Source organism: Spinacia oleracea, chromosome 1, assembly GCF_020520425.1.
Source record: "Spinacia oleracea cultivar Varoflay chromosome 1, BTI_SOV_V1, whole genome shotgun sequence".
Taxonomy (NCBI): domain Eukaryota; kingdom Viridiplantae; phylum Streptophyta; class Magnoliopsida; order Caryophyllales; family Amaranthaceae; genus Spinacia; species Spinacia oleracea.
The window spans coordinates 80,686,431-80,758,519 of record NC_079487.1 but is presented as its reverse complement, the minus strand read 5'-3'; the positions used below and the strand labels follow the sequence as shown (position 1 = coordinate 80,758,519).

The 72,089-nt window shown below is 39.8% G+C and overlaps 3 protein-coding genes across 3 annotated transcripts; 1 reads left to right on the top strand and 2 right to left on the bottom strand.

Annotated features, from left to right (window-relative positions):
* The first annotated feature begins 38,000 nt into the window (after positions 1-38,000).
* Positions 38,001-50,593, top strand: LOC110775012 (carbon catabolite repressor protein 4 homolog 3). The gene is made up of 16 exons (XM_021979617.2): positions 38,001-38,221; positions 38,298-38,628; positions 40,433-40,596; positions 41,546-41,611; positions 42,315-42,367; positions 42,547-42,628; positions 42,748-42,794; positions 45,180-45,261; positions 46,108-46,200; positions 46,279-46,311; positions 46,397-46,488; positions 46,572-47,296; positions 47,393-47,532; positions 48,811-48,896; positions 49,064-49,148; positions 50,138-50,593. The coding sequence occupies exons 1-16, from the start codon at positions 38,120-38,122 to the stop codon at positions 50,198-50,200; spliced, it is 2,244 nt and encodes a 747-aa protein (XP_021835309.2). The 5' UTR covers positions 38,001-38,119; the 3' UTR covers positions 50,201-50,593.
* A 2,455-nt stretch (positions 50,594-53,048) lies between these two features.
* LOC110775011 (chlorophyll a-b binding protein CP29.1, chloroplastic) lies at positions 53,049-54,557 on the bottom strand. Its single transcript, XM_021979616.2, has 2 exons — positions 53,945-54,557; positions 53,049-53,578 (listed from the first exon to the last, which is right to left on the bottom strand). Exons 1-2 carry the CDS (start codon positions 54,449-54,451, stop codon positions 53,225-53,227), a joined length of 861 nt encoding a protein of 286 aa, XP_021835308.1. The 5' UTR covers positions 54,452-54,557; the 3' UTR covers positions 53,049-53,224.
* A 15,320-nt stretch (positions 54,558-69,877) lies between these two features.
* On the bottom strand, positions 69,878-70,546 carry LOC110775008 (70 kDa peptidyl-prolyl isomerase-like). Its single transcript, XM_021979612.2, has one exon. It carries the CDS (start codon positions 70,544-70,546, stop codon positions 69,878-69,880), a length of 669 nt encoding a protein of 222 aa, XP_021835304.2.
* Positions 70,547-72,089: the final 1,543 nt, after the last annotated feature.

The window sequence follows — 72,089 nt, the reverse complement described above, 5'->3', positions numbered from 1 at the left end:
TTTAATTAAATTTGTATGTTTCCTGTTAGACTAGAAATACATTTTTATGTTTAAAATTAGTAAAGCATATGAATTTATTGGTTTAAGTGGGAGCAATTTTAGTCATAAACTCTTGATTAGGTCTACAAATCCTTTAAGGTTAAACAACTTGATTAGAATTAATAAGGACTGAATAATTGGTAGATTATTGGTGCCCTTAATTAATTGCTGCAAATATTTATGTGATGCATAACGTGTTTTACTAACCAGCTATGTGGGCCATTCATGATAATGAATGGGTGAATGGTAGACCTGTCAAACGGGTCGGTCGGGTCGGGTTGTAAAAATTTACTTTCGGGTTCGGGTTGAATCGGGTCGGTCACTTTCGGGTTCGGGTTTACAAATGCTTGTTCAAGACCCAGAACTTTCGGGTTCGGGTCGACCCAACGGGTTGAGAGATTTTAAAACGCGCATTATATTTTCATTAATTTAGGTGAAAAATATACAAAATATTGGCACAAGTTAACAAATTTTCCTACGAAAGTTTATATTTTGTCAAATTCAATCATAAAATGGCGTATAATTCAAATTAAAATCATATTACACAGAAAAATAGTAAAAACAACGTGTCTTTTATGCTTAAATTTTCTCATAATCTCATTTATTACTATAAATACAATGATTTTCAATCGGTCGGGTCTAAAACGGGTTCGGTCGGGTTTTGACCCATTCCTTTTCGGGTTGTTCGGGTTCGGATAAAATCGGGTTACAGGTCACAAAATCTTGTTCAGGACCCAGTATTTTCGGGTCGGGTTCGGGTCGGTTTTCGGGTCGGGTCGATTTTTGACAGCTCTAGTGAATGGTATATATTGTATATGTACTGTTTTGCAGGTTATGAAGTGACTAGTATGGCCCAAATAGGATAGAAAATATGATCTGCGTACCATTATTTTGAATGTAATTGGTCTAAAGTACCAAAATTGTTTTTCAATTCAAATATGGTCTGCGTACCATCAAATAGTTGTAATTAGTTTAATTATAGCTTATCCTATTTGAAGAAAATGGCGCCTCCCACGGAGATTTTCAAGATGGACTTTGAAGTTGAAGCTTCAAGATGAAGTCGGGCCATACTAGATCACATTTATCTTATGCATGTTTTAAGTTATTTATTGCTTTTAAATATGTCTTAAATATGCATGAGATCAAAGCTTGATTATGTTGCATGATTAAGGATTTTAGTTTACTTAAAATCTAACCAACATAGTAAGAGCCTTAAGTTACAAACTTTAAAATTGAGTTAAAAGGTGCCATGCCAAAATAACACTTACTTGGATATCCTTTTTTCATCGATCTTAGTAATAGTTTTCCGCCATAGCGAGGTGTTACTTATCGATACTAAAGGGGTAAGGTACACAAATAATTGTGAGTACATGTTAGTTTTGGTGAAACTCAACGATATAAGTAAGGAGTCCTTTTATGTCGTGGCAAAATCGATAGGTTTACCTAATAAGTTCTTAGACGTACCTATCAACCAAGAGTAGTTTCTAGACTATTAGGAAAAGGCTTTTGCTTACCTAAAAGATTTTAGAATTAAGTCTAAATACATAAAGTGCCTAATTCTTCAATGGTTTTTAGGATCTTGGAATCATTTTATTCTCACCTGCCGGAACACATAAATTGAATAAAATGCTTAATGGACATTGAATTATGCATGTATGCTAGAATTTAAGTTTATTAAGAGAAACTGTGAATGGTTATTTATTTGTTTATTGTTTTCAATTGTAGTTTTAACTATGGCAAACGACAATCAAACATTATCATGGGTTCTGAGCTTATGGTCAAGCTGAACCTAACAAATTTTCTTGAATGGGAAGCTAAGCTAGTTGAAATAGTCAGACGCAATGGACTTGAGTATGTACTGTTACATCCCATGCCAAGCTACTATGCCAAAGACATGACCCCTGAAAGATTTTCCGCCTGGGATGCGGATCTCAAAAAGGTTATGAGTCTCATGCTGAACAATATCCTTGATGAATGGGCTAGAAGGTTTGTAGCTTATGAACCTTTTATGCTCATCGAGAATCTAAGGGATATCTGTCGTGGAAGCACGGAGGACAGGGACCTGGACGTCCATGAGTTGATTGAATCAATGTCTGGTCTAAAGGTTAGTTCTCCCAACAGGTGTTATAGGATGGAGGTCCAAGAAACACATGTTCAGCTCCTTCGCACTAAACAAAGGGTAGGCGTCCCACTAAGGTTCCATATGGATCTTATGCTTTCATATTTCGATCGCCTAAGTCTGCTAGGAACACCAATAAGCGAAAGGATGGCACTCTCTATCTTGCTCAATTCACTGCACAGTGGGTTTGGTCGCTTCAAGCAACTATACCTAAGTGAACCAAGAGAAGAAACAGCTGCAGAATTTGTTCACCTTGTCAGAAAGGCTGAGATAATACTGGACTGTGAAGCCAAAGATTTACTCAAGGCTAAAGGGAGACCGTTCAAAAAAAGTGGAAAGTCCAAGGGCAATGCTAAATCAAAGCAGGACAAGTCCACATCAAGCTGTCTTTATTGTGATGGAATAGGCCATTACAAAAGAGAGTGTCCAAAGCTAAAGGAAGATCAGAAGAACGGAACAGTCGTTCCATCTTCAGGTCTTTTCGTTATAGACTGTACACTTGTTAATTCAACTTCTTGGGTATTAGATACAGGTTGTGTCTCACACTTATGTTCCAATTCTCAGGGACTAAGAAGAAGTAGAAAGTTAAGCAAGGGTGAAGTCGACCTACGAGCGGGAAATGGAGCAAGGATTGTTGCATTAGCTGTAGGAACTTATTATTTGTCGTTGCCCTCCGGGCTAGTTTTGGAACTGGAAGAGTGTTTCCATGTTCCAAGCCTTACTAAAAACATCATTTCTGTTTCTTGCTTAGATGCTAGGGATTTTCCTTTTTAATAAAAGACAATAGTTGTTCGTTTTATTTTAAAGAGATGTTTTATGGATCTGCTAGATTAGTCAATGGACTTTATTTATTAGATCACGACAAACAAGTTTATAATATAAATACCAAAAAGGCCAAAAAGGATGATTCAGATCTCACCTATCTGTGGCATTGTCGATTATTCCATATTAACTTGAAACGCATGGAAAGACTTCAAAAGGAAGGAATTCTAGAACCATTTGACTTAGAGGATTATGGTAAGTGCGAATCATGTTTAATTACTTGGCAAAATGACGAAGCAACCTTTCTCTAAAGTTGGAGAAAGAGAAACTGAACTATTGGGTTTAATCCATACAGATGTATGTGGACCAATGAGTACAAATGCTAGGGGTGGTTTCGGCTACTTTATCACTTTCACTGATGACTTCAGTAGATATTGTTATGTCTACCTAATGAAGCATAAGTCTGAATCCTTTGACAAATTCAAGGAATTTCAGAGTGAAGTAGAGAATCAATTATGCAAGAAGATTAAGGCACTGCGGTCTGATAGAGGCGGTGAATATCTGAGCTATGAATTTGATGACCATCTGAAAGAATGTGGAATTCTATCAGAATTGACTCCTCCTGGAACACCACAATGGAACGGTGTGTCGGAACGGAGGAACAGAACCTTGCTAGACATGGTTAGGTCAATGATGGGTCAGGCCGAACTTCCAATAGAATTTTGGGGACATACACTAAATACAGCTGCACTCACTATAAATAGAGCTCCGTCTAAAGCTGTTGAAAAGACTCCATATGAGTTATGGTTTGGAAAGCCTCCAAAAGTATCTTTTCTTAAGATTTGGGGATGTGAAGTATACGTCAAACGATTAATTTCAGACAAACTTCATCCAAAATCTGACAAATGTATCCTTGTGGGCTATCCAAAAGAAACAAAGGGGTATTACTTCTACAATACATCTGAGAGCAAGGTGTTTGTTGCTCGAGATGGTATCTTTTTGGAAAAGGATCACATTTCCAAAATGACAAGTGGGAGAAAAGTAGACCTCGGCGAAATTCGAGTCGAACAACAAACTCTAGAGAATGATCAAGATGACATTCAAGATGAAACTCAGAGATCTTTAGAAGTATCTGGTGAGAATCATGGTCAATCTAGAGATGTAACCCCGCGTAGATCGCAGAGATATAGATCTCAACCGGAAAGGTACTTAGGTATTTTGACGAACGAGAGCTATGACGTTCTATTACTTGAAAGTGATGAACCTGCTACTTACAAACAAGCTATGACGAGCCCTAGCTCCAAGTAATGGCATGAAGCCATGCAATCTGAATTAAACTCCATGTCTGAATACCAAGTATGGGATTTGGTCGATTTGCCAGATGGCTACCAAGCCATTGGAAGCAAATGGGTTTTCAAACTGAAAAAGGACAAGGATGGGAAACTTGAAGTTTTCAAAGCTAGATTGGTTGCAAAAGGTTACAGGCAAGTCCACGGTGTGGATTACGATGAAACCTTTTCACCAGTTGCAATGCTAAAGTCTATTCGGATAATGTTAGCCATCGCTGCATATTACGATTACGAAATATGGCAGATGGATGTCAAAACCGCTTTCTTAAACGACGTTTTAACAGAAACTGTGTTTATGACACAGCCTGAAGGTTTTGAGGATCCAAAGAATGCTAAAAAGGTATGCAAGCTAAAGAAATCAATCTACGGATTAAAGCAGGCATCCAGGAGCTGGAATATACGTTTTGATGAAGCAGTCAGTGACTTTGGTTTCATCAAGAACGCAGACGAATCTTGTGTATACAAGAAGGTCAGTGGGAGCAAAATTGCTTTCTTAGTATTATATGTCGATGACATATTACTTATCGGAAATGACATTCCTATGTTGAACTCTGTCAAGATTTGGCTTGGGAAATGTTTTTCGATGAAGGATCTAGGAGAAGCATAGTACATATTGGGCATCAAGATTTACAGAGATAGATCTAAAAAGATGATTGGACTTAGTCAAAGCACTTATATCAATAAGGTGCTTGATAGGTTCAAGATGGCAGACTCCAAGCGAGGCTACCTACCCATGTCTCATGGAATAACTCTAAGCAAGACTCAGTGCCCAAAAACACTTGATGAGCGTAGACGAATGAATGGGATTCCATATGCATCATTGATAGGTTCAATAATGTATGCTATGATATGTACACGCCCGGATGTTGCATACGCACTCAATGCTACGAGCAGATACCAGTAAGACCCAGGAGAGGCACATTGGACTGCTGCCAAGAATATTCTGAAGTACCTGAAAAGGCACAAAGATGACTTCCTGGTCTATGGTGGAGATGATGAATTAATTTTTAAAGGCTATACGGACGCAAGTTTCCAAACCGACAAAGATGATTTCATATCACAATCTGGGTTTGTCTTCTGCCTCAACGGAGGTGCAGTAAGCTGGAAAAGTGCTAAGCAAAGCACCATTGCGGATTCTACAACTGAAGCGGAGTACATTGCTGCACATGAAGCAGCAAGGAAGCTATATGGATAAGGAAGTTCATAGGTGAACTTGGTGTAGTCCCCTCCATTAAAGGACCAATAGCCCTATATTGTGATAATAACGGAGCTATTGCACAGGCAAAGGAGCCTAGACACCACCAAAGAGTCAAGCATGTACTTCGTAGATTTCACCTTCTACGAGAGTTCGTTGAAAGAAAAGAAGTCAAGATAAGCAAGATTGGAACTGATGACAACATATCAGATCCATTGACTAAACCTCTGCCGCAGGCGAAGCACAACTCGCACACTGCAGCTATGGGAATCAAGCATATTGGAGAATGGCTTTGATGTCCTTATTTAATGTTTTAAAGTTTTAGAGTTTAATTCTTTGTAAAACATTATTGGTTAATCATTCACAATAAATGAATAGAATTCATTTTTCCATTTAATTTGTGGTTTATTAAATGATGAGTCCCTTCAATTTGACGATATATTCAAGATAGACTGTCAGGACCAGTCCTGTGACTAAGAAATGTCTATCAAGTGAACTTGAATGTCAAAAGTTGAAAATGGTCCCTGGTCGGAGTTTTCTATAAAAATTGGACGCATAGAAAACGTTAGACGGCTAGAATGCAAGATGACTAGTAGTTCTGTTTCTTGAACTATGTGGACATGGCAATGTCATAATCATTTTCATAGATACTTACTTTGGGAAGACTAGTATCGGACAGACCTATGAAACTTTACTGTAAGAGATGAAAATCTGTCATAAGTAAATTTCATTAAAATTATTAGACACTAAATCCTCAATACCTGAGTGATTTTAGATTACTTGTTTGAGAACTGGTTACTTTGACGTTGACCAACCGTCGCACCGTAAAAGGAGGCTATAAAGGCAACGCTCAGGTAATCACCTATCAAACGAAGTCTAATCTCAAGATCACAAGATTGGGATTGTCCTCCCATAAATCGGGATGAGATGCTTAAAAGTTGTACAAGGCCACTCGGAGAGCTAGAAACTGTAAAATGCATGGCCGTGCTCGGATGAATCATGGGTTATGATTATCTGTTTATTTGATCAGTTGAACTCTGAAACCGAGAAACACCTCTGGACATAATAAGGATGACAACTCTTACCTTATGTTCAAGAGCAAGCATCGAGCGACAAAGGAATTAGGTAATGCACACTTGTCCCTAGGTAAGGACAAGTGGGAGACTGAAGGAAATAGTGCCCTTGGTCCAAGTATGCATATAATATTAAGTCTAATAAATGCGGTTCAGTATTAATTAACAAGTTAATAATTCAGTGAGATCAAGTGAGCTGAATGCCTAGCTAGAGGCCGCTTCAGTTCAAGTGGAATTAATCCACAACTTACTCTTGACTGAACCCGTAGGGTCACACAAATAGTACGTAAACGGATCAAGTATTTAATGGCATTAAATACTCCATCTATGGATATTCGGAATCGACGGATCTTGGTTTCAGTGGGAGCTGAGATCGTCACAAGCAAGAAATGAATACTCCGGAAACGATGATATTACCGGAAACGGAAATATGGATCGTATCGGAAATATAAATATTATCCAAGTCGTAAATGTTGCCGGAAACGGAAACATGGTACGTATCGGAAAATATTAATGGAAATGGAAATATTGCCGGAATCGGAAATATTGCCGGAAACGGAAATATTGTCAGAATCGGAAATATTATCAGAATCGGAAAATAATTCCGGAAACGGAAATATTAAATATTTGTTCGAAACCGAAATTAATTCCGGAATCGGAAATATTAAATATTGTTCGTATCGGAAATGATTTCCGGAATCGGAAATTTAATCGGAAGCGTATCGTACGAATTAGCATCGGACGAGGCTCGCTAGACGAAGGCCCAGCACGAAGCCAGGCCATCGCCCAGCAAGCCACACGCATCACCAACACACGCCAAGCCTCGACCAGGCCCAGCCAAGGCCTTGGGCGCGCGCGCGGACACAGGCAGCAGCATGGGCCGAGCGTTGTGCGCTCAGCGTGTGCGGTGCTCATGCGATGCTCATGTACGTGCTATACGAATCCTAAAGCTATCAGGATTCGATATATGATTAAATTCCTAATCCTAAAAGGATAAATTAATTAAATAAGAGTTCTACTAGGATTCTAGTTTAATTAATTCTCCTAGTAGGATTCCAGTTCCTTTGCCATACCTCTATAAATAGGTGCCTAGGGTCATAATTTATAGACACAATTGAAGTATTCTAAAGGTAAGATTTTGAAGAAAAATCAGCCATACACTTGCACCTAAATAGCCGAAATTCCTAAGCAACCTTAAGGGAGATTCTAGTTGGTCAAGCTTAAGGCGGATCCGGACGTGCTGTGGACTATCTACGGAGGGACGACACTTGGAGTCCTAAAGACTTGTTCTTGTTCGGTTCGGCCGCAGCTAGGGAGGGCACGCAACAAAGTGTATGCATTTAAACTATGCTAAATGATTATGTGTAAATAATATGCTTTCCTGGCTTTATGGTTTTTCCGCATGATTTATGTTTTGTCATATGAATCATAACATAACAAGTTGATGCAGGACGTCTAGCTCTAGAACCTCGGACTCTAGCTGGTCCGGAGAGAGAAATGTCCCTCTGGCTTAGGCCTCTCATCCATACAATGTGCCCCGCAGACAGAGTAACTGACTCAGATGGGAACTGAATACTCAGGAATGGTTTGGCGACCCAATACCGCCTCCAAACTTCAAGTCGATTGGCATTCAGCGCAACAGGTTTCGGGTTCTCTTCAGTACAGTCCGGGATCTCCTGTTTCAAGCCATACTGTCTCATCACTCAAGCAGGCTAGTAGAAGACCAGCATTGTGAGGCTTGGCACCCTCAAAGCAGTAGAATCAGGGGCATGTCTCATGGCAGCAATTCCCCACCAAGGAACTACCCACATTATACAAGATTCAATCCCAGAGAGTGCGCTTCGCCACTCGTCCAATGAAAGCCGGCCATACATCATGGGCCGCACGGTGAACCCTTTTCTATTATAGCTTTCCATGTTCTCCGGTGGTGCCACCAGCATGAGCCTCTCCATAAGACAAACCTTGGGGAGTATACAAGAAATGCATTTTAAAATTCAACATACAAGAAAGCTCCAGATCCTTACTTGGAGTAATACCGGACTTCCCGACGGCAAAGATGTTAGGTTATGATACATATGACAATTTACATAGATCATGCGGAAACAACCATTAACCCAGGAAACATATTATTTACACATAATCATATAGCATAATTTAGATGCATACTCTTTGTTGCGTGCCTTCCCTAGCTGCGCCCGAACCGAACAAGAACAAGTCTTTTAGGACTCCAAATGTCGTCCCTCCGTAGATAGTCCACAGCACGTCCGGATCCGCCTTAAGATTGACCAACTAGAACCGCCCTTAAGGTACTAGAAAATTCGGCACTTTTATGAGCAAGATGTGTTTTAATTTTCTCAAAAAACTCACTTTTGAATACTTTGAAACTTGTATATAAATTATGACCCCTAGGCCTTTATTTATAGAGTTGTGGAAAAGGAATCGTAATCCTAGTAGGATGCGAATTAATTGGAATTAGAATCCTACATGAATTCTATTTAATTAATTTATCCAATTAGGAATAGAAATTTAATCATACACTGACTCTTGCAGATTCAGGAATCACGCATGAGCACAAACTCACACACACACGGCAGCCACAAGGGCCGCCCATGCGCGTGCGAGCAGCAGCCCGCGTAGCACGGCCCACGCAGCCGCGGCCTCTTGGCGCGCGCTGGGCCTGCCTTGCGGTAGGCCTGGCCGCTGCCTTGGCTGGGCTTTGTGGCGCGCATGCTTGCTGGGCGATGGCCCCGGCTTCGTGCTGGGCCTTCGTCCGGCAAGCCTCGTCCGATGCTAATTCGTACGATACGCTTCCGATTAAATTTCCATTTCCGGAATCTATTTCCGATACGAACAATATTTAACATTTCCGATTCCGGAATTAATTTCCGTTTCGAACAAATATTTAATATTTCCGTTTCCGGAATTATTTTCCGATTCCGGCAATATTTCCGATTCTGACAATATTTCCGTTTCCGGTAATATTTCTGATTCTGGTAATATTTCCATTTCCAATAATATTTTCCGATACGTACCATGTTTCCGTTTCCGGCAACATCTACGACTTGGATAATATTCATATTTCCGATACGATCCATATTTCCGTTTCCGGCAATATCATCGTTTCCGGAGTATTCATTTCTTGCCTGTGACGATCTTAGCTCCCACTGAAACCAAGATCCGTCGGTTCCGAATATTCATAGATGGAGTATTTAATGCCATTAAATACTTGATCCGTTTACGTACTATTTGTGTGACCCTACGGGTTCAGTCAAGAGTAAGCTGTGGATTAATACCACTTGAACTGAAGCGGCCTCTAGCTAGGCATTCAGCTCACTTGATCTCACTGAATTATTAACTTGTTAATTAATACTGAACCGCATTTATTAGACTTAACAAAGAATGCATACTTGGACCAAGGGCATTATTTCCTTCAGTCTCCCACTTGTCCTTAGGGACAAGTGTGCATTTCCTAATTCCTTTGTCGCTCGATGCTTGCTCTTGAACATAAGGTAAGAGTTGTCATCCTTATTATGTCCAGAGGTGTTCCTCGGTTTCAGAGTTCAACTGATCAAATAAACAGATAATCATAGCCTATGATTCATCCGAGCACGGCCATGCATTTCACAGTTTCTAGCTCTCCGAGTGGCCTTGTACAACTTTTAAGCATCTCATCCCGATTTATGGGAGGACAATCCCAATCTTGCGATCTTGAGATTAGACTTCGTTTGATAGGTGATTACCTGAGCGTTGCCTTTATAGCCTCCTTTTACGGTGCGACGGTTGGTCAACGTCAAAGCAACCAGTTCTCAAACAAGTAATCTCAAATCACTCAGGTATTGAGGATTTAGTGTCTAATAATTTAATGAAATTTACTTATGACAGACTTTCATCTCTTACAGTAAAGTTTCATAGGTCTTGTCCGATACTAGTCTTCCCAAAGTAAGTATCTATGCAAATGATTATGACATTGCCATGTCCACATAGTTCAAGAAACAGAACTACTAGTCATCTTGCATTCTAATCGTCTAACGTTTTCTATGCGTCCAATTTTATAGAAAACTCCGATTAGGGACCATTTTCAACCTTTGACATTCAAGTTCACTTGATAGACATTTCTTAGTCACAGGACTGGTCCTGACAGTCTATCTTGAATATATCGTCAAGTTGAAGGGACTCATCATTTAATAAACCACAAATTAAATGGAAAAATGAATTCCTTTCATTTATTGTGAATGATTAACCAATAATGTTTTACAAAGATTTAAACTCTAAAACTTTAAAACATTAAACAGAGACATCAAAGCCATTCTCCAATATGCTTGATTCCCATAGCTGCAGTGTGCGAGTTGTGCTTCGCTTGCGGCAGAGGTTTAGTTAATGGATCTGATATGTTGTCATCAGTTCCAATTTTGCTTATCTCGACTTCTTTTCTTTCAACGAACTCTCGTAGAAGGTGAAATCTACGAAGTACATGCTTGACTCTCTGGTGGTGTCTAGGCTCTTTTGCCTGTGCAATAGCTCCGTTATTGTCACAATACAGGGCTATTGGTCCTTTAATGGAGGGGACTACACCAAGTTCTCCTATGAACTTCCTTAGCCATATAGCTTCCTTTGCTGCTTCATGTGCAGCAATGTACTCCGCTTCAGTTGTAGAATCCGCAATGGTGCTTTGCTTAGCACTTTTCCAGCTTACTGCTCCTCCGTTGAGGCAGAAGACAAACCCAGACTGTGATCTGAAATCATCTTTGTCGGTTTGGAAACTTGCGTCCGTATAGCCTTTAACAATTAATTCATCATCTCCACCATAGACCAGGAAGTCATCTTTGTGCCTTTTCAGGTACTTCAGAATGTTCTTGGCAGCAGTCCAATGCGCCTCTCCTGGGTCTGACTGGTATCTGCTCGTAGCACTGAGTGCGTACGCAACATCCGGGCGTGTACATATCATAGCATACATTATTGAACCAATCAATGATGCATATGGAATCCCATTCATTCGTCTACGCTCATCAAGTGTTTTTGGGCACTGAGTCTTGCTTAGAGTCATTCCATGAGACATGGGTAGGTAGCCTCGCTTGGAGTCCGCCATCTTGAACCTATCAAGCACCTTATTGATATAAGTGCTTTGACTAAGTCCAATCATCCTTTTAGATCTATCTCTGTAAATCTTGATGCCCAATATGTACTGTGCTTCTCCTAGATCCTTCATCGAAAAACATTTCCCAAGCCAAATCTTGACAGAGTTCAACATAGGAATGTCATTTCCGATAAGCAATATGTCGTCGACATATAATACTAGGAAAGCAATTTTGCTCCCACTGACTTTCTTGTATACACAAGATTCGTCTGCGTTCTTGATGAAACCAAAGTCACTGACCGCTTCATCAAAACGTATATTCCAGCTCCTGGATGCCTGCTTCAATCCGTAGATTGATTTCTTTAGCTTGCATACCTTTTTAGCATTCTTTGGATCCTCAAAACCTTCAGGCTGTGTCATAAACACAGTTTCTGTTAAAACGCCGTTTAAGAAAGCAGTTTTGACATCCATCTGCCATATTTCGTAATCGTAATATGCAGCGATTGCTAACATTATTCGAATAGACTTTAGCATTGCAACTGGTGAAAAGGTTTCATCGTAATCCACACCGTGGACTTGCCTGTAACCTTTTGCAACCAATCTAGCTTTGAAAACTTCAAGTTTCCCATCCTTGTCCTTTTTCAGTTTGAAAACCCATTTGCTTCCAATGGCTTGGTAGCCATCTGGCAAATCGACCAAATCCCATACTTGGTTTTCAGACATGGAGTCTAATTCAGATTGCATGGCTTCTTGCCACTGCTTGGAGCTAGGGCTCGTCATAGCTTGCTTGTAAGTCGCAGGTTCATCACTTTCAAGTAATAGAACGTCATAGCTCTCGTTCGTCAAAATACCTAAGTACCTCTCCGGTTGAGATCTATATCTTTGCGATCTACGCGGGGTAACATTTCTAGATTGACCATGATTCTCACCAGATTCTTCTAAAGATCTCTGAGTTTCATCCTGAATGTCATCTTGAGCATTCTCTAGAGTTTGTTGTTCGACTCGAATTTCTTCGAGGTCTACTTTTCTCCCACTTGTCATTTTGGAAATGTGATCCTTCTCCAAAAAGACACCATCTCGAGCAACAAACACTTTGTTCTCAGATGTATTGTAGAAGTAATACCCCTTTGTTTCCTTTGGATAGCCCACAAGGATAATTTGTCAGATTTTGGATGAAGTTTGTCTGAAATTAATCGTTTGACGTATGCTTCACATCCCCAAATCTTAAGAAAAGACACATTTGGAGGTTTTCCAAACCATAATTCGTATGGAGTCTTTTCGACAGCTTTAGACGGAGCTCTATTTATAGTGAGTGCAGCTGTATTTAGTGCATGTCCCCAAAATTCTAATGGAAGTTCGGCCTGACCCATCATTGACCTGACCATGTCTAGCAAGGTTCTGTTCCTCCGTTCTGACACACCGTTCCATTGTGGTGTTCCAGGAGGAGTCAATTCTGATAGAATTCCACATTCTTTCAGATGGTCATCAAATTCATAGCTCAGATATTCACCGCCTCTATCAGACCGCAGTGCCTTAATCTTCTTGCCTAATTGATTCTCTACTTCACTCTGAAATTCCTTGAATTTGTCAAAGGATTCAGACTTATGCTTCATTAGGTAGACATAACCATACCTACTGAAGTCATCAGTGAAAGTGATAAAGTAGCTGAAACCACCTCTAGCATTTGTACTCATTGGTCCACATACATCTGTATGGATTAAACCCAATAGTTCATTTGCTCTTTCTCCAACTTTAGAGAAAGGTTGCTTTGTCATTTTGCCAAGTAAACATGATTCGCATTTACCATAATCCTCTAAGTCAAATGGTTCTAGAATTCCTTCCTTTTGAAGTCTTTCTAAGCGTTTCAAGTTTATATGGCCTAATCGACAATGCCACAGATAGGTGAGATCTGAATCATCCTTTTTGGCCTTTTTGGTATTTATGTTATGTACTTGTTTGTCGTGATCTAATAAATAAAGTCCATTGACTAATCTAGCAGATCCATAAAACATCTCTTTAAAATAAAACGAACAACTATTGTCTTTTATTATAAAGGAAAATCCCTTAGCATCTAAGCAAGAAACTGAAATGATGTTTTTAGTGAGACTTGGAACATGGAAACATTCTTCCAGTTCCAAAACTAGCCCGGAGGGCAACGACAAATAGTAAGTTCCTACGGCTAATGCAGCAATCCGTGCTCCATTTCCCACTCGTAGGTCGACTTCTCCCTTGCTTAACTTTCTACTTCTTCTTAGTCCCTGTGGATTGGAACATAAGTGTGAGCCACAACCTGTATCTAATACCCAAGAAGTTGAATTAGCAAGTATACAGTCTATAACGAAAATACCTGAAGATGGAACGACTGTTCCGTTCTTCTGATCTTCCTTTAGCTTCAAGCAATCTCTCTTCCAATGCCCCTTCTTCTTGCAGTAGAAGCATTCGGATTCAGAAGTGGGTTGACTGACCTTCCTCTTTGCAGATTTGGCGCCAGTTTGCTTAGTTGGGCTGGCCTTGTTGCCACCTTTCTTAGCATTCCTCTTCTTTCCAGATTTCTTGAACTTGCCCCCACGCACCATAAGCACATCCTGCTTATCACTTTTGAGCGTCTTTTCAGCGGTCTTCAGCATACCGTGAAGCTCAGTGAGCGTTTTGTCCAGACTTATTCATACTGTAGTTCAGTTTGAACTGATCATACCCGCTATGAAGAGAATGGAGGATGGTGTCTATAGCCATTTCCTGAGAAAATTGCTGATCCAGCCGACTCATATTCTCAATGAGTCCAATCATTTTGAGAACATGTGGACTTACGGGCTCGCCTTTCTTAAGCTTGGTCTCAAGAATTTGCCTATGAGTCTCGAATCTTTCGACTCGAGCCAAATCTTGGAACATGTTCTTCAACTCACTGATGATTGTGAAAGCATCTGAGTTGATGAACGTTTTCTGCAGATCCGCACTCATGGTGGCGAGCATTAGACATTTCACATCCTTGTTGGCATCAATCCAACGATTGAGGGCAGCCTGAGTGACCCCGTCGCCTGGAGCTTCGGGCATCGCCTCATCTAGGACATACTCCTTTTCTTCCTGCATAAGAACTATTTGCAAGTTCCTTTGCCAGTCAAGGAAGTTTTTCCCGTTCAACTTCTCCTTTTCGAGAATTGATCGAATGTTGAATGAATTGTTGTTTGCCATATTAAAACTACAATTGAAAAGAATAAACAAATAAATAACCATTCACAGTTTCTCTTAATAAACTTAAATTCTAGCATACATGCATAATTCAATGTTTATTAAGCATTTTATTCAAGTTATGTGTTCCGGCAGGTGTGAATAAAATGATTCCAAGATCCTAAAATCATTGAAGAACTAAGCACAGTTTGTCGACTTAATCCTAGAACATCTTAGGTAAGCAAAAGCCTTTTGCTAATAGTCTAGAAACTATTCTTGGTTGATAGGTACGTCTAAGAACTTATTAGGTAAACCTATCGAATTTGCCACGACATAAAAGGACTCCTTACTTATATCGTTGAGTTTCACCAAAACTAACATGTACTCACAATTATTTGTGTACCTTGCCCCTTTAGGACCAATAAGTAACACCTCGCTGAGCGAAAACTATTACTAGATTGATGTAAAGGATATCCAAGCAAGTGTATATTTTGGCATGGCACCTTTTAACTCAATTTTTAAGTTTGGAACTTAAGGCTCTTACTATGTTGGTTAGATTTTAAGTGAACTAAAATCCTTAATCATGCAACATAATCAAGCTTTTGATCTCATGCATTTTAAGACATATTTAAAGCAATAAATAACTTAAAACATGCATAAGATATTTGTGATCTAGTATGGCCCGACTTCATCTTGAAGCTTTGACTTCAAAGTCCGTCTTGAAAATCTCCGTGGGAGGCACCATTTTCTTCAAATAGGATAAGCTATAACTAATTACAACTATTTGATGGTACGCAGACCATTTTGAATTGAAAAATAACTTTGGTGCTTTAGACCAATTACATTCAAATTAATGGTACGCAGACCATATTTTCTATCCTATTTGGGCCATACTAGTCACTTCATAACCTGCAAAACAGTACATATACAATATATACCATTCACCCATTCATTATCATGAATGGCCCACATAGCTGGTTAGTAAAACACATTATGCATCACGTAAACATTTGCAGCAATTAATCAAGGGCACCAATAATCTACCAATCATTCAGTCCTTATTAATTCTAATCGAGTTGTTTTAACCTTAAGGATTTGTAGACCTAATCAAGAGTTTATGACTAAAAACGCTCCCACTCAAACCAATAAATTCATATGCTTTACTAATTTTAAACATAAAATTGTATTTCTAGTCTAACCGGAAACATACAAATTTAATTAAAATTTAAAGCTCATATAAATTTATAATTGAATCCAAAAAATTTAATTTAATTTCAGTCGCATTTAAATTAATTCATGATTTTAATTTTAGTAAAATAATTAGAATAAATTCCATTTATTATAATTATAATATTCAAAATTAAAATCCAAGAAATTAATTCAAATTATTAATTTTAAAATTAATTAAAATTACGTGAACTGAAATTTTCAAATTAAACATTCAAAACGATCTAATCGTAACGCAAACACCCTACGCGTTGCACGCCCATGGGCCGTACGCACACAGCCATTGCTGGCCATGTGCGCGCAGCCCATGCGCTCGTCGCATAGCTGCTGCTGTCCTATCGCAAGCCTCCGCACAGCGCCCCATCGCACGCGAGCCATCGCTCGCAGTGCGCGCGCGCGAGATCGCTCGCTGGGCGCGCTGGCTCGCTCGCTGTGCGCGCGAGCCATCGCTCGCTGGGGCGCGACATCGCTCGCTGGGCGGGCGACATCGCGCGCTGCGCGCGCGAGCCATCGCTCGCTGGTGCGCGACATCGCTCGCTGGGCGAGCGACATCGCGTGCTGCGCGCGCGAGCAGTGCTGGGCGCAGCGCTCGTGGCACGCGAGCTTGCGCTCGCTGCGCGCGAGGCTGCGCGCACTTGTGCGAGGCAGCGCGCGTTGTGGCGCAGCTCGCTTGCTGCCCACACGCGACTGCCTTGGCTCGCCCTTCGCCCATGCCCATTCGTTCATTGCTCGTGGCGCACGACACAAGGCAGGGCTGCTGCCTTGTGCTCGTGCACTACGCCCTTGCTCATTGCATTCGTGCCGCACGGGCGACGAGCTCCCTTGCTCGTCGTCGCATGCCCGCATTATGCAACACCCCTTAAGGGTAACACGAAGCGTCCATTGCTTCGTGCGTGCAAGTTATTTGAACGAATCGCATAAAAATTTAAAATTTATATTTAAAATTAATGACAAATTAATAAATATTATTAATTTCATAATTTTAGGGCGAAAAATCGAAAATTTATTATCCAATTGATTTCCGATTGATATGGATTCAAGTCTAGGTCATAAAAATTTAAAATTTATCGTAAATTTACAATTTTTATGGTGGTTTTTAATCATAGGTTTCTAATTAAATTACAATTAATTATGAAAATCAAATTAATTCTAAATTATTCTAATTTTCAACAAATTAATCATAATTACAAATTAGATTGCATAATTAACAAGACTAGGCATTCAAACTTGTTAAACATATGCAGTAGGTCAATCAAAAATTCAAGATTTATCAACAGGAATCGCAAATATTTAATTTAACATCTTAAATTTACGAAATTTTGCATTCGAAAAACTAAAACCTTCGAAAAGTCATAGTTAGGCTTCGAATTTGAGAATTCTGGGTTCGGCAGAAAAATACTATTTTTGTCAAAATTTTAGAATGCCTTTTACATGCGGAATTGACACAAAAATCACTCAATTCGGATGAGTAACGAAGAAACTGCCGAAAAACTGCGTACGTATAATTAAATAAACGCAATTTGCAATTAATTAACAATTACGAAAATTAATCACCCCTTTTAATTCTTGCAAATTTGTAATATTTAACCATGTTTATGCAATTTAGATTATGAAAATAATAAGGGGCTCGTGATACCACTGTTAGGTTATGATACATATGACAATTTACATAGATCATGCGGAAACAACCATTAACCCAGGAAACATATTATTTACACATAATCATATAGCATAATTTAGATGCATACTCTTTGTTGCGTGCCTTCCCTAGCTGCGCCCGAACCGAACAAGAACAAGTCTTTTAGGACTCCAAATGTCGTCCCTCCGTAGATAGTCCACAGCACGTCCGGATCCGCCTTAAGATTGACCAACTAGAACCGCCCTTAAGGTACTAGAAAATTCGGCACTTTTATGAGCAAGATGTGTTTTAATTTTCTCAAAAAACTCACTTTTGAATACTTTGAAACTTGTATATAAATTATGACCCCTAGGCCTTTATTTATAGAGTTGTGGAAAAGGAATCGTAATCCTAGTAGGATGCGAATTAATTGGAATTAGAATCCTACATGAATTCTATTTAATTAATTTATCCAATTAGGAATAGAAATTTAATCATACACTGACTCTTGCAGATTCAGGAATCACGCATGAGCACAAACTCACACACACACGGCAGCCACAAGGGCCGCCCATGCGCGTGCGAGCAGCAGCCCGCGTAGCACGGCCCACGCAGCCGCGGCCTCTTGGCGCGCGCTGGGCCTGCCTTGCGGTAGGCCTGGCCGCTGCCTTGGCTGGGCTTTGTGGCGCGCATGCTTGCTGGGCGATGGCCCCGGCTTCGTGCTGGGCCTTCGTCCGGCAAGCCTCGTCCGATGCTAATTCGTACGATACGCTTCCGATTAAATTTCCATTTCCGGAATCTATTTCCGATACGAACAATATTTAACATTTCCGATTCCGGAATTAATTTCCGTTTCGAACAAATATTTAATATTTCCGTTTCCGGAATTATTTTCCGATTCCGGCAATATTTCCGATTCTGACAATATTTCCGTTTCCGGTAATATTTCTGATTCTGGTAATATTTCCATTTCCAATAATATTTTCCGATACGTACCATGTTTCCGTTTCCGGCAACATCTACGACTTGGATAATATTCATATTTCCGATACGATCCATATTTCCGTTTCCGGCAATATCATCGTTTCCGGAGTATTCATTTCTTGCCTGTGACGATCTTAGCTCCCACTGAAACCAAGATCCGTCGGTTCCGAATATTCATAGATGGAGTATTTAATGCCATTAAATACTTGATCCGTTTACGTACTATTTGTGTGACCCTACGGGTTCAGTCAAGAGTAAGCTGTGGATTAATACCACTTGAACTGAAGCGGCCTCTAGCTAGGCATTCAGCTCACTTGATCTCACTGAATTATTAACTTGTTAATTAATACTGAACCGCATTTATTAGACTTAACAAAGAATGCATACTTGGACCAAGGGCATTATTTCCTTCAAAAGAAGAGGGGTCCGACTTCAGCAAGTCAAGGCCCATCAATGTTTCGCCAATCACGAGCGGCATTTGGTCCCGACCACTAGCAAACTGCTCTACAATATCTATTAGGGAGGCATCACCATTGCCAAACCCCTGCTTCGAAAAGAGGAAGCGAGCAAAGATACAAAAACTCAAGGCCCTCAAGCGGAAAACCTTGGGAACATCAAGCCCAGCAAAGTAAGTGACAAGGAGGGACAAATCCACCCCTCTGCCATATACAACAACACTCAAAAGTGGAGGCTTCAAGCACAAATATCTTTCAAAACCCAAGAAGAAGTGTTCTTCAACACTGGGCATGCATGGCTCCGGCATAATGGGCCACCCCAATATGGCGCTAAACTCTTCAAGGAGGGGACATACCTCAATATTCCCAAAGCGGAGACATTATGATTCGAATCCCAAGCCTCCAAAGCAGCAAGAATGAAGTGCACATCCAGCTTTACAAACCGGAAGGAGGCGAGCACCCCAAGGATGCATGCCATCAAGCTCCCTTTTCTCCAATTTGCCTAGCGAACCAAGCCACGATTTCAAGGCATTTTTAAAGGACATAGCCATTTTCTCTCTTCTTTTTCGTGAGGAAGCAGTATACAAGGAATAGCAGGGAAGGATTGATGCAAGAAATGATCCGAAATACTCCCTATTTATACAAGAGTCGGCTTGCACGACAGCCCGCTGGCGCCAGACGCCATGCCCTGCGCCAGACGCCATGCCCTGCGCCAGGCGCAGGGGCCTGCACCGAAGGACGAGGCCACCGTCCTCTTTTATGACTCCGAGTACACACTCTTTAGTGTTTCGGACAGCAAAGTACAAACCTGTTAGGTTATGATACATATGACAATTCATAAATCATGCGGAAAAACCATAAAGCCAGGAAAACATATTATTTACACATAATCATTTAGCATAGTTTAGATGCATACTCTTTGTTGCGTGCCTTCCCTAGCTGCGCCCGAACCGAACAAGAACAAGTCTTTAGGACTCCAAGTGTCGTCCCTCCGTAGATAGTCCACAGCACGTCCGGATCCGCCTTAAGATTGACCAACTAGAATCGCCCTTAAGGTACTATTATTTTCGGCACTTTATAGGCAAATGTGTGACTGAATTTTTCTCTCAAAAACTCACTTTGAATACTTTTAAACTTGTTATAAATTGTGAGCCCTAGCCTCATATTTATAGGGGTATGGAAAGGGAATCGAAATCCTATTCAGATACAAATTAATTAAACCTAGAATCCTACAAGAACTCTAATTCAATTAATTTATCAAATAGAATTAGGAATTTAATCATTAACCGAACTCTGCATGTTTTAGGAAACGTGCACGAACACAAACACTTGCACACACACGCACGGCAGCCACGATGGGCCCCCATGCGTGCGCGCGAGCAGCAGCCCACGCAGCGCCCGCGCGCGCTGCGCGCTGCGCGTGCTGTGCGCGCTGTGCGCGCTGTGCGCGCTGCGCAGCCTGCTGGGCCTGGCCTTGCGCTGGGCCTGGCGAGGCTGTTTGTGCGGCGCGCTTGGCTTGCTGGGCGATGGCCTGGCTTCGTGCTGGGCCTCGTCCGGCAGGCCTCGTCCGATGCTTATTCGTACGATGCGCTTCCGATTAAATTTTCCGATTCCGGAATTCATTTCCGATACGAACAATATTTAATATTTCCGATTCCGGAATTAATTTCCGTTTCGAACAAATATTTAATATTTCCGTTTCCGGAATTATTTTCCGATTCCGGTAATATTTCCGATTCTGACAATATTTCCGTTTCCGGCAATATTTCCGATTCTGGCAATATTTCCATTTCCGATAATATTTTCCGATACGTACCATGTTTCCGTTTCCGGCAACATCTACGACTTGGATAATATTTATATTTCCGATACGATCCATATTTCCGTTTCCAGCAATATCATCGTTTCCGGAGTATTCATTTCTTGCCTGTGACGATCTTAGCTCCCACTGAAACCAAGATCCGTTGGTTCCGAATATTCATAGATGGAGTATTTAATGCCATTAAATACTTGATCCGTTTACGTACTATTTGTGTGACCCTACGGGTTCAGTCAAGAGTAAGCTGTGGATTAATATCATTAATTCCACTTGAACTGAAGCGGCCTCTAGCTAGGCATTCAGCTCACTTGATCTCACTGAATTATTAACTTGTTAATTAATACTGAACCGCATTTATTAGACTTAACATAGAATGCATACTTGGACCAAGGGCACTATTTCCTTCAGTCTCCCACTTGTCCTTAGGGACAAGTGTGCATTTCCTAATTCCTTTGTCGCTCGATGCTTGCTCTTGAACATAAGGTAAGAGTTGTCATCCTTATTACGTCCAGAGGTGTTCCTCGGTTTCAGAGTTCAACTGATCAAATAAACAGATAATCATAGCCTATGATTCATCCGAGCACGGCCATGCATTTCACAGTTTCTAGCTCTCCGAGTGGCCTTGTACAACTTTTAAGCATCTCATCCCGATTTATGGGAGGACAATCCCAATCTTGCGATCTTGAGATTAGACTTCGTTTGATAGGTGATTACCTGAGCGTTGCCTTTATAGCCTCCTTTTACGGTGCGACGGTTGGTCAACGTCAAAGCAACCAGTTCTCAAACAAGTAATCTCAAATCACTCAGGTATTGAGAATTTAGTGTCTAATAATTTTACTTATGACAGATTTTCATCTCTTACAGTAAAGTTTCATAGGTCTTGTCCGATACCAGTCTTCCCAAAGTAAGTATCTATGCAAATGATTATGACATTGCCATTTCCACATAGTTCAAGAAACAGAACTACTAGTCATCTTGCATTCTAATCGTCTAACGTTTTCTATGCGTCCAATTTTATAGAAAACTCCGATTAGGGACCATTTTCAACCTTTGACATTCAAGTTCACTTGATAGACATTTCTTAGTCACAGGACTGGTCCTGACAGTCTATCTTGAATATATCGTCAAATTGAAGGGACTCATCATTTAAAAAACCATAAATTAAATGGAAAAATGAATTCATTTCATTTATTGTGAATGATTAACCAATAATGTTTTACAAAGATTTAAACTCTAAAACTTTAAAACATTAAACAGAGACATCAAAAAATATGCTTGATTCCCATAGCTGCAGTGTGCGAGTTGTGCTTCGCCTGCGGCAGAGGTTTAGTTAATGGATCTGATATGTTGTCATCAGTTCCAATTTTGCTTATCTCGACTTCTTTTCTTTCAACGAACTCTCGTAGAAGGTGAAATCTACGAAGTACATGCTTGACTCTCTGGTGGTGTCTAGGCTCTTTTGCCTGTGCAATAGCTCCGTTATTATCACAATACAGGGCTATTGGTCCTTTAATGGAGGGGACTACACCAAGTTCTCCTATGAACTTCCTTAGCCATATAGCTTCCTTTGCTGCTTCATGTGCAGCAATGTACTCCGCTTCAGTTGTAGAATCCGCAATGGTGCTTTGCTTAGCACTTTTCCAGCTTACTGCTCCTCCGTTGAGGCAGAAGACAAACCCAGACTGTGATCTAAAATCATCTTTGTCGGTTTGGAAACTTGCGTCCGTATAGCCTTTAACAATTAATTCATCATCTCCACCATAGACCAGGAAGTCATCTTTGTGCCTTTTCAGGTACTTCAGAATGTTCTTGGCAGCAGTCCAATGCGCCTCTCCTGGGTCTGACTGGTATCTGCTCGTAGCACTGAGTGCGTACGCAACATCCGGGTGTGTACATATCATAGCATACATTATTGAACCAATCAATGATGCATATGGAATCCCATTCATTCGTCTACGCTCATCAAGTGTTTTTGGGCACTGAGTCTTGCTTAGAGTCATTCCATGAGACATGGGTAGGTAGCCTCGCTTGGAGTCCGCCATCTTGAACCTATCAAGCACCTTATTTATATAAGTGCTTTGACTAAGTCCAATCATCTTTTTAGATCTATCTCTGTAAATCTTGATGCCCAATATGTACTGTGCTTCTCCTAGATCCTTCATCGAAAAACATTTCCCAAGCCAAATCTTGACAGAGTTCAACATAGGAATGTCATTTCCGATAAGCAATATGTCGTCGACATATAATACTAGGAAAGCAATTTTTCTCCCACTGACCTTCTTGTATACACAAGATTCGTCCGCGTTCTTGATGAAACCAAAGTCACTGACTGCTTCATCAAAACGTATATTCCAGCTCCTGGATGCCTGCTTCAATCCGTAGATTGACTTCTTTAGCTTGCATACCTTTTTAGCATTCTTTGGATCCTCAAAACCTTCAGGCTGTGTCATAAACACAGTTTCTGTTAAAACGCCGTTTAAGAAAGAAGTTTTGACATCCATCTGCCATATTTCGTAATCGTAATATGCAGCGATTGCTAACATTATCCGAATAGACTTTAGCATTGCAACTGGTGAAAAGGTTTCATCGTAATCCACACCGTGGACTTGCCTGTAACCTTTTGCGACCAATCTAGCTTTGAAAACTTCAAGTTTCCCATCCTTGTCCTTTTTCAGTTTGAAAACCCATTTGCTTCCAATGGCTTGGTAGCCATCTGGCAAATCGACCAAATCCCATACTTGGTTTTCAAACATGGAGTCTAATTCAGATTGCATGGCTTCTTGCCACTGCTTGGAGCTAGGGCTCGTCATAGCTTGCTTGTAAGTCGCAGGTTCATCACTTTCAAGTAATAGAACGTCATAGCTCTCGTTCGTCAAAATACCTAAGTATCTTTCCGGTTGAGATCTATATCTTTGCGATCTACGCGGGGTAACATTTCTAGATTGACCATGATTCTCACCAGATTCTTCTAAAGATCTCTGAGTTTCATCCTGAATGTCATCTTGAGCATTCTCTAGAGTTTGTTGTTCGACTCGAATTTCTTCGAGGTCTACTTTTCTCCCACTTGTCATTTTGGAAATGTGATCCTTCTCCAAAAAGACACCATCTCGAGCAACAAACACTTTGTTCTCAGATGTATTGTAGAAGTAATACCCCTTTGTTTCCTTTGGATAGCCCACAAGGATACATTTGTCAGATTTTGGATGAAGTTTGTCTGAAATTAATCGTTTGACGTATACTTCACATCCCCAAATCTTAAGAAAAGACACATTTGGAGGCTTTCCAAACCATAATTCGTATGGAGTCTTTTCGACAGCTTTAGACGGAGCTCTATTTATAGTGAGTGCAGCTGTATTTAGTGCATGTCCCCAAAATTCTAATGGAAGTTCGGCCTGACCCATCATTGACCTGACCATGTCTAGCAAGGTTCTGTTCCTCCGTTCCGACACACCGTTCCATTGTGGTGTTCCAGGAGGAGTCAATTCTGATAGAATTCCACATTCTTTCAGATGGTCATCAAATTCATAGCTCAGATATTCACCGCCTCTATCAGACCGCAGTGCCTTAATCTTCTTGCCTAATTGATTCTCTACTTCACTCTGAAATTCCTTGAATTTGTCAAAGGATTCAGACTTATGCTTCATTAGGTAGACATAACCATACCTACTGAAGTCATCAGTGAAAGTGATAAAGTAGCTGAAACCACCTCTAGCATTTGTACTCATTGGTCCACATACATCTGTATGGATTAAACCCAATAGTTCATTTGCTCTTTCTCCAACTTTAGAGAAAGGTTGCTTTGTCATTTTGCCAAGTAAACATGATTCGCATTTACCATAATCCTCTAAGTCAAATGGTTCTAGAATTCCTTCTCTTTGAAGTCTTTCTAAGCGTTTCAAGTTTATATGGCCTAATCGACAATGCCACAGATAGGTGAGATCTGAATCATCCTTTTTGGCCTTTTTGGTATTTATGTTATATACTTGTTTGTCGTGATCTAATAAATAAAGTCCATTGACTAATCTAGCAGATCCATAAAACATCTCTTTAAAATAAAACGAACAACTATTGTCTTTTATTAAAAAGGAAAATCCCTTAGCATCTAAGCAAGAAACTGAAATGATGTTTTTAGTAAGACTTGGAACATGGAAACATTCTTCCAGTTCCAAAACTAGCCCGGAGGGCAACGACAAATAGTAAGTTCCTACAGCTAATGCAGCAATCCGTGCTCCATTTCCCACTCGTAGGTCGACTTCACCCTTGCTTAACTTTCTACTTCTTCTTAGTCCCTGTGGATTGGAACATAAGTGTGAGCCACAACCTGTATCTAATACCCAAGAAGTTGAATTAGCAAGTATACAGTCTATAACGAAAATACCTGAAGATGGAACGACTGTTCCGTTCTTCTGATCTTCCTTTAGCTTCAAGCAATCTCTCTTCCAATGCCCCTTCTTCTTGCAGTAGAAGCATTCGGATTCAGAAGTGGGTTGACTGACCTTCCTCTTTGCAGATTTGGCGCCAGTTTGCTTAGTTGGGCTGGCCTTGTTGCCACCTTTCTTAGCATTCCTCTTCTTTCCAGATTTCTTGAACTTGCCCCCACGCACCATAAGCACATCCTGCTTATCACTTTTGAGCGTCTTTTCAGCGGTCTTCAGCATACCGTGAAGCTCAGTGAGCGTTTTGTCCAGACTTATTCATACTGTAGTTCAGTTTGAACTGATCATACCCGCTATGAAGAGAATGGAGGATGGTGTCTATAGCCATTTCCTGAGAAAATTGCTGATCCAGCCGACTCATATTCTCAATGAGTCCAATCATTTTGAGAACATGTGGACTTACGGGCTCGCCTTTCTTAAGCTTGGTCTCAAGAATTTGCCTATGAGTCTCGAATCTTTTGACTCGAGCCAGATCTTGGAACATGTTCTTCAACTCACTGATGATTGTGAAAGCATCTGAGTTGATGAACGTTTTCTGCAGATCCGCACTCATGGTGGCGAGCATTAGACATTTCACATCCTTGTTGGCATCAATCCAACGATTGAGGGCTGCCTGAGTGACCCCGTCGCCTGCAGCTTCGGGCATCGCCTCATCTAGGACATACTCCTTTTCTTCCTGCATAAGAACTATTTGCAAGTTCCTTTGCCAGTCAAGGAAGTTTTTCCCGTTCAACTTCTCCTTTTCGAGAATTGATCGAATGTTGAATGAATTGTTGTTTGCCATATTAAAAACTACAATTGAAAAGAATAAACAAATAAATAACCATTCACAGTTTCTCTTAATAAACTTAAATTCTAGCATACATGCATAATTCAATGTTTATTAAGCATTTTATTCAAATTATGTGTTCCGGCAGGTGTGAATAAAATGATTCCAAGATCCTAAAATCATTGAAGAACTAAGCACAGTTTGTCGACTTAATCCTAGAACATCTTAGGTAAGCAAAAGCCTTTTGCTAATAGTCTAGAAACTATTCTTGGTTGATAGGTACGTCTAAGAACTTATTAGGTAAACCTATCGAATTTGCCACGACATAAAAGGACTCCTTACTTATATCGTTGAGTTTCACCAAAACTAACATGTACTCACAATTATTTGTGTACCTTGCCCCTTTAGGACCAATAAGTAACACCTCGCTGAGCGAAAACTATTACTAGATTGATGTAAAGGATATCCAAGCAAGTGTATATTTTGGCATGGCACCTTTTAACTCAATTTTTAAGTTTGGAACTTAAGGCTCTTACTATGTTGGTTAGATTTTAAGTGAACTAAAATCCTTAATCATGCAACATAATCAAGCTTTTGATCTCATGCATTTTAAGACATATTTAAAACAATAAATAACTTAAAACATGCATAAGATATTTGTGATCTAGTATGGCCCGACTTCATCTTGAAGCTTTGACTTCAAAGTCCGTCTTGAAAATCTCCGTGGGAGGCACCATTTTCTTCAAATAGGATAAGCTATAACTAATTACAACTATTTGATGGTTCGCAGACCATATTTGAATTGAAAAATAACTTTGGTACTTTAGACCAATTACATTCAAATTAATGGTACGCAGACCATATTTTCTATCCTATTTGGGCCATACTAGTCACTTCATAACCTGCAAAACAGTACATATACAATATATACCATTCACCCATTCATTATCATGAATGGCCCACACAGCTGGTTAGTAAAACACATTATGCATCACGTAAACATTTGCAGCAATTAATCAAGGGCACCAATAATCTACCAATTATTCAGTCCTTATTAATTCTAATCAAGTTGTTTTAACCTTAAGGATTTGTAGACCTAATCAAGAGTTTATGACTAAAATATGCTCCCACTTAAACCAATAAATTCATATGCTTTACTAATTTTAAACATAAAAATGTATTTCTAGTCTAACCGGAAACATACAAATTTAATTAAAATTTAAAGCTCATATAAACTTATAATTGAATCCAAAAAGTTTAATTTAATTTCAGTCGTATTTAAATTAATTCATGATTTAAATTTTAGTAAAATAATTAGAATAAATAAAATTTATTATAATTACAATATTCAAAATTAAAATCCAAGAAAATAATTTAAATTATTAATTTTAATAAATAAAATTTATTATAATTACAATATTCAAAATTAAAATCCAAGAAAATAATTTAAATTATTAATTTTAAAATTAATTAAAATTACGTGAACTGGAATTTTCAAATTAAACATTCAAAACGATCTTTAATCGTAACGCAAACACCCTACGCGTTGCACGCCCATGGGCCGCACGCACACAGCCATTGCTGGCCATGTGCGCGCAGCCCATGCACTCGTCGCATAGCTGCTGCATCCCCATCGCAAGCCTCCGCACGCATTGGTGCTCGCTGCGCGCGCCAGCGCTCATCGCACGCGAGCTATCGCTCGCAGTGCGCGCGCGACATCGCTCGCTGGGCGCTCGACATCGCTCGCTGGGCGCGCGAGCCATCGCTCGCTGGGCGCGCGACATCGCTCGCTGGGCGCGCGAGCCATCGCTCGCTGGGCGGGCGACATCGCTCGCTGTGCGCGCGAGCAATGCTGGGCGCAGCGCTCGTGGCACGCGAGCTTGCGCTCGCTGCGCGCGAGGCTGCGCGCTCTTGTGCGAGGCAGCGCGCGTTGTGGCGCAGCTCGCTTGCTGCCCACACGCGACTGCCTTGGCTCGCCCTTCGCCCATGCCCATTCGTCCATTGCTCGTGGCACACGACACAAGGCAGGGCTGCTGCCTTGTGCTCGTGCACTACGCTCTTGCTCATTGCATTCGTGCCGCACGGGCGACGAGCTCCCTTGCTCGTCGTCGCATGCCCGCATTATACAACACCCCTTAAGGGTAACACGAAGCGTCCATTGCTTTGTGCGTGCAAGTTTTATGAACGAATCGCATAAAAATTTAAAATTTATAAAATTAATGACAAATTAATAAATATTATTAATTTCATAATTTTAGGGCGAAAAATCGAAAATTTATTATCCAATTGATTTCCGATTGTTATGGATTCAAGTCTAGGTCATAAAATTTTAAAATTTATCATAAATTTACAATTTTTATGGTGGTTTTTAATCATAGGTTTCTAATTAAATTACAATTAATTATGAAAATCAAATTAATTCTAAATTATTCTAATTTTCAACAAATTAATCATAATTACAAATTAGATTGCATAATTAACAAGACTAGGCATTCAAACTTGTTAAACATATGCAGTAGGTCAATCAAAAATTCAAGATTTATCAACAAGAATCGCAAATATTTAATTTAACATCTTAAATTTACGAAATTTTGCATTCGAAAAACTAAAACCTTCGAAAAGTCATAGTTAGGCTTCGAATTTGAGAATTCTGGGTTCGGCAGAAAAATACTAGTTTTGTCAAAATTTTAGAATGCCTTTTACATGCGGAATTGACACAAAAATCACTCAATTCGGATGAGTAACGAAGAAACTGCCGAAAAACTGCGTACGTATAATTAAATAAACGCAATTTGCAATTAATTAACAATTACGAAAATTAATCACCCCTTTTAATTCTTGCAAATTTGTAATATTTAACCATGTTCATGCAATTTGGATTATGAAAATAATAAGGGGCTCGTGATACCACTGTTAGGTTATGATACATATGACAATTCATAAATCATGCGGAAAAACCATAAAGCCAGGAAAACATATTATTTACACATAATCATTTAGCATAGTTTAGATGCATACTCTTTGTTGCGTGCCTTCCCTAGCTGCGCCCGAACCGAACAAGAACAAGAACAAGTCTTTAGGACTTCAAGTGTCGTCCCTCCGTAGATAGTCCACAGCACGTCCGGATCCGCCTTAAGATTGACCAACTAGAATCGCCCTTAAGGTACTATTATTTTCGGCACTTTATAGGCAAATGTGTGACTGAATTTTTCTCTCAAAAACTCACTTTGAATACTTTTAAACTTGTTATAAATTGTGAGCCCTAGCCTCATATTTATAGGGGTATGGAAAGGGAATCGAAATCCTATTCAGATACAAATTAATTAAACCTAGAATCCTACAAGAACTCTAATTCAATTAATTTATCAAATAGAATTAGGAATTTAATCATTAACCGAACTCTGCATGTTTTAGGAAACGTGCACGAACACAAACACTTGCACACACAGGCACGGCATCCACGATGGGCCCCCATGCGTGCGCGCGAGCAGCAGCCCACGCAGCGCCCGCGCGCGCTGCGCGCTGCGCGTGCTGTGCGCGCTGTGCGCGCTGCGCAGCTTGCTGGGCCTGGCCTTGCGCTGGGCCTGGCGAGGCTGTTTGTGCGGCGCGCTTGGCTTGCTGGGCGATGGCCTGGCTTCGTGCTGGGCCTCGTCCGGCAGGCCTCGTCCGATGCTTATTCGTACGATGCGCTTCCGATTAAATTTTCTGATTCCGGAATTCATTTCCGATACGAACAATATTTAATATTTCCGATTCCGGAATTAATTTCCGTTTCGAACAAATATTTAATATTTCCGTTTCCGGAATTATTTTCCGATTCCGGTAATATTTCCGATTCTGACAATATTTCCGTTTCCGGCAATATTTCCGATTCTGGCAATATTTCCATTTCCGATAATATTTTCCGATACGTACCATGTTTCCGTTTCCGGCAACATCTACGACTTGGATAATATTTATATTTCCGATACGATCCATATTTCCGTTTCCGGCAATATCATCGTTTCCGGAGTATTCATTTCTTGCCTGTGACGATCTTAGCTCCCACTGAAACCAAGATCCGTTGGTTCCGAATATTCATAGATGGAGTATTTAATGCCATTAAATACTTGATCCGTTTACGTACTATTTGTGTGACCCTACGGGTTCAGTCAAGAGTAAGCTGTGGATTAATATCATTAATTCCACTTGAACTGAAGCGGCCTCTAGCTAGGCATTCAGCTCACTTGATCTCACTGAATTATTAACTTGTTAATTAATACTGAACCGCATTTATTAGACTTAACATAGAATGCATACTTGGACCAAGGGCACTATTTCCTTCAAAACCTCCATTATTCAAGATTTCAAAGCCGCAAGTCGCGCGAATTCAAGCAGTCCGGATCAACGCTTCGGGCAGATTTCGGTTCAAATTATTCAAAATTCAAGCATTCTAGTCCTAGATCGGCGTCCTAAGTCGAGTCTTCATATGCATAAGCAAAAGTAGAATATACTTTGACTTGCGCTTTTTCTTACCAAAAAACCTCAGTCAAAGTGGGGGCTTATAGTGGGTATATACACCCGAAAAAATGGGCAAATTTTTTTTCAAAACTTTTTGCAAATTTTCCATGCATGCATATAGCTACAAATTTCAAGGCACACACAACGCATACAATTTCAAAAATTCAAACATACAAAAGCCAAACTTCAAAAATTTCAAACCAATTCAAGTTCAAAACCATACAACCTTAAAAATTCAAGTTTCAAACCGTACAAATCCATACAAATACAACCCAGTCTATACAAAATCAACCCAGGCAAGATGGAACTCGCTACCATGCAGGGTCAGTCCGAGTCATCATCAGCTGTAACATCAACCACAGGCTCCTTGTCCCTGTTTTGCCTCCTAAGGCGCTCCAGATCCCGATCCAGCTCTGTTCTAGGGGTACCAGGATCCTGCTCCGAGATACGAAGAGTGCAAGGAGAGGGATGAACTCCCTGCTGATGAGAAGGATATCGATAAGGCGGCGGCATCACCATGAACTGGTACGGCGCAAACATCTAAGCCTGGCGCATCCTATCCATCTCCGACTAGTAAGCCCATGAATCCGCACCCCAAGGATGAGGACCACTCCCTCCGAAGTAGTAACCGGGAGGAGGAACAAAGGGCCTCGAACTGCTTGCACCTCCAAATGAATGCCTGGTAGGATCAACATGTACAAAAGGGGCAGCTCCCAGATCAGCATCTGAATGCCTCTGATGAGCACCAGCACCGGACCCCTGTCCTAGGTCCAAGCTCGGTCCCTCCTGCCTCGAGGAAGTCTCCCCCTGAGGCTCCCTATCAACGGAACCTCTGCGGCCTCGACGGTGCTCCTATACAAAATACAAATTTCAAGAATCAGCATCCGAGTTCGAGTTTCCAGAATACAAATTTCAAAATCAAGAAGAGCACCTCTCTGTCCCGGCCAGAAAGCTTCTGGGTCAGCTTGACACAATACCTCTTCCAGGAATCAATCAAGAGCATCCAGCGACGCACTCTCACCCGAGGCGCCTGCATACAAAATTCAAGATCAATTCCCAAATACAAGATTACAATCAGTTTCAAGAAAATGCAACAGTACTCACAGCGGCATAATGCTCAGGTACAGCATCATACGATCTCCGGTGCGGAGGAGAAGCTACAGGAATGGTCACCTCCACCTGTTCCCCGTCCGAGTTCTCATAGCGGAGGACCCTAGCAGCATGGGGAATGTCCTCAGGATCAACCTCCTCCTCCTACATACAATCATCCAATCATACAAGAATACAAGAATACAAGATACAAAGTTCAAAAGCTCACCGGCAGTACGAAGCGTACTGGTGGAGCTAGCCTCCTCAGGAAGTCGTCATAGCTACCCTTCCTTTGTACAAAGTCCCTCCAAGAGCGGCAAACAGCATCGCCCCTAGCATTCACGTAGGGCCGGGCAAGATCTTCATCCGGCGCCAGCATGTACTCCGGTGGGTCCTTCGGGACAAACCTATTCCCCGGACTGTGCTGAAGGGACACTCGCTCCCCCAGATACCACATGTGGCGATACACCCCAGGGAGCGAAACCCGCCGTCCAGACAAGAAATGGGCGCGAGCAGCCGAGGCAGGTACAAGCGCGTTAGCAAAAGAACGCCACACCACCTGCAAAGCAGACAACGCAGGCAACTGTACAAATACAAATACAAAAGAGCAAAACAGTATAAAAATATTACCTCATCGGCAGGTAGAATTCTCCAAGCTCTGCGGGAGGCCGCCAGAGGCACCCTCCTGCGCACCGCTCCTATCCAAGAGGCAGCATACGGGTAAGCCGCATCTCCAGTACGATCCGGCGCCAAAGTCAAAAAGTGCTCGTATATCCAAATCTTTCAAAAGCAAGAAAAACATCAGTGAAGTTCAAATACAAACATACAAGTACAAGGCACAAAGTACAAGGAGTCTTCAATACCTCCAGCACACTCCACAGAGCAGCCATGCTTGGCTCGCTCTCCGGCGCAGTCCGGGAGGCCCACTTCATCTCGTACAAGAGGTGGCTATAGGCCAAACCACCCCAGTTGTAGCTCGAAACAGCTCTCAAGTCCTGCAAAACTGACAGGAATCTAATGTGCACCCGACTGTTCCTGCTCGGGGCCACTACCCTACTCACCAAAGCTAAGAGGAATAGCCTAACCCTCTGCTCTGCAGACACACCCACACCACGGATAGCATCCACAATCACCGTTACAGAAGCATGGGTATCGTCCTCTGACAAGTCAACAACCGGGCCGAGCAAGGCCCTAGCAGCGGCCGAGCGCCACGTCAGCTCCGAATCAAAGGTCACATTCCTCTCAGAAAAAGGAAGACCCGTAATCATGGAAAACTCAAAAGGGGTAATGGTGATCTCCCCCCATGCCATATGAAAAGTGTTGGTGGTATCCCACCACCGCTCTAACAAAGCCCATAGCCGGGGTTTGATCCCCGTTCTCCTCGAAGTACCTCCCATGGCACGCTAGAAGTCAACCAGGCCCGTCTGCAACCATATTTCCATAGCCTCCTCGTCAGCACGTATGGCTGTAAAGGCCTTCTGAAGCTCCGCCAAGGACCAAAAGGTGCGAAACGGCTCTCCGTCAGCCTACAGATGAACGAATCAGCTCAAAACCTATACAAGTACAAAATACAAATTCAAAGCACAGTACAAGACTCACCAAGCCAGCGCGAGGCCGCTAAGACAAGTGAAACTCCGGTCGAAATACCAGATCGGAAGGACTCCAGCCAGTACCAACAAAAGTGGTCCGGGGAATCATACCCCCATCCGGTGCATTTACCGCAGCCGCTTCATCGTCCGAAGCATCCTCCACAGCAGCTCGAACCACCGAAGATTCGGCGAGCTTCCTCCGAGTATGACGAGGCATACTAAATCAAGCAGAGTACAAAGTGTCAAAATTCTAAACTGGGGACTATCCTATACTAGCCCGTGCAAAAATCAAAATTCAGAGGCTATCCTATACTAGCCGGTACAAAGTCAAAAATTCAAAAAAAAATCCCCAATGGCAGTACTAATTCAGCCAGGGACCTCTAGTTCAAAATACAAGTGCTACACCAACGCCTAGGCTATCCACGCCGAAGCAGGTATACAAATTCTACACCAACACCTAGGCTATCCACGCCGAAGCAGGTATACAAGTTCTACACCAACGCCTAAGCTATCCACGCCGAAGCAGGTATACAAGTTCTACACCAACGCTTAGGCTATCCACGCCAAGGCAGGTATGCAAGTTCAACACCAACGCCTAGGCTACCCATGCCGAAGCCAGCATTCCAAAACTCTACAAACAAAGATCTAGGCATCCCAGCCTAGCTATTCTCTCCTGAGACCCCACAAGGTCACCAGTAAGACTACTATCTACAAATACCATGTACAAGATTCAAGAAAATTTTCAAAAATTCAAATCTACAAGTTCCAACAGTTCCAGTTCAAGTGGCTATCAAACAATTCTCAACAAAATTCAAGAAGCTTAAGCATACAAGCATCATTACAAAGTACGAGAAAATTCAAATCTACATGCAACCCTAGAGATTATTTCAGCAAAAACATGAAATACTTACATGGACAAGGCAAGAACAAGATCAAGGGGAGAGGCTAATCGGCCTTTGAGAGAGAAAAGCAAAGAATTCAAGAGAGTGTGCCTCAAAATGGCACGGCAAGGGGAGCTTTTATAGCTCAACCCCGCGCCAGACGCCGAGGCCCGCGCTAGGCGCTGCCTGCTGCATGCGCAAAATCTGCCGCAGGCGGTCTCCCGTGCTGATTGCACGTCCTTTACTGCTACGGTCTTCCGCACCAAGCATCAAATGTCGCATCAGGCCATCTTTCGAAAATGCGGTAATACGCCTGTATCTCCAAGTACAACATATGAATATTTCAAGAATACAAAGTCCAAAAAATACAATGACTCAGGCGTTCGACTCCCAACGGACCCAAGCTCCAGGAAAGTCAGCCGAAATTTCAAAATCTTAAGGGCCAGTAAAAAGCTCTTATCCCCAGCAAAGTACATCCCCAACGGATCAACTCCAGGTATTCAAGATTCAAAATTCAAGATTCAAAAATTCAAGATTCAAAATTTTCCATGCCAAGCTCCGTCCCAATTCAAAGACGGAAGTGCAGTACAAATACGGACCGGAGTCATCACAACCACACGGAGGTAGACTCTATCCTTTTTTCTAATGCCTGTTTTGTGCAGGTACCGGCGTACAAAGAGTGGTCTTGATTGCAGAACATCTTGATCATTCTCCGTCCCTTTCGAAATACTTTGACTTGCGCTTTCCTAACCGAACGCTCAGTCAAAGTGGGGGCTTTGTAGACACCTAAATCGTGTCTCCCCTCTGGGATGATGACGATACCATTATCTTTACTAGGCGGTTGGATAAACTCCGTGCGGAAATCCCAATTGCTAAGAACATCTCCCAAATACAAGATCCAAAATCCAATCCCCGAGGCCGTTCCCCTTCCGGAACTCGGTACAAAATACAATTTTCAAAAACCAATTTCAAAATCCAAGTATAATCTCATCTAGTAGACCATTCCATTGGTTTTACTAAGCCTTTTCCACTCAAAATCATATAAGGCAAGTCAAATTCGGGCGCCGACCCACAAAACCGAGCAAGGCGGACCCCGTCCCGTAAAACCGGAATTCAAAAACCGAAACGGCTTGTTTTTAGACGCAAAATGAAGTCTTAACCTCCAAGCAAACACTACGTGCCAAGCATCGTACTATTCGTATGAAGGTACATCAATACAAGACAAATCAAGGACGGAGCCCGCGTCCTTGTTTTGGCGGCATCCACGCCACGTCACCAGCGCCCAGCGTTGCCAGCTGCGTGCTGCGCTGGCAATGGCTGGCGTTTTGCAGCCATTTTTCCTATAAAACCCCCTAATTTCCAGCATTAAGGGAGGCAGATTCAATATACAACGTCGTAATACCAAAATTACGCCTCAAATCCAAATCAAAAAATCCTTCAAAAACACATACAAACTTCAAGTTCTAAGCAATTGGGAGCTCTAAAAGGAATTCTTGCCTAAACCTAAATAGGTAATTCCGAATCCCACCATATTCAATCATGTTTCTTTGATTTTCCTACTTCAAAAATGATTAGCAAGTTGGCATTTTTACTACTAAAAATGTCACTTGCAACAATCATACATCTTTTCAAAATCCAAACTTTTCAAAATACAAAAATGCAAACTTTCAAGATTCAAGGATGTTCAAAGTTGTTTGCAATCACTTCTTTGAACTAGAATCACTTTCAAGTATGGATTAATCAAAGATGACACCTTTTTAACTATTAAAGGTTGAGTCTTTTGAGATTCAAGACTCCATTTTTCAAAATACAAGTTCAAGTTTCAAATTTCAAGATCCCACAATGTTTAGGGTTGCTCATAACTACTTCCCTAAACTAGGATCCTTTCAAAGTAAGAGCACATCAAAGATCTAACCTTTTCAACATTAAAAGGCCGATCTTTGAGATTCAAGTCTCTTAAGCTTCAATATTTCAAGTACAAGTTCAATATTTCAAGTTCAAGTTCAAATATTTCAAGTTTAGTATTTCAAGATTCAAACTTTCAAGTTCAAGTTCTATATGCAAAATCTAGGATACTTTGGGATGAGGAACTTCTTCCAAGTTGAGATTTTTGGCTTTGAATTCGCGTCGGGCGCACTTATTTTTAAGGAGCCGCTTGGCGTTCAAATCTCATGTGCCCAAGTACAAATTTCAATATCGCAATTTCAATTATGCACCTTTCAATATTGCAATTTCAATTATGCACCTTTCACTTCCGCAATTTCAATATCGCACCTTCAATTTCGCAATTTCAATATCGCACTTTCAATTCCGCATTTCAATTCCGCATCTTTACTTGCCTAGTCCTTCTAGGCAATGTGGACCTACTCCCTAGTCCTTCTCTAGGGGGTCTTGTATTTACTAATTCCGCACTTATTTACTATTGTGATGTTGCTTTATTTGCTTTATTGCTTTCATCACCATACATGCTAAATACAACAAAATGCAAGGTTACATCACGCTTAACAAAGATAATTTCTTGGACAAACCGATCTTAGGTTCCCTTAAATTACCTTTAAAGCAAAGTGACCACCATACAAAGTAGAGATTCTATTTGCTCTAAATTCAAACCCACATAGTCTAAACTAGGGTATTTTCGAAAATGCTATGTCACGTACTCGAATAATTTCTAAAGCTCGCGGAATAAGCATCTCGTTCCCGTGCCCGGATCTCACCCATCCGTTTCGAAGACTCAAGTCTTATCCTAATAGAGTCATATACGGTCTTTCCAAATAAGACCCTAAACAATGTTTGGTGGTGACTCCTTCGAGGTACAAAAATACGATGGTTTCTAAAAACCGCCCCCCTTGTAGGGAATTGCAATATATACGCAAAAAACACCCCGTACAGTGTCACATCCTGGTGAGTCCTTAGTATTTTTTAAAATAGCAAAATATTTTTTCAATTTTCATATAAAATTTTCAAAAACATTCATTATACTCTTAATCTACAATAGTTAATAAACAAATAAGTTACTCTGAAATGTGCTACATAGTGTATACGACCATATTTATTTTATATTTTATGTAAAACAAATGTTAAAAAGTTGGTTCAATAAAATTACTTATAGATCCGAAATCCAGTTATATACCTGGTCTAGAAAATAGGGTATTATAACTGATATGGTTATCAAATCAATACCATATCCAAAAGTTTGGATAGATCGGGGGTACAGGTATGGTTACAGTTACAGACAATTATTCAATTCCAAAAGAAAAGGGTATCTAATAATCGTCTGATAAGTTTTTTCCCTTATATTTTCCCAACTTAAGTATTTTTTGTCGAAACGCTAACCTCCTAAAATCGCACTAATCACTTTACAAATCAAATAAATAACAATTTCTCTGATTTTTCCAACACCCGTTGATAAAACTTGATTTTATTTTATTAATAACTTCTTTTAAATAAATTACTCAGAAAAGAAAAAAAAAAGTTAGTCTCAATGCACGGGACCTAACCTAATTAAACATATAAAATAGTGCATTTCACTTTATTTCTTTTTGGCCCGTAATGTACCTATTTAGGCCCTGTTCTGTTCACCTTATTTCCACTTATTTCAGGAAAATTAAGTTCAGATAAGTTTAGGAAAAATAAGGGTTGACCAAGTACAATTTATAACTAAAATAAGTTTTGATAAGTTCTAATAAATTCAGATAAGTCCAGTTAAGTTCAAATAAGTTCAGATAAGGTAAATTCAGAAAAAATAAGTGAAAATCAAATGAAGAGAACGCAGCCTTAACAACAACAACTTCTCTATCACTCTACTTTAATAATAAAGATTAATCTAATTTTATTGAGTTGGGATGACAAATTAGACACGATGAACATCCTACACACTGTAGCATCCAATTTGCAATCCAGCACGACCAGTCCTATTATCAGTTGACAGGCCGGTGTCCGCCTGACTCCTTTAACACTTTCCTCAAACAACGAAGAAATGCGACATTCCTCTTCATTCTCTCTCCACCGTATCGCCGCCGCCTTCGTAGACGCTCCTCTCACCTCCGCCGTGACAATGTCCACCACTACTCGACCTCCGGTACCACTCTATCTCTTTCTTTCTCTTCTTTCTCATCCTATTAATCATCTATTTAACTCTCTCTCCTCCACTGCAGTTCCGAGGGGGCCGAGGCCGCGGTCGTGGCCGCCGAAGCTTCTCCGACCGTCCTTCCGCCGTCTCCGGCGAAGCTCATTTTCAACCTGCTCGTGATTCCAACTCCTCTTTACATCAGAGTGGCGATTTTCGCTCAATTAATAACTCAAACAGCAATTCTCAAAATTACAATTCTCCGTCAAATAGTAGTCGTGGTGGCAATAATTTCAGAGGTAGACAGCAACCTTACACCCGGAGGCACAATCAACAACCAGGAGTTATGGTCCAGCGGCCGAAGCCGGCGGATTATCGGACTTGGGAGTTTCCTAGGCTTCCACCCCCTCCCCATTCCGGTAATTTACAACTTATTCAATTTTTTAATAAAAATTGTTGCTAGCAGTTCATTTTTATTAAAATTAGAGTAATTGCTGAACACAAATTCTTAATTATAATGGGTGTACAATAAAATTGTACACCGGAGTAATAGTTAACTCAAAATGCTTAAAGTTACATTTAAATATGTAAAAGTTATCTAATTTTTAATGATAAATTTTTTCATTTGAATAAAAATTATTTCTTCAAAATCACTAATAATGTATAAATTAATCATTTAACCCTTTAAAATGTTTATCTATCAAGTTTTTAATTTTATAATATAAAAGTTACTGAAAAATAGTTCAAAGTTACAAAAAAAACTGCTTAAAAGTTATCTTTGTGTACAATAAATTTATTGTACACCTTGTGCGCGCAAGACCTTTTGATTGCTGAAATAGTGAAATACTGAAATGTAATGAAGATAGGGTAATTGTGCTGAAATGAAATTAAAAACTATGCAAAGCTGATATCTATTTATAGGGAGTGTATTCTTTTTTTTTTTTTGTAATGCGTTGTTTTAACTTTTAAGAATTAAGATTAGTGGCAAATTGGCAACCGCTATCGGAACCAAAAATGGGAAAAGATACGAGAGGAAGTGGGAGCAATTTCCATTATACACGCGGGTGTAGTGTACACAAGGCTCATCTATCGCACATTCAGTCATTTGATAGAGTTTCCAACTAGAAAATGAGCAAAAATAAGTGTGGTGTTCTGTGCGCATAGTACAACAAGGTGTATAGTGGACACCCCTTGGGGGGGGGGGGGGGGGAACAAAGGAGCTGCGCTGAAGTGTGTGTGTCTTACGCAGAGAGTACTCCGTAGAATATAATAGGATGTACTTTGTTAAGTAATTGTTCCCATAATTTTATTGTCATTTTGTACGGTCAAATAAGAATATGGTGCAATTGTGCTTGGTTCCCATGATGACAATCCAATTTTTACTCCCACCACGTCAAATACTATCGGAAAATTGTGTAAGATTGGCATTAATGGTGAATTTTGCAAAAAGGTTTGAAGCTTATCTTATTTATATGTAAAGGACGTAAGGCGGTTTTATTTTTCGCGACTTCTTTGGTAATAGGCTATATATCAGTGTTATTAGTGGGAAATTGGGAATGGTAATAGTGAGAGAAAGATCTAAAAGAAAGGGGAAAAGAAAAACAAAGAACAATAATTTTTCAGGAATTTCGGAGCCTTATGCGAAATAGCAGTAGCATGTGCTAAGGAATTGGACTCTGATCTCAGGTTTTTCTGTTGCCACAAAAGTAAATAGAATTAGTATGGAAAAACATGTTTGCTTATGGGATGGATTATCTTGGATGCTTGAGTTATAGTTATTGTATTGCAAATGACAATTTTGCTGCAAAATGAGTGATGACACATATCATATCAAAGTTCCGATTCATATATAACCAACTCAAGTCCTCAGCCCAAATGGGAGGCTAGAGTAGAGTAGAACTGATTCTACATGTTTGAATAGCGTGATTACGTGAATGAGTAGAGTAGTTGAACATCACTAGTGTTTCGCTACCTTTTCGCTACTTTTTGTTTATGCTGATGTTTGTTTACCATTGATATGTCAAGCACGGAAATTTATCTGGAAGTCTGAAAGTAATGGCCTTTTTTCCTTTTCTTTTTTTCCCACTTTACCATATTGACACATTGGATGATGCGTACAGTCGTTGGCATTATGTTAATTTGGCTCCTTGTAAGAAGGCTTAGAAATATGGCAAGGTTATTGAATCAATGGTTGTTTACTTAATATTTTTAATATTTTTGCAGAACGGTTTGTTGTTCTCTCATATAATATACTTGCTGATTACCTTGCTAATAGCCATCGGAAGCTGTACTTTCACATCCCACGCCGATTAATGAGTTGGGAGTGGCGAAAGAGCAACATACTTTTTGAGCTTCGGTTGTGGTCACCAGACATAATGTGTTTTCAGGTCGCTTCTACTATTCTTGTTTGCGGCCGTCCACCCTTTATGGCTTTGTCTCAGTGACTCAGTCTAATATTGTTGTTCATGTGTAAAGCTTGATTGATTCACTAGTTTCCTCACACAATTACTAGCTTTTACCTGCCTTTTAATTTTTTATTGTCATGCTAGGCATGTGACCAGGGCCATCACAAACAATTTGGCCCCCCTATGCCAATTGTGCATGTATTGAATTTGGGGGGCCCATGCATAATGAATTACTGATTTTCTACTACCTGTATTAACTTTATATTGCTTATGACATCTCATAACTAGTGGCGTATTAAAAAATTAGGGATGAGGTTACGTATATAAAGTCAAATAAACTCATTAAACAATAAAATACTTCGTAGTACACATTTTTAGAGATTACTCTCGATAGTGATCCATTTTTCAAGTTCAATTGCTTTATTTTAAAGCTAATTAATTGAAACAAGATTAGTATAGAGATTTAATGTTTAATCTAAAGAATATAGAAAAGTTAATTAAGATTTACCACCCTTTTGAGGATTTAAGTCATATGGTATGGTTTTTTATGTAAACTCAAATGAGTGAAGAGGGTAAAAAACAAAAGGAGAAACGAGCAAAAGCTTCCCATAGGGCTACAACGCAGGTCTCAGGAAAATCAACACACGCTCCTTCGCCGCTTATTATACCACCAAGGCAAATTCCATTTGGTGATATTAGTAAGCATGTTTTTGTTTATACGTATTTTACTACTGGCAGCTTTTTTAAAACAGATTTGGGGCCCTTTGGGCTCTTAATTTATTCGGGGCCCTGATCTGTTTGCACATGCCAATAGCCGGCCTTGCATGTGATACAAAATTGTTCATTGCTTCCACCATGCAGTTGTTGTAATTGTCATCTGATTCATATTGCTTTCACCTTTGAGATCGAGAAGTTTATGATCCTTTTTCAGGAAGTTGACAAATTTCATGATTTGGAGGAGGAGTTGAGGCTTCGTGGGTATAGCGGCATATGGAAGGTTGTGACAAACACGAGTGCACTTTCATTATTGACTACTGCATTATTGATTGCTATATTTTCTCTCTCTTTGAGTTTCTCATCTTAATAGAATAGAAATTGCTAATAAATATAATTAGTCTTTTGACACAGTTTCATGTTTCACTTGAAAGGTTGAACATTAAATTCAGATGTTCGAAAAATATAATTATTTAGGGAGAGGATTTCGTCGTGCTTCCCTCCATGTTTCTATTATGCATGGTTAAATCATAACTCATATGATATTTTATTTTCTAGGAAAATGATGGTAGGTATTGACTTCTGCATGTTTCCTGACTTGCCTGTCAGTTACGTGCTAACTTTGTAGTGTTAAATCGTCGTGGGACTGTGGTAGTTAAGGGGGATAATTGGAAGTCTAGAACCTTTTGATGTATTATCTAGTCCACTTGTGAGTTTCTAAGCTTTTGGAATGAATTAATGGCTTTCAATAAAATGTCCTACATTGATAATCATGAAGAAATGCAAGCTATTTATAGCCAGGACTTATGTATGGATTTGAGCTGGCGGTAGTCTTTTGCTTCTTGAGAGTCATGTTATTCATAAAACTGAGGTTGATCTCAGGGGTTGAATATTGTAGTTTGTAAAATTCCCTGAATTGGTTGCGGTTTTTTACATATGTTTGTTGAAAATGCTGACGAGGCCTAATTATTTGCCAATTTTACTAGATGCGAACTGGTGATCCAGTTGATGGGTGTGCTATCTTTTGGCGAACGACAAGGTAAGGAGCATTTAAAAAACCAGATTGCTTTAATATGTAAGTGATGATTCCACCTTCATTTAGTTCTTAGTTTACAAGATTGTTTTGCTGGTCTTGTTTATGTTCTGTCTTTTCTGATAAATATATTATATCTTTGAGTTGGGTATCTTGTGACATTTGTTTGGATATCATGGGTTTAGGTTCAGGTTGGTATATGAAGAGTGCATTGAGTTCAATAAACATGGATTGCGGGACAACGTTGCTCAAATTTGTGTGTTAGAGGTATGTTGCAGATCTTGGAACTTTCTTCTTTCTGTGGATTTATTCAGGGGATAAAAGAAGTGTCAACCGTATCATGCTCATGTTATAATTTTGTTCCACTCTTTCCTTACACTTTACAGTCATTGATAACAAATCAGAGTGGAAATCTGTTGGCGTCATCAACAAGGTAATGCTTGCTTAAAAGTCATAAGGTGTTGTGGGATAGCGTTGCTCAATTGGTGGTAGTCTATATTACTTTGATCCAAAATACTTGATGACCTGTGATGTCTGACAGGAGAGTAAGTGATTCAGTATGTCTTGATCAGTATTTTGGATTTGTTGGAAATATTCCTCTATAACTTTTTGTTGATTGGTTTGTGCAATGTACTTCAGCCTTCTAAGTTAGAAACTACGAAGTATTATTTATGGGATTCATGATGCTCTTTAAGGGTGCGTTCTATTCACCTGATTTTCACATATTTTTTCTGAACTTATCTTATCTGAATTTATTAGAACTTATCAAAACTTATTTTAGTTATGAATTGTACTTGGTCAACCCTTATTTTTCCTGAACTTATCTTATCTGAACTTATCTGAACTTACTTTTCCTGAAATAAGGTGAACAGAACATGGCCTAAGTGTAGGCTCTTTGGTTTCCATTTTTGTTGGTTCCTTGGTCGTCCATACTTAGGTTATAGACTTATAGCTCACAGAAGTATTGCAATTTGCAATTGTGAGCTGATTATGCTTATCTCGTCTTCCCTCTTCTACAATTTTCACTTATCTAGTTTCCTTTTAACACCCCCTATGCGCTGGATTTTTTAATCTTTTTATTTACTACTCCGTATTTATGAAAATTTGTCATTAACTACCTTTGGTACACTGAGTATTTCAAATAACTACCTTTTGTAAACTTGTTTTTATTTAACTAGCTTTTTATGTGCCAAAAGTTTAGGTTTCACTGCCTACTAACAGTTTCCGTCACATGGACACCATTTTCTGCTTTCCTCCAATGAATCCTCCGTACAACATTTTTACCATGATTTCTCTTTCACTGTTTTATTCCTCGTTCCCTCTAATTCTCCTCATTCACTTGTCAGTTGTCACCCTCCATTGTACTTGCTTCCATTTATTTACAGAGATCTGATCTTCTGTCTGTCTTCAGCATTATTTATTTTTCTTTCCTTCGTGTTTTGAATTCAGACCTGATTGCTATGCATTTGACCTTCAAACCATCATTCCATCTTCTCTCTTACTCAAAAACCACCTCATTTACCCCAGCAAATCATCAACCTCAATTATTATTTTTTACCATGTCAACATAATTTGCAAAGAGCTTTCCCTCTCTTTTCAGAACAATAATCTCTTCATCAATCCTCTTGAAAAGCCTGTAACCATTAGTCCCATATTCATAGAATTTGCAGCCCAGAAACTGAGAATTCCACAATGACGCTTCTAGGTTAGTTCTTGCACAAGAGGAGGATGAATTATATACTTCGTATAAGTATCCATCTCAACCTAAAAATTGCAATCCATTTTTGAAAATTCAAATATACTACCTCTGTTTCACATACTTACGTCGTTTCTTTTTGCACAATAACCAATGGAGTGGCTAAATGGTTGAAGTTGGACATTTTTTCCCATGTGATTAGAGGAAAGAGAAAATCTGAAAAAGAAAATCTACTTTATAAAGGAAAAAAGAACGGTAATTACGACATTTCACCCAAAAAAAGTAACTAAAAAGGGAAATGATGCAAGTATTATGAAACATGCCAAAGAGGAATATGATGCAAGTTTTGTGAAACAGAGGTAGTATTTGCAACAATTAAGGGTATTTGTCTAATTTTGCAAAGAACATTTGCATCATTCAATTGAAAATTCGCAAACCCTACATATTGATAGCGAAAAAAATTAGAAAGCTTCAAAGAGTTGCTTGAGATCTCAATGATGCAAAAGACCTTTAAAGAAATTCACCTAATTTAACCTGCGGACTATTTGGAATTTTTCTTGATTACGGGTGATTTGGAGGGATTCAACCTTGATTGGTAAGAACACGAAGGAGAAGACAGAAAATTGAAGGGCAGCAAATAAAGGAAAGCAAAAAGTAGTGTCCACATGACGGGCATTTGGATGGAAACTGGTAGTAGGCAGTGAAACGTAATGTTTGTCTTTGGCACAAAAAGGTAGTTTAATAAAAAAATGATAAAAGGTAGTAATTTGAATAACTCGGTGTACAACAGGTAGTTAATGAAAATTTCGATTTTTGAGATTTTTAATGTAGACGTGATTTACAAACCAGATTCTTATGTCAAGCGATTGAGCCGACAGACTTCCAATAGTTGTAAACTTGCAAATGACGTGTATAATTATTGTTAAACTACTAGAAAAGCTAACAAATGAGTGAAAAGGAATCATGAGAATCTTTCATTTACTTTCCATTTTCTTAACACCCCCCCTCCCCCCCCCCCCCCCCCCCCCCCCCCCCCCCCCGCCCCCCTAAACTGTGAAATTATGGATTCCTTTATTACTACATGGTTGTTCTAACAACTTAAATCTCATTCTATCAATGCAGCCAAAACGCTCCTAATAGAGTCGTCATATGTAACATTCATGTGCTTTATAATCCAAGAAGAGGAGAAATGAAGCTTGGACAGGTATCAGGACCTAGTTTGTCCACAGAGGTCATTTGTTTATCAAATTATTATGGTTGAACAGTTTGAGTAAGAGCAACACATCTGTATTATGGCGTATGTTTTACTTGTGTAAAAGATGTATTTGAATCTGATTTTTTTCACCTTCTTGCTACAATAATAAATGATAAAATGCCGACTATTTTGCAAGGGAAAGGAATAGAATGGATTGGCTTTTGAAAATGCGTTTATCATACGACTTAATTTGGGCTCTGAGTTATGATTTCCTAAATCATGACAATAATTTATATTCTTATCATGCTGTTGACATGCTTTATATTAGTTTCTAGTGCTTGTCAGGGTAATCTCATTAGGCGTCGCTCTATTTTTTTGACTGGTAATATGTCAGATATATTCAGCTTTTATGGGCTGTATGTACTTGATGGCTGTTAAAATTTACATGGTTATGGCATGGCAAGCACAACTTTTATCAAGGAATTAAATCAACCTTGGCTTTTGAATTGCATTGTTTTATAAAAATTAATTGCACAACTATGTCAAAATCTGGTGTTTGCACTCTGCAATTATCTTTTGTCTTGTCATGCTTAGCAACCAAATTGCTGGTAGCACAGTGCTGCTATTCTGGGATGCCTAACTCTTCTGTCCATGCCTTTGTGTTACATGTTGACCAGATTTAAAATTTGCATTTAATTGCTACTACCGAAGGACTAAATTTTGCTTGTTCCATTGTGTATGTAAATGGAAAAGACCTTGCTAACTGGAATGTTCTATCTGTTGATGTATGAAAAAGATGATGATCTTGGCTTTTAATACTTGTTTGGCTAAAAAATCTTTTGATTTCTGTTGTAGGTCAGGATACTTCTTGAAAGGGCTCAAGCAGTATCAAGGACGTGGGATGATGCTCCAGTAGTCCTATGTGGTGATTTTAATTGCACCCCAATGGTATATAGATTATCATTTTCCATTCTTAAGAAACTTTTTTGCTGTTGTTTTAACAACTAAGTCTCTTCTTTTTGGCAGAGTCCATTATACAACTTCATATCTGAGCAGAAGGTAAGGCTAGGGCCTTCTTATTCTCTGGAATGACTAGTTTCACTCTTCCAGTGGCTGTTAAGTGATCAAATATATGACTTGGCAGCTAGACATATCAGAAGTAGATAGAGACAAGGTTTCAGGACAAGACTCGGCTGTAATTTACCCCCCTCTCAGACAATATAGCCCTCAACCCTGGTATTTTCCCCTTCATATCTTCTGAATTAAGTCTTCTCTCTATTCTTTAGGTATGGATCTACAATGCTTGTCCATTTTCTTAGGGTACAGCCAGCTGGTGATATCGCTAGTCCAGCAACTGTCCAGAACACTAGTATTGACAGTAAGCAGAAGGATTCCCTTGAAAATAAGAATGACTTGGAAAACATTTCTGAGAAATTTCAAACAGCTGTTAGCCCGCAGAAACCTCCTCTTGTTGATTCTTTGCAGGATGTACCGGTAAACTCATTTGGGAATAACACTGATATGATTACAGATGAGATTACGTCAGCTAAATTTTCTGATCAGTTGTTCAACGAGACACTGATAGGTCCTCAATCTGCTTCAGTGCCTTCGACTGAAAATATTATTTTCTCTGGTTTGCCGCTTAATGGTCAGGAAGTAAAAGAAGTTCCAATAGAGTTTAGGGACAACACTGGAGATAGTAGCTATATGGACAATAGTGATATATTGTCCTCTGTTTCTGATAATTCTGAAAAGAACGTCGTGGAAAAAGAGATGTTTCAGCCAGACAACTCCGTTCTGTCTTCCCCGAATGTAGTTGAAGTAAGCGAGCTAGGTGCTATCAGTGAGCCTAGTCCAGCAAGTACATTTGAAGTCAGTGATCTAAACACATCTTCAGCTTCAACCCATGGTATAGATGTAAAGGTTATTGAGCCATCACTCAGTGAAATTGATGAAAATTTAGAAGGTGAAGACTTTGGTGAAGATGTTGATGAATCATTCTCTGATTTAAGCAATGGTGGTGATGAGTCTCCTCCCAATGTTGGTAAGATTGTAATTCCCTCTGGAAGACTTCTTTAATTAAAGATTTTAACTTCCTCACAGCATGTTTTTACAATTACATTTGATTTGGTTCGTGAAGTTGAGACAGTTGATGTGGACACACCAACTTATGATCCATCTTTATGGACACCAATGGAGATAGCTGCTGCCGCTGGAAATGCCAATAGTCCAATTCTTGAACACCCTTTAAAGCTCAGGAGCGCATACACAGAAGTGGTGGTAGGTTTGGCTTTAGGCTTCTGGTTTTATCTTTATTTCTAACAAATGGACAAGTGGGTCTGGAAATGGCTAGTGGTACTTGATCGTTGTTAGGATCGGGATCCCACCTTGGATCGGTGAGGAGGGGTAGGATCGAATCGGTAGAATCGGATCGTAGGATCGTAAGATCCTACAAAATTGTAAAAAGGAGTACGAAAAAAGCTGCTAAATGAATAAATACATATCTTTCAAACAACATGGATGCTAAATACATATTTTTTCTCACATAATACTGATGTTTTAAAGCCAATATGGCTTTTTAATAGTTATACAGATTAGAAAAGAGATTTTTCTTCGTTTATGAAGTTGGCTTATCAATTTTTAGGCTTAAAGAGAAAGTTAGTTGCTTTAGGGATCATTTTAACAAGTAAAAAGTAGGATCGACCGATCCTGCACGATCCTGTACGATCCTGCTCCGATCCTGCACCTATAGTGAAAAGTAGGATCTTACGATCCTATTACGATCCCACCGATCCTATACGATCCCACCGATCCTGCTACGATCCTATACGATCCCACCGATCCTGCTACGATCCTGACCGATCCTGCTACGATCACACCATCCCTGCGATTCTGCTTGCGATCTGGATCGTTTTGCAAAAAATGGATCGTAGGATCGTACGATCCTACGATCCGGATCGCGATTCTAACAACAATGCTTGTGATCGCTTTCATGTTTTTCTTTCAGGAAATTAAATTATGCTCACTTGCTTGGGCTTACTTAACTTAAATGTTGGTTACATGAACATATTGAAATAGTTTTTAATTTTTTATCAAGCCATTCTACCTAATATTTTGTGAGACTCTGTTTCACAAATAGTGGCTTGTATCCACTGGATGAAGGGAATTTTTCGTGTCATGTTGCTGATTAAACACTTCATTCTCTTGTTTTCCTGGTCGAAAAGAAACCTTGTTTTGAAAGTTCTTTGTATGCATTTCAATGTTTACTAATGCAAGAATCTTCTTATTAGTTCCGTGGGTGGTTGGGTTTTCTGTGTAATGTTTTATTGCACCTCATCAATCTTGAGAAGTTCGTGTGGTCTCATCATGCTTGTAAACTTGAACTTGTTAGTTGGCTGATTGATTAAGTGTGTTAGCTCAAAATGTCTTCACCTCTCCGGTCCCTGAGGAGGGTAGGATTCATACTTGCTGTTGCTGAAATTGATGTTCTTGTTGTGGTCCCTTATACGGCATATCGTTTGAGTTGGGCGTCAAATGATTTCTGTTTGGGTTTTCTAGGATTCTTCTGGGACAAGAGACTCAAATGGGGAGCCACTGGTGACTAGTTATAACACCTGTTTTATGGGAACTGTTGATTACATATGGTAAGCATAACTTTTGTACTGTCTTGTTTGTTTGTCCTTTTGTTTGATGCATGACTTGCAAGTTGCAACACCATAATTTGTTCACCTTTTGGGCTTCTTGTTCAAAACATAATTTCCTGCTCCCATAGTTTAAGCTGTTCGAGTGATTTTGCTTCTGTGGCATACAGGCGATCTGAAGGTCTCTGCACTACTAAAGTTCTTGCTCCAATTCCAAAAGATGCAATGCAACGTAGTGGAGGATATCCAACAAAGGTATGTTTCCTGGTAATATGCATGTTACACTCTGTTCTCATCGCCTTGTTAAAACATTTTTCTGGAGAAATAAATTCAGATAACTAGATAAGAGCCAGAGCGTTCAAATAAGTTTGTGGAACTTCCAATAAGGGTGACCCAAGCTCAATTCATAACAACAATAGGTGCCGGTTAGTACCAACAAGTTCAGAATGGTTTATTTTGGTTGAAAAGATACACCCAAATTGATGGATATAATCGATTTACTTTCAAATATTTTCTGTAGTGATCTCGATAGTTGATATTTAGTCTCTAAAAAGACTGATATGCTAGGTTAGTTTCAAGTCTGAACCAATATTGGAGATATATTTGAGAAGCAACCACAGTGTATGTACCACCACTTGTAAACATTATGAATATGGGGGTTTTCATGCTTCTGCAATCTGTAGGTACAGTTCTTAATATCTCCTCATGCTCTTGAAACACTTTTCATTAACTAGGATCTTTTTCATTTCTTTTCCTCAGTTTTCCATCTTTAAACTGAAACATCCAAAAAATAAGAGCCCAATACAATTGAACAAATGACTCTCCAAGAGAATCTTTTTCCACGTTTCATTGTTCATAGATCGCCCGGGGGGGGGGGGGGGGGGGGGGTGGGGGGTGGGGGGAAGGATTGTCGATGTACTGCCTTGTATCATTGCAAAGAAGTTCTTTTACCTTCACTTGTTCGTACATAATTCTTCTGAACAGTTGTGGTGTTTGATAATCTCCTGTTTCACCACACCCACTCCCTCCAACCTCTCAAAGAAAATTGGACAACCACCGGAATTTGTTGGAGGTTTTTAGCTTTTTAGGGTATGCCCGCTCTTGTTTACGTAAACCAGACTTAACAAATCTGTATTTATCTTTTTAACGAGTGTTTGCCTTGTTTTCTTTTCTGAAGTTGTTTTTTAGTCATAAATATTTGCAGATGCTTGATATTTATAGTTTTTTTTGTGAATTTTAATCAGAAATGGGGAAGTGATCATATTGCTTTGGCTTCAGAATTGGCATTCACTAGAAAAACGAAATGATTGATAATGTTGAGGCTGAGTAGCTGACATCTGGGGTACTTCCAGTAAGTTGTTACCCCTAGTGAGGAGTTTGAAACCCAATTATACTCAACCTGTGACATGTTTTGGATGCGAGGATATCCTCTTGCGCCCGTTTCGCATCCTAAAGTGATGATGGGATTGAAGGGAAAGCTGATTTATTCAATATTTTATAAAATAGAGAATCGGTTTTTTTTTCAGCTGATACATTATAAAGTTTGTACATTTTTGTTTATTTTTTGGCATCTGATGAAGTCTCCCACTTTTTTTGGATGGAGGCGATGAAATTATTCCTTGTAATTGTTTTAATACTACGTATGAGGTATAAGAGCTCGTTGCAATGGGATATAAGATAAAGTCCCAATACCTACGAAATTGTGTTATTGATAATTTCTTAGTGTGAGAGTAACTTTAAGTTACGAGTGACGAAGGAAACATTCACCCTTAAATAATACGAAGTACTTACTTGGGGGTCATTTAGTAGATGCTGTTTGGATGCACTTTGGAAACTATAACTAGTTTTTGAGCCCGTTCAAAGAACGAGCGGTTATATATTAGTTATTTAATTAGTCTATCTTTTTAGGTTCTAATATTATTGAGCTTGTGATTTTAGAGAGAATATATATGATTTAAATAGAGGAAACTTTTGAAATTTGAATACATAAATTAAACGGATTTTTCATGAAATGACCCCGAGGTTTGCGTTAATGCACCAAATACCCCTAATGTTTCTAGAATGCACCAAATACCCCCGAGGTTTAAAACAATAACACCAAATGCCCTTAATGAGCATTTTCCGTCCATTCCGTTAACTCTCTGTTAGCGTGAATTTACTTTTTTGCCCTTACTCAACCATTTTCTCTCCTAATCCTAATATTAAAACTTAATTATATTAATTAAACCCCCAAAAAAATAATTAACTACTATTATTTTTAAAACAAACCCAAAAAAGAAACCCAAAACTCTTTTTTGGGATCTTCTCTAATTAAACCCAAATTTTACAAAAAAAATAAAAAAAAATAAACATTCTTGAACTTCCTTCTATTGCATTTCTTCTTCTTCCTTCTATTGCGTTTCTTCTTCTCTTCTTCTTCTTCTTCACCATTAAAACGCATCTCTCATCTTCCTCACCATCATATTAATTTAATCCAGTGTATACTTAATTATATTAGTTAAACCCAAAAAATTAATTGCCTCAATTTAAAAAAAACCCCAAAAGTTTTGTTTGGGATTTCTTTCATAGATCTGAATTTTGAGGAGATGCGAAAAACGCAGGCTAAGACAAACGCATACAGAAGCTTGCGACGGTGGTGGTAGAGGAGGCTGCGACGGTGGTGGTGGACCCTGCGATGTAATTGCCTCAATTGCGGTGGTGGAGCTTCTTCACCCTCAATCTTCGATTGAGAAGACCCACCATATCTGATTTATTCAATGAATTTTTTGGGTTAAAGAAAGAAAAGAAGAAGAAGAGGGTGGTTGTAGGTCTGGGGAATATAGATTGGAATCCCCCAATATTGTTGATTTGGGGATAATATTTTTGTTAAGGTTTGTGAATTTTGAGGAGGTGCGAAAATCAAATGTGATTGATTTAGGTTGAGTTGATCTGAATCTTTGAAAGGGGAAGCAATGGGGTTGGGGATTTTCAAAAAGCCCAAGGAATGTGAAGGTGAAATAATGGGTTAACAATGGAGATTGAAAAGGGAAAGAGAAAGATACAGAAAGATAAAGGGAAAAAAAAGAAAAAAAATTAACTTAATTTTAACGGAAAGTTAACGGAATAGACAGAAAATGCTCATTAAGGGCATTTGGTGTTATTGTTTTAAACCTCGGGGGTATTTGGTGCATTCTGGAAACATTAGGGGTATTTGGTGCATTAACGCAAACCTCGGGGTCATTTCATGAAAAATCCGTAAATTAAATAGTGTTAATATTGAGTGTTAATCGGGAAGATAGAGTGGGAAAAGTTGAATGGATAAATTGGTGAATTGATGTCATATTAGGAATATGGAGTGAAAGAAGCGATTGAAGTTGTATAACATATCAAACAACAAAGAAAATAAAATAAAAACCAAATTGATGGAGGAAAGAATGGATGACACGTGTCATCTAATCAAATATGTTGACACATGTCATCTAATCAAATGTGGTCTCCCTTTTTAAATACTAGGTATAGATTTCCTTGTATTTGCGATTTCCCTTATACGAAGTATTTTTTAAACTTCTTGTTTGGCTGATCAGGTGAAGTTCTACTTACTGGGCGACTAGGTATTTATGCGTAGTTTCATTTTCTAGCCTCATGTCTACCTAACAACCTCTTTATTTCCCATGATTTAGAATGTCAAACAAACAACTAACAGTAGTGTCGGATACAAGTTACACCATTTGTAAAAATAAAAATAACCTTTATATCCCATTGTAGCAATGTAGCTGATCTTTGACAACTTATCAAGAGTATCATCAAGGACTTAAGGAATGTAATGAGAGTTAAGTTTAACTCACTAAATATAGGAAGTGCCCTATGCCCCCATTTATTCGGGATCACCTCTTTTTGAGACCAAACCGCCAATATTGGGGAAACTGCAATCCTCCGGTTTAGGATGAGCTAATATAGATTGTGGTTTATTAGTTTGAGTATGATCGATGAGTGTTTTAATAGTATTGGAGGAAGCATTTGGAGTGATTCCTTTGTTTCGTATTTCTTTTGAAATTAAGTTTTAGTGACTTTTCTTCCCTTTCATTTGGGTGATATCCCTAAGATGATAGATTTGTGACAACTAACCAGTTTTGATGATATTATTCGGTCGATTCTACAGATTTAATTTACCAATAATTATCATATAAACTGTCTATAGAATGCGTTCTCCATTCTACTTCAAGTGCCAATAATCCACTCTTTACAGTACTGGTACAAGATAACAGCGTAGGCAATCCTGAACTACACATTGAACCCTATATTATGGGCACTTTAGGATGCTTAATCTATAGGATCCCATCCAAATAGTCACTCTACAGGAACCTGTCCAAGATAGTAGTGTGGAGTGGGTCGCTCAAATGGGTCACCCAGTTGTTTAGCGGACCTTTACCGGTAACAGCAGCTTGTACAGCAAACCCAAGGAAACCAACCATAGCTAGCCTGGCATGCTTGATCTCTGCCAATTGAAGGATTGGCTTCTTTTCCGGGTCAGATGCTAAGCCCAATGGGTCGAAGGTTCCACCTGGGTAAAGCCTCTTTTCTGTGTCAAGCTCTGCATTCCTCTGGAACTCGATGTATCCGATGACCAACACCTCGATCCATATCAATGTGGTCATTGAAAAGGGAAGTGGTTGGCCAAGGTAAGATGATCCTTCAATTAGTTCCACCTTCAAAATATAATCAAAGAACAAAGTGTTATAAAGGAACTTCAACTGCTATAGTATTCCTCCACCAATTCTACATGGTTATCAAATTAATTCAAATGTAATCATGTAAACTGTTACATTACACCAACTGAGTTAGTGAGTAGGTTTTATATCAGACGGTTTAAGTAGTATTTTATAACTCGTCAGAACACCGTTTTTATTATAAGTATTTGTTTTATTGAGCAAGTGATAAGCAATGAAGTTAAGTGAATGGGAAAAGAAATAGAAGTTGTATGATATTATCGTCATATCCTTGCATATAAATAAAAGGTTGAGACTTGAGAGCATAAAATATTGTTAACAATAAAGAGATAATATTATACTGACCTTGCCAGCATCTTGCCAAGTGATACCAGTGAGCCCCTCAACAGTGAGAGCACCAAGAGTAGCCAACATAGCCCATCTTCCATGGATCAGCTCACACTCCCTGAACCTCTGAAGTCCGAAAACTTCACTGTATGGCTGCAGGGATGTGGACTTTACATCCGCTGATTCTGTTCGTGTTCCAATAATATCACCAGCTAAGTTCTTGGCCAAGTTTTGGTCCAAACCATCATAGTCATATTGCAAATACTCTGCAGGCTTTCCAAGACCAAATGGGTCAAACCCATAATCACCAACTAAACTCCCATCTAAATATTCTGGGGCCTTGGCACCAGGGTACCATAATGGCCGGTCTGTGCTAAAGCCTGATTTAGGTTGGGCTTTCTTGGCCACCTTCTTGGCTCCGAACCCAAACCGGCATGTGACCTTGCCTGAGTTCGATGGCACCTCTGTAAGGCGGGTCCCGATGAAAGACGAGGTAGCGGCGGCAGAGGCCGAAGCCGAGGCCATGTTTTGTTTTTTTTAGTAGACTAGTGGTGGTTATGTTATGAGTGGTAAGAGGGGGGAGTGTGTTGAGATTTTTGGACTCAAAAACACTTTGATTTAATGCTATGAAATGTATTTGGTGGGGTGTTATATTTCAGATGTTTGGGTAATGGGCTATCTAATGTGGGCATTTCTATGGCGTTGGATGGAGGTAGAATATCGATCTAACGGGTGAGGGACTTTGGGCCTTATCTTATCTGATTTTCGTAATCTAATGAGTGAAGCAAGTGTACATGTCATTTCACTGCCCCACTTTTGAAGCTTAGCTGGTTTTTTTTTTTAATGAAAGAACTTCATTTTTTTCGTTTTTATCTGCCAAAATTGTCCAGATGTATACTCGATTGGTATTCGAATTCAATTAATCCCGAATCAATATTTTCTTTTTTCTTTTTTGCAGTGGATTCAAACATGCATTAAAAAAAACAGAGAAACAACATCCCCTATTATTATCAACCTACATATTCATGGGAGTTATTAATTATTTATTATTAAAGCAAAATGATGATTAATGAGAGGTGAGCAAACCCCCGATACCCCCTTCTCACCTACGCCACGTCAATTGTCACATTATACTCACTCAAAAGGCAAGTAATCAATTCACAACTTCAATCAAGCACTAATTAAGTAAGAAAAAAATAAAGGAGAATTCAAACTAACAATAAAAGGAAAAATACCATTCACAAAGAAGGAAATAGCAAATTTTGTATTAAATGAATGTATTATAAATACAAAAATAAATAAGGAAAATTAGGTTGTATATCCTTAGAATGAAAATTTGAATAACATAAATAATCATGACTTATTATTTCGAAACAAATCTTCAAAAATTATGAAATAAATTGAAAAATAGTTCGAATCATTCTAACAAGTATAGAAACGTCATTTTAGTTCTGCATTTGATGTATATTTAATCAATTTAATTAAAAAAAAAAAGAGTAGGTACTTCAGTCAAATGGTTAGTTAAACCATACAATTTATAACTTAGAATATGACATTTTGTCTTAGGCATCTACCAACATTTCAATTGTCTAACATCATTAAATAAAGATTTCTCATATAGACATAGATGTATCATTGATTTATTAATTTCATAACTACTCCCTATTTGTGTTATTACCATTATAATCTACAGAGTAAGTATTCTAAATCAAATGCACTATTTTATTTACTTCTAATTTTATAGAAATCCCGTGCATTAGCACGGGCCTATACTAGTTATTTATTATTTAGATTAATTAACATTTTTTATTAGTATTTTGTAATTAACTATAGATTACTAATTATTAATATTTAATTACCCCCTCTGTTCTCGAATATTAGTCCCATTTGGAATCTTGACACTATTCACAATCAAATAGAATCTTCTAATTTCTTTCCAATACGTACTTCAAAACATATTCATTTGAGATCTTATTTTGTTCGTCTTAATGTGTAGTTTAACAATATCATATTTTTTTTAACATACGTATTTGGAGATATTTACGTTTAAATATTGAGTTGAAACGAGTTGAAAAATCAAAACAAGACTAATATTTAAGAATGGATGGAGTATTAATTATTAATTATTAATTATTAATTATTAATTATTAATTATTAATTATTAATTATTAATTATTAATTATTAATTATTAATTATTAATTATTAATTATTAATTATTAATTATTAATTATTAATTATTAATTATTAATTATTAATTATTAATTATTAATTATTAATTATTAATTATTAATTATTAATTATTAATTATTAATTATTAATTATTAATTATTAATTATTAATTATTAATTATTAATTATTAATTATTAATTATTAATTATTAATTATTAATTATTAGTTATTAGTTATTAGTTATTAGTTATTAATTAGTAATTATTAATTATTAGTTATTAATTATTATTTATTAATTATTAATTATTATTTATTAATTATTAATTATTTATAACTAACTCCATCAGAATCATTGACCTTTGACCTTACTAGTATAACATACAATAAGACTCTACAATACTAGCACACGACTTGAGAATACTAGAACAAGACTCAATACAACTATTTAAGGACTCAAAGCTAATACCAAAAGAAATAGACATATGCTTCTTCTTTGGTTGATTAGAGACTTCCAACGTAGGGGTGACAATGATAATGATCTCTAGAGACATGATTCCTTATAGCCATTCGCTTTCTCGGGGTGACTATCTTCTCTCGAAGCCTGTAGACACCTGATTGTGTCCCCTTTCCCGAAAGGGAATGTTCGACGATGAGAACATAAATCTCCGCTTGGCAACGCATCTCCTATAAAATAACGAATCTCAATCACCCTTTCATTTCAGCCAAAACTGCTATTTATAGAAACATGCTAAGAATAGTAACTGCCGTAAGAAGTAGTTGTTAAAAGTGGCAAAGTCATAAAAGATAGAAATCTGTCAGAATTAGGTGTTGCACTCCAACATAAGTCCTAAAAGAGATAGAATTGGCAAAAGGAATTCTATTCCTGTTATAATTCGAAAATAAGAGTTACGTATTAATTAAATTCCTAATGAACCTAGAGTTCGGGCCCAGACGCATTCAGTCATAAGTTAATACGCACTAAGAAACTCGGATAAATCTCAAAAGCTCCGTGTTTAAGAGTCCAGATCTGACAAAAGGCTCGGCCCAGATCCTATTTTCAACGCCTGGGTCTGGGCGCCGAAATCTTCGGCGCCCAGCCCTGGGCGCTGAAAATACCTGGGGCCGTATCTCCGAATTCTTTTTGGATTCGTATTCTAAAGATCTATCTTTCCACAAACTCTTTCCCTATAAATATAGCCTAAAAACCGACGTGAACACAACACACAATTCCATAACCTGAGTATTGACTCTAGCCTTAAGCCTAGCCTCACGCTGCGAAATTGATCCGGCGTTCTGTCGCAATCGACCCAAAAGTCGAACAGAACGCGTCCTGCCCCTTGTAGCTGATGATTTAAGCCTAAATACTGGAACATTGCTTAGAAACCCGAGATTCGTTAAATAAAAGGAGAAGTAGCAAAGCCAAGTGGTTAGTTTTCTGAGAACCGTGACGCACCTCTCAAGGGTGCGTTGTAATGTGTCCCTCATATGATTTAATCGCTTTCATCACCCTTTTATAAAATTGTCAAACTATTAACTTGATTGATCTATCACGCCTAATAAGATAATACCTTGGACAATTGAATTATCATGCTAGATACCTTAAATCAATCTAAATAAGATAATCACGATCGATTTAGTGTTATGTGTTGCATATTGCTAAAATCAATTCAGAATAGTTTAATAGTTTAACGCATGTCCCTTCAATTATATATGCTGAGCTAGTAAGGATAACCTGCCTCTGGAGTTATCGATGAGCACTCCTCTTGGTAGTTACAGTCCCCCGAACTCTCAATCTCTGCCCAGCGGGTGTACGTTGAGCGATCCCCACACCAGGGATCACAAGGGAACCTATGGCCGTCGTGGTCGAACATAATTGCACTCCCTTTATGTCACGATAACCGGGTTTTGTCAGTTTTTCTCATTGTCGTTAAAAACTGAATGACCACTCCTATATTACTAGTCGATTGGGTGTAAACTCACAGGAAATCCAATTACACTTGATCTGACAACGTCACGCCCACGAGGGACGAGGTCACGCATTAGCCTCGTGCTTTTTCGACCCCCTCACAGTGGCGACTCCACTGGGGAACGTTAATGAAATACTCGTGCTCGTAGGTAATCAAAATAGCCAAAGGGTGAAACGGTCCTACTCCGCGTTTATTTCCTTATCAAGTTGGGACGACCTGAAAATCAGCATATTAATGTGAACGGACAGAACCGCATAACGAATCTCGGCTCCCTTGGCATGTTTCATCTCGGGAGTTGGGACTAAGGATACCCATCGCCAACCGGGGGGTGCATACGCTTCGAATGTTGTCCACTCGGCACTTTTCGCTAGTAGTACACCCGTCCCAAACCCAATCGCTCGCCCACTAAGGTCCCTCTCATTGGTGCATGCCCCCTTGGCTTACATCGTGATTGGCCTCTTGGGACGAAATTTGTCTGTTGAATGCACTACCTCGACCGGGGCATGTGTTGGATCTACGATAGAAGCGGTACCAAGCCGACGCAAATATTACCCATAGAAGCCTAACATAAACTACGTGACATATTATTTTTGCTTCATGTTGTAATGTTAGTTATGTGTAGCGAATTATGTGATTGTGTTGTGATTGTGTGTGAAAAATAACGCTAGAAAACCAACGACCCTAAAAATTGCCCAAACATTCATAAACACCAATTGGCCAAAGAGTTATACCTAAATACGTGTCCCGCAGTCCCGAGCGATCGCCACAAAAATAAGCGACGCCCAGGACGGCCTGTAACGGATCCCACGACGCTGCATAACGCGCAAAGGACGTTATTGGGCAAGCACGCAAAATTAAGTCGTATGTACAAAAAAAAATAGACGAACAGAATACGATTACCAGCCAGGGACGCATTTTCAACGCCCCTGGCTGGGCGCCAATTATTTCATCGCCCTTGCTGGGCGCTGAAGTTGCTGCTTGGCCTTTTGGCCAGGCACCGCAGCCTCGGTGCCCTCGCACAAAATATACGTAGCAATAAAAAAATTCATAACAAATTTTCTACGAGGACGTATGAAAAAGGCACTCAATTCTAAAAACGACTTATAAAATAAATAACTCCTTGCGTCGTCATTAGGCCCCCTATGATGACAATGTTCGGCACCGAAACCAAGCATGCCAGTTAATATAACTTTGAATGTCACGCGGGCAAGTGTTTCGAAAACCTAAAGAATGACCAAAAGAAAAGCCAAAATGTACCAACAAGAGTGAGAATAGAAAACCGATAGGAAGAGTCAAAAGTCTAGACTAAGTAATGCTTAACTATGGGCCTAAACTTTAGCTTGTCTTATGCATAGGGCTGGTTCTGCCACTTGGCGTCGATCTGAAAATCAAAGGTTAGTACGTCTCGAAGATACATTACCAACACAAGGTTTAGCAACTCCAAGCTCCATCCGTCACTCCCCCTTTCAAGGATCTCCGATTCCCCAACCTCGATTCGCACCCTCAAACATGTCCATGGAAAAGCTGCGGGACCAAATGGCCCAAATGACCCTACTTATGAATCAACTAAAAATGGAAAACGAATCCTTAGCGGCTGCGCAAGCCAAACATGGCCTCGATAACGAGAAGAAGATCGAAAAAATGGTTCTGCAGCAAACTATGGGGAGCAAGTATTTCTCCCTCGATCCCGAACCTTTTCCCGGCAAACTACCGGAAAAGTTTAGTTCATCCGACTTACCAAAGTTCAAAGCCACGGACAATCCCCGTGATCATCTCTTGAGCTTTGTGAATGCCATAAACTTGAAAGGTGTGGACAAGTCCATGTATCTGCCTGCCTTTCCTTTGTCCTTGGAACCTGTGCCCCTCAAATGGTACTACCACCAGGACCCTAAGCTCTTCCCTACTTGGGAGGACTTTGTCAATGTCTTCATCAAGCAATACTCGTCGAACATGGATTTTCAAGTTACCATGCGCGAGCTGGAAGTCCTCTTCCAAAAGAAAAATGAAGGTTTCACGACCTACTTCGCTAGATGGAGGGACCAAGCGGCCCAACTAATCAATAGGCCTCCTGAAACTGAATTGGTCCAAAAATTCATTGACAACCTAGACCCAGCTTATAAACAACATCTTAGATACTTGGGCCTTGACACCTTCAAGAGGGTTTACGATGTAGGAATAAAGATCGAGGATGACCTCACAAAAACAGTACAAAGCAAGCCTGTATACAAAAGTAATACCTACAACAGGGGCCACACGCCTCAAGCCCAAGAGGTCCACGCCGTAGAAGAAACACCAACCCGAAGGAGCCCCGGAAGGTGGACCTGAGACCGAAAGTTTGCCCCACTCGGGTCGACTCTAGTACAAGCCTTCCAAAGACTAACCAAACAAGGAAAACTAAGGCCCATAGGCGCCATACGCGACCCTCCATTCAAAAATAAATACTGGGTCGAGGGCGCCCGCTGCGAGTTCCATCAAGGAAATGGGCATGATACTGAAAACTGCTGGAATCTAAAAAACACGATCCAGGATATGATAGAGGATGAAATAATACCCCTCCCTAACGTTGGCAAACCCAACAACAACAAGAGCCCACTCGGCTCTTGTCACATCTCTCTCGATCAACCGGAAAATATGAACTTTGACCCTACGGTGTATATTAAGCCCCAAGGTGCACCACTCGCCATGGTCCTATGGATCGAATCAAGAGAGAAGTGTGCGGTGTGTGGGATGATGATGCTGAAGATATCTACCTGTCCCAAGTATCGGGCCAGGACCTCTTTACTGAAACTTGGCCCGGGCATGCTCCCATTGACACCACCCCTCAAGAGCCCGAAGTTGACAATCTCACTCGGTCCGGAAGGGTATACCAACAGGATATTCGCCCACCTCCCGTGGACGACATCCCAGTCAGACAGACTCCTGAAAACATGCGGCACACCACCGTCGCAGAAGTCATCGAAAATCCTTTCTTGAAGCAACTAAAAAGAACCAAAGCCGAGATTACCATCTGGGATCTCATGTGCACTTCAAAGGAACATCGTGAAAAACTTATTCGCTCACTTGACCTCATCTCAGTCCCTACGGACATCACACCTGACTCGTTGGTTAACCACGTCACGAGAGATGTTGAGGAAAAAGCAATAGTTTTTACTGACAAAGACTTACCTAAAGAAGGAGGCGCCCACAATAAGGCTCTCTATCTAGTGGTTGGATGCAAAGGACAAAACATTCCCCTAGCACTCGTAGATAACGGTTCAGCGGTAAATGTTTGCCCATTGCGAACCGCCCATTGCTTGGGGCTAGGAATTGATGACTTCCAAACCTCCACGCAAGGGGTGCGAGCCTATGATAACTCTCGAAGGCCTGTGTTGGGAAAAATCAACCTCACAATACAAACAGGGCCTGTGGCACGCACCACGGAGTTTCAGATAATTGACATCAAGCCCACTTTCAACCTCCTCTTAGGGCGCCCTTGGCTCCATGACTTAGGAGGTGTGGCTTCTACCTTGCACCAGATGGTTAAACTTAACCATAACGGGGTAATTCTGGAAATACGCGCCCCTCCTCTCGACGTCAGTTGTACTATGGTCGAAACGACCGATGCTGCAGAAGACCTTTACGGTTTTCAAGTGGATGAAGTCATCCAAGTCATTGAGGACTACAATTTAGCATTTCTAGACCCGCGAGCGTCCCGGGTCATCCCTAAAATATTGCTAGCTCAAGGCTATTTCCCGGGAACTCCATTGGGCATAAGGAAGAAGAACAACATGTTCCATCCCCCACCCAAAAAAACTACTCCCTTTGGTCTAGGCTATACACCAACGGAGGAAGATATTGCTGACCACTTGTCTAGGCTATGCCTTAAGCCAGCCAAGACAAAACAAGCCACCCTTCTTCCCCCATACCAAAGAACCCTTAACGGTATGTTTGTCCGAGAAGGAGAAGAACACCCATGCTGCGACTTCCCTGAACCCTTTGTTCGGAATGGCCTGCTAAAACCCGGATTTGAGATTTTCCATGACTGTCACACTATGGATGAGGCACCCCACCTCACCAAGACTGAAATAGTTGAAATATTAGACGACCAAGCTCTATGGACATTGTTTAACGAATCGAGGCCTATGGAGGACGAGACTGTAATAACTACCCTAGCCCTACAAGATGAAGGTTTCAATCCAACCCGGTAAATCACTCCTATATCAACACCAGAAGAGACCGAGAACGGATGGGTGAAGACATATCAGTGGGTCAATGCAAAGGGAATATAGTTCAAGATGAGTACAGGCGAAGGACCAAAGTTCTACGAGACTAAACCAAAGGCTTGAGCCATAGAGAGCACTTTAGCAAAACGCCTAGTAGTTCTTTAGATGATAGAAAAAAATAAAACTCTAGAGATGGTCCTAAGACCCCTTAGAATATAGGCCAATTTATTTCAGTGTGTTTTCCTTACTTTATTAATAAAGGCGTAAGATTTCTCCTAAAAAGAAATTGCTCTAACACAACAAGCACTAATCATATTTGCAAAAATAAAATCAAAAAAATATAAGGAAGCGACCCACTTTAGGCCCAATAGCAAGGCCCACTCGGTCTTGAATCGTGACATCAAAACCAATTCTCGAAATCCACAAAATAGACCGTACCTCCAAGACATAAAGGTCAATCCGTGCAATCATAAAAATCAACCCATGCAACCCAAAGAAATCAAAGGAAATCAAATCCAAAACGAATGCAAATGTTGCTTAAAAAGAAAATTAATAAAACGTAACCCCACCATACCCTTCATTAACAACGCACACCTCAACCCACCCAAAAGCCCTACACAAAGATCTTCACATCTTTCGCACCCTAACTCTATTTTCAAAGCCGTTTTGAGTCAAGAATAGATAAACTTAATCCGGACGAAAATGCATTTCATGCTAACAGTCCAAAAAGCTTCCGAAATAGTGTCAAAATTGATTTCTGATGAATAAAAAGTAAAACAAAACAAAGAAAAAGAAATAAAAGAAAGAAACATGTGAAAGAAAAGAAGCAGCACGCCAAAAATCACCCCAGAAATCATTTTCAGCGCCCAGAACTGGGCGCCGAAATCATTAACGCCCTAGTCTGGGCGTTGAAACTCTCTGCTTGCCGAAGTTTACCCAGAAGTGCTCGTCATTTTATCCGCACATACACGAAAAAATAACAAACACTTGGGGGGGGGGGGGTACAGCACGTGTTCACGTATTCAGATATACATACCACAAAAAAAACACATGAAAAAAAACGATGCGCAAAATACATGTACTCAAAAAAAATCATAAAGAAAATTTCGACTTACGGCAAAGCAGCAGATTAAAATAAACTTCGTCTATTCTACCGTTTCAAATAATATGTTTCCATCTCAGAACATACTTATCAAATTCGGCATCCTAGAATTCATTCTAGCTAGAACTACGCGCGACCTGATTCTAAGTGAAAGTTATTTAACAAGGATACGTAGGCAATCCTATTTATGGATTCGGTCCAATCAAATAAAAATATAACGTGCATAAGTGTTGGAAATGAGCAAATAAAAAAGAGAAGCAAAACGAGAACAAGAAAGCAAAGAAACCAGAAAAATAAAATTACGCCTTTATTAATATTTAAAAATAATAAGAAGGAAAACCAAAGTGCTAAGGAATGAAAAAACAAACACAACTGAAATAAATAAAAGGCACCTACACCCTAGCAAGAACTACACTACTCGAGTTCTTCCGGATCATCAAATAAAGTTTTGTAGAGGGCAATGTTCGCAGGGTCCACCCCCACGGGCTTATGCGCTGCCCCTATGTCGATCTCCATAAGAACAGGCTCCTTGACACTAACTTCCAAGGATGCCAAGGCCTCAGAAACATCTTCAGTCTGAACAGCTATAGCCCGCTCAGCCTCAAGGGCACAAACAATAGTAGGGTAAGAATTATCGACATCAATTCGATCAGCCACTGGTTCTACTGGGGGCTCAACTTTCCTAACCCATACATTATTCCGACGATGATCTCCGCGAGAGCTTGCATTTCTTCTGGGAACAGCAGGCCCCTTCACGTTAGGTACCTTTTTAGGCCTAGAACTGGAACGAGGAGGAATTTCCTTTCGCTTTCAATCAGGACGAGCTTTCACAGTCTTAATGCCGTTTTCGCGAGGGTTAGCAGGATTACGGTTTTCATACTTAGCCCTACCTCGAGGTATCAAAAGTTCAGCCGGCTCTTCATTTCGAGCCTTAGTTCTCACAGCCTTATCATCGGAACTCATCCACAACTTATAATTCTCGGAAAGACCCACAAAGCCATCTGTAGTCACGGTCCAACGCGGGAGGCCACCATAATACTTAGCCCACGCTTGAACCCGTGCTCGTGAAAAAACCGCTACTTTAGGTGGTACCGTATCAGCAAATGGGATAGTCTGCCTTAAGCCGTATTGTCGCATGACTCGGTAAGGAAAGATGTAAACATGCCGAGATAATCCCAACAAAGAAATATGAACTAACGTCTCGGAACCCCCCGTCATATTAGTCAAACCCCATCACGGTACCACCCACTTAATAGAGCATATGCCATGAGTAAAATAGGAGGCCCATTCGGCCTCGTCCTGGCCTTGGTGCAAATACTTTCGGTTGCCTAAGGCTATAGGGCGATAATGTTTAGGATCGGCATGAGCTTCTAGAAGCCTAAGTCGTTCCATGAGCCAAGTCTGCGAACAAAAAACGGGTACGATCAGAAAAATAATAAGGCCTGGGATGCATTTTCAACGCCCAGGACCAGGCGCCAGAAATTCCGACGCCCAGCCCTGGGCGCTGAAAATCAGCTCCAGGCAGAGGCAAACGAAAAGAAAAAATAATTATATGCGCGCAAATAAACGATCAATTACCTGCAGCAATAGGGGGCTCCCCTTAAAATTTTCAGACTTGACATCCTTCTTTAACTCATCCGCACCCAACAAAGTCTCGGCAACAATCAACGGCATAATGGAATAGCAACTCTCCATCTGACTGATCAGGGGAATCAACCTTATGTCACCAAACTCACCATTGTTATTCGGCAGTAAATAGTGGTTCAACAAGCAGAATACAAGTGCCTGGATATTCAATTTCTGTTCAGTCATGTTTTTACTAGGCCTAAAGTGATGTTTTGCAAGCTTTGCCAAATTAACCTTATCACCCACAATGATCTCAGCAAGCGTGTCATCATCTAGTCCTAGGAAAGCCCCTATAGTTGTTTTACCCTCTTCAACAGTGCCAGGGGTAGCAGGAGTAGCATTGGTAGGATAACCCAGGATTGCGGAAAATTCATCTGGCAAAGGGCATACCTCATTGCCCCGAAAAACAAAAACATGGTGATCAGAATCCCAAAAGTTTAGGGCGGCATACAGAAAGTTATAATCAATGTTAATTTGTTGTAAGCCTAAAAGTGCCTCTAAGCGGTATCCTTTCAAAAAAACCTTTTCTGTAGAATTAAGGGTTCTAAGCCAGCGCCTAACAACTCGTTGGAGGGAGAAAGGATGAATCGACATGGCAAGTGTAGGAAAAAGATAAAGCTAGATAATTGTAGGAGAGAAGAAGTTGGCAGTGGTAAAAAAGAAAGACGTACTTAATCCCCTATACATACACGAAATCATCCTGATCCCATTCGGAAACGCATTGAGAAATCTGGAAAAATAAAAAAGGCTGCTAAGGTAGCATTTTCAGCGCCCGAGGCTGGGCGCCGAAATATCTAACGCCTGGCCTGGGGCGATGAAAATGCAGCCCAAGGCCCAACTCTTCCAAAACGCGAACCAGGAAAATGCCTAAAACCGTGTTAGTAAACACAGGGCCCTGTTGTAATCAAGATCAAGCCCAAAGCACTTTTAGAGCCCAAATAGTCAAAGCAAATGTCGAAACTTAGACTCGTCTCAAAAAATATGTGTACATTTTTCAAAGCAATATAAAAAAAACGTATAATAATCAAGGTCATTCTTCGGAACAAAAAAAAAATCATTACGTCGTTGGTTTCTCAAAATAAAAGCGTTTATTTGTCAAAAGATCAATCCGGGCCAAAGTAAGCTCGATGTATTAATCATTGAAAAATGAAGCAAACTTTGTCGCCCGGAAAATGAAGTCGCACTCCTCGATTTCATCAAAGTAGCATACCACTACAAAGGTCGCTCGCACTTACGAGCACGATCCAAACACGATCAATGACGTTATAAAATACGCACTTTTCTTGGCAAAGAGCGACCACCAAGTACGAATGCTTGGGGGCTTGAAAGAAAGAAAATATACGATGCAAGTTGAAACAACACTTTCAGGCTGCGTCCCGTGCTTGGACAAATTCAAAAAGACGGACTCGACCTCAAGGTAAAGGTCTCCGTTAACATTCGCATATGGTCCCACCAGTCATTCCGCAAGGACCCAAGTAATGGCATAACTAGGCCAGTTCTAAACGGTGACATACATCCTATGGGCCGCAAAGACTTTTTCAAAACCATGAAAGGCAGACGGCCACGAAACGATGGTCCGTTTAGACACGTTGCCAACCCACATTCAGGTTACAACTAAACCCGAACATTTCTCGAGAGAACTCGCTCTTACAAGAATGAATGAAAAATTCTCAAAAGAAATCCCAATGATAAATGAAATAGGTTCTGGCCCACCTCGATCGGGCAGGTTCGCGTCAGAACCATGCGAGTCCCAAATCAAGAAAAACGAATTCAGGTTCGCCCACCTTCAGCGGGCGGGGTTTGTGTCACTAAAACGCGCAGGTCCTCAGTTTTCGAAAACAAAAAAAAAATAAAATAAAATGAAATCTTCAAAAAACAGGCTCGCCATCTTCTGCCGGTGGGGTCTACGTCACAAACCGCGTAGGTCCTTATTTTCAAAACATCAAAACAGATTCGTCCACTTCTATCGGACGGGGCGTCCACCCTCAGCAGGACAGGCTCGCCCGCCTTCAGCGTGCGGGGTCTGCGTCACTAATCGCGCAGGTCCTTAGTCGCTGCAGCGATAACTTTTCCTGGTTTCCCTTTTCCAAAAATCAAAGGATGGTTTATCTTTTTCCAAAAATCAAAGGATGGTTTATCTTTTTCCAAAAATCAAAAGATGGTTTCCCTTTTCCAAAAATCAAAGGATTGGTTTTCCGCTTTCCCAAAAAAGAGCGATGTACTGGATTTTCCTTCGTTTTACGTCCTCTAAAAATAAGGGGGTTTTCTCGTTTAGCTAACCCTGAAAATGAGAATCTTTAAAAATATTTTTACCTCGTGATCGAGCTTGGCCAGGCCTGGTTACACTTTATAGCTTTGATTTCGAAAACGTCTGTAGATACTTCCAATGACAAAGTGAGGGAGTTTCTATACATCTGTAGGTACTTCCAATGACAAAGTGAGGGAGTTTCTATACTTAACAAATTCCAATGACACGTGAGGAATGTGTTAACACTTCAAGTGATGACCCTTAAGTCAAATGTTATCACTCGAGGGCTCGTGAGACCCTCGCAAAACAGGTCACATACACCATGGCTTGTTTGACGCACTCCGTCTGATACTTTGACCATCGTCTTACTCCAAGACTCGGTCAAAGTGGGGGCTAACTGTAGACACCTGCTTTTGTCCCCATTCCCGAAAGGGGAGGTTCAATGATGAGAACATAAATCTCCGCTTGGCAACGCATCTCCTATAAAATAACGAATCTCAATCACCCTTTCATTTCAGCCAAAATTGCTATTTATAGAAACCTGCTAAGAATAGTAACTGCCGTAAGAAGTAGTTTTTAAAAGTGGCAAAGTCATAAAAGATAGAAATATGTCAGAATTAGGTGTTGCACTCCAACATAAGTCCTAAAAGAGATAGAATTGGCAAAAGGAATTCTATTCCTGTTATAATTCGAAAATAAGAGTTACGTATTAATTAAATTCCTAACGAACCTAGAGTTCGTAATGGGCCCAGACGCATTCTGTCATAAGTTAATACGCACTAAGAAACTCGGATAAATCTCAAAAGCTCCGTGTTTAAGAGTCCAGATCTGACAAAAGGCTCAGCCCAGATCCTATTTTCAACGCCTGGGTCTGGGCGCCGAAATCTTCGGCGCCCAGCCCTGGGCGCTGAAAATACCTGGGACCGTATCTCCGAATTCTTTTTGGATTCGTATTCTAAAGATCTATCTTTCCACAAACTCTTTCCCTATAAATATAGCCTAAAAACCGACGTGAACACAACACACAATTCCATAACCTGAGTATTGACTCTAGCCTTAAGCCTAGCCTCACGCTGCGAAATTGATCCGGCGTTCTGTCGCAATCGACCCAAAAGTCGAACAGAACGCGTCCTACCCCTTGTAGCTGATGATTTAAGCCTAAATACTGGAACACTGCTTAAAAATCCGAGATTCGTTAAATAAAAGGAGAAATAGAAAAGCCAAGTGGTTAGTTTTCTGAGAACCGTGACGCACCTCTCAAGGGTGCGTTGTAATGTGTCCCTTATATGATTTAATCACTTTCATCACCCTTTTATAAAATTGTCAAACTATTAACTTGATTGATCTATCACGCCTAATAAGATAATACCTTGGACAATTGAATTATCATGCTAGGTACCTTAAATCAATCTAAATAATATAATCACGATCGATTTAGTGTTATGTGTTGCACATTTCTAAAATCAATTCAGAATAGTTTAATAGTTTAACGCATGTCCCTTCAATTATTTATGCTGAGCTAGTAAGGATAACCTGCCTCTGGAGTTATCGATGACCACTCCTCTCGGTAGTTACAGTCCCCCGAACTCTCAATCTCTGCCCTGCGGGTGTACGTTGAGCGATCCCCACACCAGGGATCACAAGGGAACCTATGGCCGTCGTGGTCGAACATAATTGCACTCCCTTTATGTCACGATAACCGGGTTTTGTCAGTTTTTCTCATTGTCGTTAAAAACTGAATGACGACTCCTATATTACTAGTCGATTGGGTGTAAACTCACAGGAAATCCAATTACACTTGATCTGACAACGTCACACCCACGAGGGACGAGGTCACGCATTAGCCTCGTGCTTTTTCGACCCCCTCACAAAGCCCGACCTTCTTCACTTTTCCCACAGGTGAAAGAGCATGATTTTGATCATTTTGATAAATAAAAGTTGGAGTGATATTTTCACCGGGCTGAACTTCTCAGCAATGCACTACTAAGATGATTATCCGTTAGGTTGTTCGAAGATTCACTATCATCAACCTCTTCCATGGACACTTCATCCTGCACCGTTAATGATTTTTCCTCACCTTGCCTTTTCAAACTCTCAAGGGTGCTCTTATCACCACCTTTAACATCCTCCTCCCTTAATAGAATTATGGACGCAGGCAACCTCTCTCCATGGACTTCCCCCTCCTTAGGTGGCAAATGCCTTGATTTAGATGCTATCCGGATAAGCATAAGGGAACCCAATCCGGAATTCACACATTGGACAGACTTTCATGCAATTAATTTTTTATAATCCTTCTTTGAAATAGAAACAAAGGAGCCAGCCTTTTTTCGGTTAACAAACCGATATTTGGACTTGTAAGATTACAATTCTTAAATATGGGGGAACTTACATCATCCTCCATAACTCCATCAACTAACACTTCAACATTCTTACTCAAAGTACTATCATCTCCTATGCCCGAATTACCCTCTGGGGCCATATCAAATTTTGTAACTATAGAGCTATCATTGTTGGAATCAGACTCACTATACTCCATCCCATCATCCCTAGCCACATTTGCCACCATAGTTAAAGATATCTTATCACCAGAACAATCATTCAACAACTTATCTTCCACTATTATATTGCCTTGTTCACTACCGTTCTCCTCCACACTCAATATTGTATGCTGTCATTTTGGATCTTACTGTAAGTTCCTGGTTCTTTAACACCTTTTTTTTCTTTGGGGAGAACAAACCAATTCCTAGTCCAACTGGAATACCACCTTGAGAACGAGATTTCTGCACCTTTTCAATGACAAAAGGCTGAACTTGCACAAGTTTTTTATCTACTTCACAATTTGAAGGATCAATTTTATGAGTTGTTAACAAGTCCCAGTATGCCAAATCCCTTCTACCTAATTCAATATCAGCTGAGGATCGCCCGAATAAGTTCTTAACACTATTTGGATTAAATTCCAAGATGATGGAGCAAATATAACCAATAAGTTCAAATTCATTTCTCTTATTAAAACAAGCAGCCAAATCCAACAAAATACTCCTATCCTCTTCCAAATAAAAAACATACCAAGCAAGTATCAACCCTGCATATCCATATTTCTCCAAAGCATCCTCTTTGCTCCCACTCTTGAACAACAAATTCCCTTCTTCCTTTAATCCTTTGGAAAGATCCAACACTTCTCTTGAGCTTTCTGACTCTACAATTAAAGAAATCAAAATTTCATCCTCTTCCTTTATATTATCTCCCTCTGTAAGAAGTTTATTTACCTCACCCCTAAAATTTTCATAACCTACCAAAGAACACATCTTTAATTGAAGAAAAACAGAAGATTGGAAAACAGTTACTAATCGAAATAGCAAATTTGAAATGGCTACCAAAAGAAAGAAGAACAACGAAAAAACAAAAATTATTATTTCTTTTAAGTGAGGAAATGGTAGATTAAGAGGGGCATATTTAGTCTAAGTATGCATTTTAATTAAGTGTTTATTTGCTAAGTATTTTTCATGTGAATACGTTTTAAGCTTTGATCATGTTTTGTTTTGCTTTATGTGATTAATTGCATCACGATTCATGATTAAACATATACTTGTGCATTGCAATTGTTTGACTCCACGAACTTAAATTTCTTTCTTTCGGGGTTTAAATTTTGGGAACGCGTAGTAAGACCTTAAGCTATGTGCTTCAGGGAGTATGTTGCCTTCAAAATTATCAAACTCAAGTCACCTCGAGAAGCTAAATAGTGAGCCACCTCACCTCTATGTGAAGAAGATACTGTTTGCATGCAATTATTTTGCAACATTGAAGGACCTACCTTATCTAAGGAATGGAGATGTCATTTCGAAGATGATTATTTATCGCTTGCCTTACAATTTTTCCTACATAGCCCTCAAGGAAAAGTTTAAGGATCTGCGCCAGACAGACGATACCCCAAACTGGCTTAAATATGGTACCAGAGATGGTAGGTGGAGGTACGATTCGGAGGTGATGACCACGATTCTAGAACTAGCTGAGAGATGCTTTGAGGATGGCAAGTTTGCTGAAAGTGCGAGTCTAGATGATGAAGAGGGCAATGATGATGATGATGATGCCATGGAGAGCAGTGCTAATGGTTCGGATGATGAATGTCATTGAGGTAGAGAATCCAAACCCAGTCATCCCCGATCCTGTCATTGAAGTATCTAGCGAGACTGAGGTTGAACATGAGATTGACCATGATGCCATTAGTGTGAACCAGCCAGAGGAAGGGGCGATGAATGAAGACTCCGACCCGGAGAAAGACTTAGAGGAGCCTGCTTCTCGAGACCCGGCCTTCTCCTAGAGTTGGTAGGGGAGGATGGCTAGTGGAATAATTATGATCTTTTGAGATATGTAATAGATAGCTTTTTTCTTTATGTTAGTTGAACAATTTCGTATTAATTACTTTATGGTTTGATGGAGTAACTTTTTTTTTGGAATTATGAGGATGTAGAGACCTTACCTTAAGAAAAGGAAATATTTAGTTCTTTTGATTATTACTTAAGGTTCTAAGTTCTAAAGTACTCTAATTCAAGCGAGTTGAGTGATTAACGCAAAGGGGTTATGTGTCTACTTCTTTAATTCTAAATGTTATACCGTATACACAAATACAACTTAACTATATGATACGAACAATCAGATGGAGGGCCATAAGTGGCACCACTCTTTCTATTCTGTTCGAAGTGTTTGATGCTTGATTGCATATAAAGTGAATTGCTTGTTAGAACAGTAAATTTGGTAATTTCTATGTCGAACCCAGTCATTAAATAGTCCTTTATTCCATTCAGGAGGAGAGATATGGCTAACCAGGGTCTAGCTGAAGTGGTTAGGCAA

What these genes read in the sequence shown, in the direction of transcription:
- LOC110775012 (XM_021979617.2), top strand. Translation starts at nt 38,120, where the DNA reads ATGCGACATTCCTCTTCATTCTCTCTCCACCGTATCGCCGCCGCCTTC. An exon ending in CTCAAATTTGTGTGTTAGAG is followed by an intron (nt 42,629 to 42,747) that starts GTATGTTGCAGA and finishes TACACTTTACAG; the next exon opens with TCATTGATAACAAATCAGAG. An exon ending in CAATATAGCCCTCAACCCTG is followed by an intron (nt 46,489 to 46,571) that starts GTATTTTCCCCT and finishes CCATTTTCTTAG; the next exon opens with GGTACAGCCAGCTGGTGATA.
- LOC110775011 (XM_021979616.2), bottom strand. Translation starts at nt 54,451, where the DNA reads ATGGCCTCGGCTTCGGCCTCTGCCGCCGCTACCTCGTCTTTCATCGGG. An exon ending in CTTGGCAAGATGCTGGCAAG is followed by an intron (nt 53,579 to 53,944) that starts GTCAGTATAATA and finishes TATATTTTGAAG; the next exon opens with GTGGAACTAATTGAAGGATC.
- LOC110775008 (XM_021979612.2), bottom strand. Translation starts at nt 70,546, where the DNA reads ATGTGTTCTTTGGTAGGTTATGAAAATTTTAGGGGTGAGGTAAATAAA.